Below are 72,089 nucleotides of genomic sequence, written 5' to 3'. Positions count from 1 at the left end.
TTAAAAATAATATTACATTTTTTTAATCAAAAAGACAAATAACTTGATTCTCATTAATAATAGCCATGGAAAACAAACTTCTCATTTTCAAAGCCTCATACAGCTTGTGCCTATATGTGCGTTGAATTTGAGAGCGCTTTAAGCGTTTATTGTGTCTTTCAGCCAACCAGCACATTACATATATGACCCATTCTGTCTAAATGAGTGGGATGTTTTCAAGTACTCTATTAATTAAACATCTAATACGTTTTCTGAGAGTGAAATGATTAATACTAAGATGCGTGTCATGTCAGACATCTTGGTTTCGGTTTAAAAACATGCAGGAATTTGAAAATAAAATGCAGGACTTGCTTGATGTTTAAATAGTTATTAACAGAGATAAAGTTCGGGACTGATTTATGTTAAAAAGTTATTAAGATCAACAAGACTCGCGCTGACTGACAGATCCGAAACGCAGCGCACAGACACGCAAGTACCTGCACTGACAGAATAGTAAAAAAACATCTGTTTTGGAAAGAATTTACGAAAGCATATTAAGCATTACAACAAACTTGTTAAGCTCATTATTAAATATGTCCATAGCCTACAGCGTTTGCGCGAACAGAACGAATTGTTTAAAAAAACTTTCTCATTAATCTTCATCTAAATTAATAAATAATCAGATATTCGTTTATAATTTCAAATAACAGCTCTATTATTTAAAGTCAGTTTTGACTTAGTTCAAAACAAGCAAAATGATTTTAAACAATAAGGTAATTAGAAAGACGTAATATAAATGTTTCAGTTGTTATTTACAATTACAATTTATCTAACTTTTTTATGTTAATTGCAATTCATGTCATAATAATCTTCAGTATAAATTTTGCTTTTAAAATGTTACATTTTCATATTTTTATCTATTTACTTGTTAATTTTATATTCACCTTGACAATGAAGCTGGCTTTAACTTGAAGTAATTAAAAGATGACCGAAGTCATAGAGACACGGAGTTATTAACGAATATTTTATTATCAGAGTGCAGCATTTTATCAAGGGTTTCTGGTCTTGTGTAATTAAATAAAATAAAATAAACTAAAAGGGTAATTTTTTACAGTTGGATTAAAAGACGTTTGATATTAGCAGCGTTTTAAAACTAATTCCAAAACATCTCGCGTTTCTAAATAAGGGACGCGCAGAAAATGTAATTCATGTAATTTTATAGATTACACTCATTCACTTCACACACATATTATACGTGCTTTAAAATTTAGCTGTTCCAGTAAACACGTTATGATGTCTGGCCGAATATTTTTTCTGTTATTCGGATGAATTCGTTATTCGTTTTAAAGCCATTATCCGTGCCCTTGCGAATAACGTATTCGGCTTCGGGCACATCCCTAATATATATATTTATTTATTTATGTTTGACGAATGCTTATCAGTACATTACTTTTTGGTTTCAACAACTTTAAAGATGAATATTCTCATTAGAGATGGGCAATTTTTTGCAATAGCACATTATATTCAAAATTTTGAGCTCATAAAAAAGATTTTTCGCTTATTTAAATGACATGTTCATGTTTTTATGCACGTTTAGATTTGGTGCAATTTCCCAAAGGCTTATAATTAGGAAATACACACAACACGCTTAACTTATATTTTCTTATATTTCTACTTATATTCCTACCTTCCTACTGTTCAGTAATGCAGAAAAGCGCAACACAACCATGTTAAAGCTATTAAACGTTCAGATGCAAAAATGAACTAAATGTAAAATTAGATAAATTAGTTAATGATATTGCGTAAATGCGCTCGGTCTCTTCAAAGGTCTTCGCGAGTTATTTTGTTATAAGACAGTTATTATATATCACGTCTCTTCTACTGTAAGTACACGGAAAAAAATAAGACAAATGATGCTCGTTTGAGTCGAAATTTTATGAAGAATATGTCACTGTTTATGTAACTGGCAAAGAAAACTTCGCCAACGAAAGGTTTGCCAAAAAAGCCTGCATTTGTATGGCATCAAAGAGTATCTCCTAAACACAGAAAATCCGTGTCATGTTACTTCAATATCATAGAGTATACGCTCAGCATGAAGTCAAGCACACAAATGGTCGTCAGTATGGCCTACATGAAACACGACTGCCATCTACAGGTTTTTGTATTTCCTGCATCCCCCACCGAACCCCCCTTCTGCGGGATCTCGCAGAATTTCGGAAGTCCTCGCGGCATTCTGCTCTCAGAGACGCGCATTTTTAAGGGCCACATCTGTATTGCCATATTAGTTAAATTAATCTGAACATTCCTGTCCTTGTACTCCTGCTACAGCCAAAGCAATTGTGAGTGTCCTTTAGCTTAAACATTTGAAATAATATAAACAATATTATATTCAAACTTTTGACTGTTTTCTTTAATAACTACATTACACAATACTTGTACTTTTACTTTCAGTACTTGAGTAGTATATTTTAAAATAAACTACTTGCAATACTTAAGTACAAAACATGTTTAATACTTCAGTACTTCCACTTAAAGGTTCTGTACGTAACGTTTCTACTTAAACTAATCCATTTTCAATTGCCTTTGTGCGAATGTGTTGTAATCTCACATTAAAATTATCCACTTTGCGGGTTTTGCTATTACCTCTGAAAAAAAATATTATTATTTTTATGTGAAAGTACCGGGCCGGATTTGGCGCGAAATCCAGTGACGTCACCTGCATGCGCGCTCCCGAGCCACTCGCCTCTCGCCTCGTCTACTGACTTTGCGCTCAACAGCGACGACACTGTCTGATAACAGACTGAAACGACATGCTCCCAGCACAACACAGACTCCAACACAAACTCCACATATTGTGAAGAAAAGTTATCTGCTGAAGTTCGTTAGGCCAAACGTGAATCGGATCAACCAAGGACAAAAACACGGATTAACATTGGCAGGGCATATGAATTATGGAGAAACCTCCGCTTTGTTTTGGGTATAAAAGCGGATCCGGAGTTTGCTTTCATCCTTTTGGACAGGTAAGCTAACATTACTACAAAGCATGTCAAATATATTTTGATTATCTGCTTTAGTTTTTTAGACGTTATTTCGGTTTGCTAGCCTTCGCTTTAACGTGTTTGCCCAGCCGTCGTCGATCGATGACGTAAAACTGCGGACGCGTTTGTTTGCATGCGTCCGCTTTTAAAAGTCTTTAAACTCGTACAGTCTGACATTGATGGAAACTGAGATTATACAGTGTGACATGGACTAAACTACGATATTGATCGCACAGTGTGGCAAGCAACAACCCTAAAGGACTATTTTAAATAGCATACCGGGCTTTACTGTTAATACTGAAATTGTTCAGTGTAGTTCACTAATCGTTTTCGTTATCTTACCGTAAATGTAAGTAACACCACATAACAGGCTAAATGCAGTCAATTAAACGTTGCAGTGGGAGTTTACCTGAGTTTCCAGCATGTTGTGTGATGCTTTCTCTGGTGTGTTAAATGTCAGTCTGGCCGTCGCTCATGAGTTCGAGGACGCGCTTTTAAACTTATTGGTTGCAATCTGAAACATAACCGCTAGAGGCCGCTGTAAACTACATACAGAACCTTTAAGTGGTGTGCTCACTTTTTTGATAGAGCACTTGTACTTTTACTCAAGTCTGGGTCCCTAGTACTTTATACATCTCTGGATGTGTGTGCCAAATTTAAAGTTCAACTAAGCACGCCAAGAGCCTTAAACATGCCTGAAATTAAAGTAAAGTTTGACGCGTTGCCATGAGAACAGCGTTCGAGATGTCTAAAATTCCTTCGCAAATTATCATCTACAATGTCTCGGCATCATGTTGACCACTTCTGGTGTCAATCGCATGAATCCCATACGAGGAGTATTTAAAGGTTCACAGCATGTAACTGTCAGCCTTAAATATGTGTAAAAATGAAAGTAAAGTTTGATGCATTGCCATGGGAACAGCGTTTGAGATATCATAATCCCTTCGCAATTTATCATCTACAATGTCTCGGCATCATGTTGACCACTTCTGGTGTCAATCGCATGAATCCCATACGAGGAGTATTTAAAGGTTCACAGCATGTAACTGTCAGCCTTAAATATGCCTTTAAAATGAAAGTAAAGTTTGACAGGTTGCCATGGGAACAGCGTTTGAGATATCAAAAATCCCTTCGCAATTTATCATCTACAATGTCTCGGCATCATGTTGACCACTTCTCGTGTCAATCGCATGAAAATCCTAGAAGGAGTATTTTAAAGTTAACTGTATGCAACTGAAAGGCTTAAATATGCCTTTAAAATGAAAGTAAAGTTTGACAGGTTGCCATGGGAACAGCGTTTGAGATATCAAAAATCCCTTCGCACTTTATCATCTACAGTGTCTCGGCATCATGTTGACCACTTTTGGTGTCAATCGCATGAAAATCCTAGAAGGAGTATTTAAAAGTTAACTGTATGCAACTGAAAGGCTTAAATATGCCTTTAAAATGAAAGTAAAGTTTGATGCATTGCCATGGGAACAGCGTTTGAGATATCAAAAATCCCTTCGCAATTTATCATCTACAATGTCTCGGCATCATGTTGGCCACTTTTGGTGTCAATCGTATGAAAATCCTAGAAGGAGTATTTAAAAGAACATTGCATGGAACTTTCAAAAAAATCCAGCTTTGTGACTGACACACTTCCTGGCGCCTGCTGGTGGCGCTATACCCGGGAGTCACAATAGGCACATCAATGCGATCGGAATCTTCAGATGAACAAACACCCCGCGTGTCATTACAATAAGACATTTTTTGCCTTAGATATTAGACACTTCCTGTTTCTCTGATTTCGCCACAACTTTGTCGGCTCGCCACGGCAGAACCGTTCGAGATATCAAAAATCCCTTCGCAATTTAGCAAGTCCAATGTCTCGACATCATGTTCACCACTTTTGGTGTCAATCGCATGCATCCTCTAGGAGGAGTATTCAAAAGTTCAACGCATGCATTTTTGAAACAATCCAAAATAGCTGACTTCCTGTTGGACGGAGCTTAAATGTTAGAGGGCAAAAGTTGTTCGGGTCGATGAGATCTATATGCGTACCAACTCTCGTACATGTGCCTACATTTTTGCCCGATCTGTGCCCCAATGTTTGATTTTGCATTACAGGGGGCGCTATAGAGCTCCCTTGCCACGCCCGAGTTCCAGCCTTTGCCGGGTCCTAATGGCCGACGACTCTGACATCTCTGCCAATTTTCAAGAGTTTTTGAGTATGTTAAGGCCCCCAAATTGCCCCGAAACATAAAAAAAAAAAATAATAATAATAATAAATATAGCTGCAAGCAGCGATGGCGGGCCCTCGCACGTTTGTTTACCGCTACACGGTGCCTCCGAGAAAACGATGCACGCTGGGCAAGTGCATCAAGTGGGTAAATATCATGCTGCTACTGACCCATTTAGGTACTGTAGGTAAAAGAAACCCCACATTTTAGACAAACGGGGGCGCTAGTGAGCCACTAAATAGACAAGCCTTTATCTGACGTTTTTGTCAACACTTAACAGCCGACAAATCTGATGTGTGTGCCAAATTTAAAGTCAATCTAAGCACACCAAGAGCCTTAAATATGCCTGACATAAAAGTAAAGTTTGACACGTTGCCATGGAAACAGCGTTAGAGATGTCAAAAATTCCTTCGCAATTTAGCGTCTACAATGTCTCAGCATCATGTTGACAACTTCTGGTGTGAATTGCATTATTTCCCTAGAAGGAGTATTAAAAAGAACATTGCATGCGACTGTCAGGCTTAAATAAGCCTTTAAAATGAAAGTAAAAAGTTTGACGCGTTGCCATGGGAACAGCGTTTGAGATATCAAAAATCCCTTCACTATTTATCATCTACAATGTCTCGGCATCATGTTGACCACGTTTGGTGTCAATCGCATGAATATCCTAGAAGGAGTATTGAAAAGTTAACTGTATGCAACTGAAAGGCTTAAATATGCCTTTAAAATGAAAGTAAAGTTTGACAGGTTGCCATGGGAACAGCGTTTGAGATATCAAAAATTCCTTCGCAATTTATCATCTACAATGTCTCGGCATCATGTTGACCACTTCTCGTGTAAATCGCATGAAAATCCTAGAAGGAGTATTTAAAAGTTAACTGTATGGAACTGAAAGGCTTAAATATGCCTTTAAAATGAAAGTAAAGTTTGACGCGTTGCCATGGGAACAGCGTTTGAGATATCAAAAATCCCTTCGCAATTTATCATCTACAATGTCTCGGCATCATGGTGACCACTTTTGGTGTCAATCGCATGAAAATCCTAGGAGGAGTATTTAAAAGAACATTGCATGGAACTTTCAAAAAAATCCAGCTTTGTGACTGCAACACTTCCTGGCGCCTGCTGGTGGCGCTATACCCGGGAGTCACAATAGGCACATCGATGCGATCGGAATCTTTAGACGAACAAACACCCCGCGTGTCATTACAATAAGACATTTTTTGCCTTAGATATTAGACACTTCCTGTTTCTCTGATTTCGCCACAACTTTGTCGGCTCGCCATGGCAGAACCGTTCGAGATATCAAAAATCCCTTCGCAATTTAGCAAGTCCAATGTCTCGACATCATATTCACCACTTTTGGTTTCAATCGCATGCATCCTCTAGGAGGAGTATTCAAAAGTTCACCGCATGCATTTTTTAAACAATCCAAAATGGCGGACTTCCTGTTGGGCGGAGCTAAAATGTTAGAGGGCGAAAGTTGTTCGGGTCGATGAGATCTATATGTGTACCAACTTTCGTAAATGTGCGTACATGTTTGCCCGATCTGCGCACTACTGTTTGTTTTTGCATTACAGGGGGCGCTACAGAGCCCCCGTGCCACGCCCGTGTTCCAGCCTTTGTCTGTTCGCAATGACGGACGACTCTAACGTCTGTGCCAAATTTCAAGAGTTTTCGAGTATGTTAAGGCACCCAAAATGCCCAAAAGTGTTAAAAAAAAAAATAATAATAAAAAAAAAAAAAAAAAAAAAAAAAATAATAATAAATTCGAGCAAAAACAATAGGGCTTCGCACCTTTCGGTGCAGGCCATTCTGGCCTGCTCCTCGGTGCTCGGGCCCTAAATATAGCTGCAAGCAGCAATGGCGGGCCCTCGCACGTTTTTTTTACCGCTACACGGTGCGTCCGAGAAAACGATGCACGGTGGGCAAGGGCATCAAGTGGGTAAAATATCAGTGGGCTATTTAATGTTGTTTCTGAGCCATTTGGGGACTGTAGGTAAAAGAAACCCCACATTTTAGACAAACAGGTGCACTAGTGAGCCACTTAAGAGACACGCCTATGTCTGACCTTTTTGTCAACACTTAACAGCCGAAAACTCTGATGTGTGCAGAGATGTATAGTAACGAAGTAGAACTACTTCACTACTGTACTTAAGTACTAAAAGGCAGAATCTGTACTATACTGAAGTATTATTTTTTTCTCCTACTTCCACTTTTACTTGAGTACATATTTTCGATGAGTTTAATACTTGTACTCCAATACACTTTTTTATGTGCTGCATAGTTACTCGTTACACTCAAATGTTACGAATCATTCCAAGCCTACATTATCACTGTCGGAGCGGTGATACACATTAGAAACACACACAGATTGTGGTCTAAACCAATCTGAGATAGTGAAGAGCGGACCCCTCCCTCCCTCTCACTCACAAATATGAGCCGCGGTTGTGGACAAATGTGAAGTGAAGAGAGAACCAAAGTGCACGAGAGAGACCGGTAGAGAGAGAGAATGCGCGAGAAAGGGCGAGTGTGCGCGAAAGAAGGAAACCTAAATACATTGAAACATTTTGTACCTTTACCTATTACCATTACATCGACTAATATTTTATTAATTCTGAATTTTCTATTGCCATATTAGTTAAATTAATCTGAACATTCCTGTCCTTGTACTCCTGCTACAGCCAAAGCAATTGTGAGTGTCCTTTAGCTTAAACATTTGAAAAAATATAAACAATATTATATTCAAACTTTTGACTGTTTTCTTTAATAACTACATTACACAATACTTGTACTTTTACTTTCAGTACTTGAGTAGTATATTTTAAAATAAACTACTTGCAATACTTAAGTACAAAACATGTTTAATACTTCAGTACTTCCACTTAAGTGGTGTGCTCACTTTTTTGATAGAGCACTTGTACTTTTACTCAAGTTTGGGTCCCTAGTACTTTATACATCTCTGGATGTGTGTGCCAAATTTAAAGTTCAACTAAGCACGCCAAGAGCCTTAAACATGCCTGAAATTAAAGTAAAGTTTGACACGTTGCCATGGGAACAGCGTTTGAGATGGCAAAAATTCCTTCGCAATTTAGCATCTACAATGTCTCAGCATCATATTGACCACTTTTGGTGTCAATCGCATAAACATTCTAGGAGGATTATTTAAAAGAACATCACATGGAACTTTCAAAAAAATCAACCTTTGTGACTGCAACGCTTTCTGGCGCCTGGTGGTGGCGCTATACTCGAGACTCACAATAGGCACATCCATGCGATTAGAATCTTCAGACGAACAAACACCCCGTGTGTCATCACAATAAGACATTTTTTACTTTAGGTATTAGACACTTCTTGTTTCTCTGATTTCGCCATGAATTTGTCGCCTCGCCATGGCAGAACCGTTCGAGATATCAAAAATCCCTTTGCAATTTAGCAAGAACAATTTATCGGCATCATGATCACCACGTTTGGTGTCAATCCCATGAATCTCCTAGAAGGAGATTACTTAAAAAATACAGCTAAGTAGCACCATAAAACAAAATAATAACATGATAACATAAGAATAAACATGTTTTGACAAATAGGTTAAAAAAATGGATTTATCTCGTTTTGCCAAGAAACTCTTTATATACATAACAAGAATGAAACCGGATGAAGTAATAGTTGATTGTATATATTATCATCGAATAACAGTTTTAAGTGTAAACATTTGCATGTTATCAGACCAGTCATAACTATAATATGTAAAGGTTCAATAAAGTTACTAATATGAATATATCTGATTACTTACATCCATATGCACGCACACGTATACATAATCAATAAACACTTCAATAATTTGACACTTAATCCACCTGTTTCAGTCTATAAACTATTTACAACGTGCAGCCAACTCCGCCATACGGTTCTCTCCCCCGCTCCGTTAACTTGGCAACCTCGGAGCGAATTTTGGAACAGTCCATTTCTGATGAAATGATAGGGGTGTTTGGGAAAGTCCATGTATTAGGCATATAGTTTCTACAGGGCTCATGAACTCGTTATTTTCTTATGGAAATGTCCTGTATTTTGCGTTATTTTTATTCTTATTTTCGAATAAATTAATTTGGAAAAAACGTTTGGAAAATATGTTTAATAGGTTGATAGGCTTACTATATATTATATTATTATAATATATATAGGGATGTGCATCAATGCATCGCGTGTATTTTGCGTTATTTTCATTCTTATTTTCGAATAAATTAATTTGGAAAAAAAAACGTTTGGAAAATATGTTTAATAGGCTTAATATATATTATTATAATATATATAGGGATGTGCATCAATGCATCGCGGTTCCATTTAAAAGACCTGTCTAAAATCACAGTTTGTGCGTACTACGGCTCAGTAGGAAGTCCTTATCAATCTAAAATCATTACGAGTTTGACTCGTTTATAACGTGCATTTAAAAAAAGCAACACTCGTCAAACACAATTATTTAAAATAATCTATATTATCATGAAAATACCTGAAACAATCTGAAGAACAGCGTTATAGATATTTCCTGGAATAGTGTTTGTAATACTACTACTTCTATGACACAAATGGAGTTTCTGCACGAAAGTGCCATCTGGCTTTTGAATATGGCGGCATTTCACCATAATTCATTCAAATTCATTCATTGAGAAAACGCGCATTTGGCCGATTAATTGTCACAACCCTTATATATATATATATATATAATAATAGCATTTGTGAAATAGCAGATGGATTTTATTGGTAAGGATTAAATACATTTTGTAAAGGAAATTACTACAATATATGATGTTTATTATAGTATTTTGGCAATTGACATGAGAATAAAAGTAAACTTTGATGCATAAAAAATGTAAGTTCACTGATACACCACAGTGTATATCAATAGTGATTAAGAGCTGGATAATATAGGAATACAGACAAGTAATGTGACATTGTGGAAGTAATATTGTAGTCAGTGAGGTTGTAAAGAGGTGTTTAATAAATGTAATATGCAAGTGATATGCAGCAATACATTTAAAATGAAGTAGTACTATATTTCTTTTAAAAATATTACTGTTAAGAATATTACCGGTTTATTATGAAAATGTGAACTTCGACTGAGTACTTAATTGTTTAGGCAGGACTTATGCAAAATACATCTGTGAACGTTTAGGACCGGGTAATGAATTCATGAAAGATGTGGCGATGTTTTGAAGTGGCAAAAATTCCAAAGGAAATGTTGAAAGTATGCGAATAGTTTTATTTTTCCTTCTTTATTTAAGTGTAGTCCATCGTGTCTGTAGAAAGATTTCACAATTTTTCCGTTTTTGAGAAAAAGTTTAGAGGTATTCAGGAACACGATGTTGTTGGTTTGTGAAGCCCAATGTTTTATCATGTTGTTGCACTGTTTGATTGTAGATTTTGTAGCGCCGTCGTCTGTCATCCGTGGTAATATAGCGCTGATTGCAAAATAGATCACTCGTTGATTTACTTCTGAGATTGTTTTTAAGAGTGTTTGCATTCTTCGTAGGAAGACAGTTGGCGTTGCTCCATTTGCGATGTCATTGGTCCCTATGTGGATTAGTAAAATAGATTTTTTGCGAAGGCTGTGAAAGTGCCTCACGTGTTGACTGGTTGATCGTTGAAGAGTGGTCCCAGGGTGAACATAGCAGTGAGCAGGTTTTAAAAAGTCGTTAATATCTCGACACATTGAATCCGTTAGAATGCAAACTTGAAGGCCTGCAAAATTAAAAAACAAGTTTTATTGTTGTAAGTTTAAAGATTGAATACTTTGTATTTATGTCGGTAGGTTTTATGGTAATAATTACCTTGAGGTATTAAGAATTTTCTGTTGTTGATTGTAGTTGTGAAAGAGATGTAGCTGTTATCTAAAGATAGACCAGTATTATAAATACATTTGTTAAAAGTTTGTACTGTAGTATTTTTAATTAGTGCATTATTTTTTGCCTACCTTGTAGCGCCATAGTTCCAATTGGTATCAGTAGTATGATCAAGAGCCTGGGTTTCGTTAAAATTGTGGGTGGAAATTTGTGATGGTTTAGTGTAGGCAGTGGCTGAAACCGGAAAGGGGTGGGGTTTTGTCGAAGAGTTGGTGTGGTAATGGTGTTGTATTATAGTTATGTTTGTAAAAAGAGACCAGAAAATGTATTGTTATTAGTTTATTTATGTAACCGGAGCGATTGTGGATAAATGTGCATAAGTGTTGCGTATACTGAAAAAAATGTCTTGCGTGTTAAGGAAAACATTGGCTTTGGGGCACTCACAATTTCTCTTGTTAGACGCGTCGTCTCTGCGCCAAGCTTTGATTGTACTTGTCTCGTCATTTGACTCTTTGATGACTGCACGTGATTAGTGTAGGTCAATGCAAATTAAAAACGTCTTATATTATGCAGCTCATTGTTTTTGTAACATGTAGTATACACTGTTTGACATTTTTAGAGTGTGTCATGTTTAATGTAGACTTAATGTCATGTGTTTTACTTGTGTAAATAAAATAAAGTGTGTACAATTTTTTGTTTATCATTGATAATTGATGGTCCAGTATGAATTAAAATCACTTCAAGTTAGTTTAACTAAATGATTGAGTTAAATAATATTCAAAAAAATTCAGCTATGTACATAACAATTTGAATGTTACTGACCATTTTTTTGTAGACTTTCAAATTTACTTATTCTTTTATAAGTTTAAAACTGTTTTACTAAAACATTCAGTAGATCATAGTAAAAGTTTTAACTGTGTGTGTGTGTGTGTGTGTGTGTGTGTGTAAATGTCATATTTGTAAAAAAAAACACTATATAATTGCTGCCGTCTGTGAAATGTTTATTGTAGATAGGTGCTCACTGCTCAGACATCAGACTCAGGGTCGGAGATGGACCGTAATAGTCTGTCACCCGATGTGGATTAGAATTTAGAAGAAAGAGAAAAGGAGTCCGGTGCTGTCTGTGATGTTGAATAGGTGATGAGAGTTGTCAGACTTTAACAGAAGCGCGATGTGACGTATTCTGTGAAAATCTTGGCGTGTATAAGACAGGCTTAGAAAAAGTTCAGTAAAAGTTGCATTACGTTTGTAGAAGTCAGTTACGTGTTTAGCCGTTGTTTGAGGAGGTAGGTTTTGTTTGTATGCGAAAAAGTGACTTGGAATTGCAGATTCAACTCTTAATACAATTGTTTATTTGATGTTGTTACAGGTAAATGGCTTACAGTAGCCCTACAAAAATTCCCCGTGTGGACGGAGAAGAATTTTCCCAACTGAGAGATAAGTTCCGCTTAGTAGCAGTAAGTACTTAGATATTTGTGTTTTGGAGAACAAACAATTTCTTTTCAAAATGTTTATGCCTGCTTTATTTATCTTGATTATTTTTTGTTGTTGTTTGTTTAGTATTCGGCATTGGATCCTGCAACACCCAGGAATCGGGTCAAGGAGGAGGTCACGGAACTCGGAGTTCTTGTGATGAGGAAATTTGGTGGCATGGATTCGGAGATAAAAACGTTAAGAAGAGATTTGGCCAAAGCAAAACATAAGCTAAACAACATGGAAACAGAATTGGAGGCAGCAAAGGCAGCTCAGGATTTTTTGAGAAATGGTACAGTATATCATGAATGTTTTCATTATAGTGAATAAAGTGTATTGTTTTATATTGTGGATTTGCATTGAAGTTTCATTGTATATAAAATGTATTTTTATTTTTAGATGTTCTTAACCCTGAGGAGGAAGGAGGTTTCGTTTTGAGAAATGGTAAATAATCAATGTTTTCGTTTCAGTGTAATTTTAATATTGTGGAATTGCATGCAATTTTTTTGTAATTAAAATATGCTTTACATTTTCAGATGGCGTTAACTCTGGGCAGGAGGAAGGGTCTGTTGAGGGTGCCATAAGGACTGTGACAGAGGAAGCAGCACATTGAACTTCCAAAAATATTTGTATTTTTGTTTGAACAGTTGTATTCAGTTTGTTATTGTAATTTTATATATATATATATAGTGTTGTGTTATATAATAAATATTTTTGTGATTTTCGGTTTGTGTTTTGTGAAGTGAGTTTTTGCAGTATTTTATGAGTGCAGTGTTAAATGTAGTTAAAATGGAAGTTTTTATTATATCTTTATATCTTGTTTGTGTGATTTAAAATTAGTAAAATGAAAAAGTAATTACAAATAAGCAGGTTAATGTTTAATTTATGAATAAATACTGCTTATTAAAGCAAAGATTTAAATAATACTAATGAACAAAGGTTAAAGTATTACATTTTTGTTACTGGTGTAACATCCGTGTTAAGGCACTTAGCAACTTTAATTTGTCATGGTTTGTAGTTTTTAATCAAAATTATAATTTAAAGTGTAATGGTAGTTGCTTATGGCTATAAGGTGCGGTGGGCAAGTGCATCAAGTGGGTAAATATTTGTGAACTATTTCATGTCGTGAATGTGTTAGCATTTAGTTTAGCCTCATTCATTTTTATGGCTTTAAACAGAGATGAATTTATAAGTCACCAAACACTTCCATGTTTTGCCTATTTAAAGACTGTTACATGAGTTGTTTTGGTGGCAGAAAATAAAACTTTTGTTTGGAGTCTTAGGAATTCATTGGGCTAGGCTAAACGCTAAAACATTCAAGAAGCGCTGTACAAAGATTAAAAGTCCCAAATTTCAAGTTAATCTGAGCAGGCAAAAAGACAGAATGACAAATAGCTTACTCAGAAAATCTGAAATTCTGGTAAGTCTTGGGTTAATGAATATTGACCCTTCCAATATTTGCTTTGTTAATGAAATATTGGCGGTGTTGTTCTGTAAACAGCTTATAGGCTATTAATCTGAATATTTATCTAAATATTCGGAGTCAAAATGTCGGGTACAGTAATAGCTTTTTGTGTACATATTGCGAGAGTTTTAGTTTACGTTTTAAAACACAGCTGTGCTATTTCAAATGTGTGTAAAATAATTATTTTTTGATAGTTTTATTACTTCACTGGCGTGTGTGGTATGATATTACCCACGTATGTTTATGTTGGTAAATGCAAAATACAGTAGACAGATACAAGTGTAATTAACGGGTGACAGGCGGTAAGGAAACCGCACTTTGAAAGTCCAGTTACGATGAAGAATACAACATTTGATTGATTGTGATTTTTTATTATGTAAAAGGAATATCACAGAGCATTCCTGTACAGAGCTTACTCGCTTAGATTCAGTTATATTGATGATCTCTCGGCTCTAGATCTCGTTTTTTCTGCATCAGACGTGTTTTAGTCCTGCTCTGTGCTGGCGGGCTATAGATGTGCCGTCTCAGTGCCAATTCTTCATCATGACTCTCCGATGACTACACGCGATTAGTATAGGTCAATATACAAAAGTGAATCATTGTTAAGTTAAAAAAATGTTTAGGTTATTGTTTTTGTAAAATGTTGCCTACATTGTTTGTAATTTTTAGAGTGTGTCATGTTGAATGTAGACTTAATGGCATGTGTTTTACTTGTGTTAAATAAAATAACGTATGTACATTTGTTTGTTCATCATTGATGGTTCATTATGAATTGAAATCACTTTAATTCAACAAATGTTTTTATTTAAATTATATTCACAAAATTATCAACAATGTCTATGTAACATTTTTAATGAAATGTTTATTATTATCTAGATTTCACTTGGTATTTTTATTGCATTGCTTTAAGTTCTTTGATGATATTTAAAAAAAATTTACGTGGACTTCAATAATAATAATGATCGCTTTGCTTTATTATTCATAGGAGGAGTATTTATAAATTTAATTATTCAAATATACTAGATTTTACAGCGTTCACATTTACTTCATATTTTAGTGTGAAAATGAAAAAAGCGTACATAGTAAACGTTTTAACAGTGTATGTGTAAATAGTATATATTTATATGTGTGTGTGTGTTGCAGCATTGTATTGATTTGGATAAAATGGTCAGGTAATATACTAATTGTTTATTGCAGGTAGGTGTACGCCAGACATTACATGATTCCAGGCCGGAGATACACCTGAATCGTCTGTATTTTGATGTGAGGCTGACTTGGACTTTTAAAACGTTGGATGTTGATTACAAAAGGCAGAGTTTTAGAAGAAGAAGACGACTCTGGGCCGGAGACGATCGGAAGCGTCTCGTATTTGAAGTTGAGTACAAAAGGCTGCCTTTTAGAAGAAAGAAAAGAGAAGACTACTGACCGGAGACGACCAGACGCGTTTGCTGAATGTGTTGTTGATTAGAAGCGTGATGTGACAGATTCTGTGAAAATTTGTGTTTTTCAAAAGTTTTGTAAAAGTTGCATTACCTTTGAATCGCGACCTTGTTACATGTTTTAGCCGTTGTTTGTGAAGGTAGGTTTTGTTTGTATGCGAAAAAGTGAGTTGGCATTGCAGATTCAATATGGTATTTCCTGGGTGTTTCAGCGCCACGTAAAACTAAACACGGGAGAAATACAAGACACTCAGAAATGAAAATGAGTTGTTTACAGGTAAACAATGCGTTGTAAGTTGTTATAACATTGATGCGCATACACGCGGAGTTGAAATTGAAAGAGCATGATCTGAAGTCTGTTAGATTTTATGATTTTTTTGACGAAGGCACTTTGTCTTTTATTAAAACCGATGTAGGTTAATACTGTTAAATTCGTGCTAAATTATTATTGATTAAATCATAAACTCCCAAACTATGCAATGTTGCGATCAAAAATATTACATGCTACCTGAAATTAGTCAAAGGACTGGAGATTTATTAGTAATTTTCCATGTCATCAAGGCATCAAACAAACACTTTAAACACAACATTTGTAGGCTAAAATATCCCTTTCTGTGTCACACACACACGCAAACACACACAGCTTGACATACAAGCTAAGTGCAAGGTTAGTATTTCTACCATGCGTGCAATGTAAATTGAGCAATGCTCTTTAGATAGTTTATTATAACTTTTGTTATTTTTATATTGAAATATTTGAAGCAATTGATTTAATGTTCAGGACTTTTTTGTTATGATTTATATTAGTGCTGATCATTTATGAACAATTGGTAAAACATAACTGCTAGGAAAAATTGAGAATTTGGAGGGGCAGAGTGGCTCCTCCCCTAATGACACTTCGGTTAAAAGCTGAGAGTTCAGGATAGTGGTCTGTTGAATACAACTTGTGAGCATTTGATAAAACTTGAAAGTCCTGTTGGAGCTTCGAGAGCGTTTGAATACACCTGTGGATTTTATTTTCAGTTAATTGAGTTTCAACAAAGCCTGAGGTATGTGAAAACATTTGTTATTTATTTGTGTCAACAATAGTTTTTAAGGGTTAAATATGTCACTTGTATAAATATATTGGTGTGAAAAATTCTTAAGTAAAGAAGTATATTGAGATAATAGTATTTTTAATGTTAAGTGGTCATTCGTTGTTACAATAAAAAAGACTGTTCATGTAATTTCAATTTACTATTGGATATTTTTGTTAAGTAATGTGTTGTTATGAATAAAAATAAAAGTTCAAATATCTTAATCTAATTTAATAAATATACACAAGCATATAGAAATTATTGAGTTTTTGAAGTGATTTAGCTTATTTTTTCATTGATTTCCCTTACACTACAAAGTTAATTCCTTTAATGGTTGTATATTGGAATTGGCTAGAGTCTAGACGGTATGCTTAATGGGTCTTGTGCTGATGTTTATTGCAAAAATAAAAGGATGTAGCTAGTAGTAGTGTAATTGTGAACATAAGTTAAATACTGATGAAATGAAGAATTTATTTTGTACTGTATTCTATTAGCTGAGCAGCAGTTTGTAATGTAATTTTGTAGAAAAAAATATTTAAATTATTTGAGTCTTTGAAGTGAGTTTGTTTCCTTACACAAGACCAAAGTTCAAAAATCCATTTAATGGTCGTATTTGGAATTCAATAGACTTATGCTTCTGCTTCTGGTCATGTTAAAAGGCAAGAAAATGTGTTTTGACTTAAAATAATTATTATTGTACACTGAAATAAATGATTCATTGAATTTAATCAATTTTTTTAAGGTAAGTGGTTGCAATCAATTTATTTAAGCTACATTTAAACAAAAGTTTTATATTTTATTTTACGTTACTAATCTTTTTTGTTTAAATGTAGCTTTAATAAATTGATTGCAACCACTTACCTTAAAAAATTGATTAAATTCAATTAATCATTTTTTTCAGTGTAGTACAAGTAATGTTGTTTTTTGTACAAAAAAAAACTTTTTAATATATTATAATTTTTTTTATTGTACATGAACTTTGATTGACACATCATATTAGTGTTCACATAAATGAAATTGTATTTCAAATTTGCTTTGCTGTGTATTTTTGTAGGTAATTCATGAACTTTTTCTTCCAAGACTGTATTCAAGCAATAAGTTAAAAGCCTTAATGAATAAAAATGTTAACCTTTTTAAGTTATAAAATAAGTTTAACATTAAGTTAATGAGGTGCAATGTCTTGTATTCTTTATTTCAACAGATAATGATAATGAAGTTCATTGCATGTACATTTTAGAATGTGTGTGGTTTCCAAATAAAGTATATAATATATGTTTTATTTTCAGGTATTTAAATCAATTGTAGTAATTTGTTTAAATTATTAGCAGAAATAACTTGTTGGTTTACTGTAAGTTGTTTTCGTTTTAATACTATTTTAGTTGTGTAATTTCTGTTATTGTAATGTTATTTTGTGTGGGTTTTTTTTAGATGCCTAAGTTGAAGAGATTTCGAATGCGGCGAAAGGCAATGATCAACAAAAGTAAGAAAGATGATTCTGATACCACTGTTTGCAAGTGTCCAAATGTTTTGCCCATATTAGTAGGCAATACAGTTCGAATGCAGTCCGCAATTGTGAATGAGGATGTGATAGGTGCAGCATGCAGTTTAGTTTCAATTGTAAAACATAAGATACATAATGTGTGCACCTGGCAGAAACTAAGTCTTGAGGATATTAATGCTGAGGGAACTAAACTGGTTAAAGACATAGCTAAATGTAAAGGTTATGGCAAAACTCTTTTACCTTTTAAATTAAGTGAGCAATACTGCATTTTTAATAAAATGTGTAAAGTTTCAGAAGGGCAGTCACTGACTAGAGGACATGAAGAATTGTATGAGACACTTCAAGAGATTTTTCTAAATTATGAATCTTGTTTAGTACAGATAAACAGACAAACATGTGCAATTATCAGATGCAGGGATGTATATGCTGTTGTAGATTGTAATATTCGCGATGCATGTGGGTTGGGATCAAATATAGGTACAGCAGTTGTTGTTTTCAACACAAATTGGCAAGATTTGTTTTGGCATGTCAATAATTTAATGGAAAGCTTGAGTGCTAATACGTTTAGAATAAGTGGAATTAATGTAGAGGTTACTTTACCAGATATGTTGCCATGTGTGAACAATGATGTTGTAGTAGAAAGTAGTTCATCAAATGTAAGACAGAGTGTTTGCAGCTTAATTCATCAAGGTGATAGCAGGTTCAAAGAGGTGCCTTTACCAGATATGTTGTCATGTGTGAACAGTGATGTTGTACAAGAAAGAAGTACATCAAATGCAAGACAGAGTGTCTGTGGTTCAATTCATCAAGGTGATAGCAAGTTCAAAGAGGTGACTTCCCCAGATGTGTTGTCTTGTGTGAACAGTGATGTTGTAGGACGAGAAGGCAGTACATCAAATGCAAGACAGAGTGTCTGTGGATCATTTCATCAAGGTGATAGCAGGTTGAAGTGGTCAGGAAAACAATGTGTTGCAATTAGTTTAGCTGCAATGGCAATGCATAGTGTACATAACGTCTTTTCATGGGAAACAAAAGATTTAGACAATGTCTTAACTATTGGTGATAACTTGTATGGTTATTTGCTTGAAAACAACTGTATTAGTGATCCGAAACCACAGAAGTGGTTGTGTGTTCCAGATCTGCCTTGTGAATATGTGTTTAATGAGAAAAGGTTCAAATTTGAATATGGCAAATGTGTTTCTGGATTTGTAGATATAAATGATGGAGATTTGATAACAGCTGGTGTGTGTGTGCCTTTAGTCCATGGTCTGGACACAATGTTTGAACAATATGAAACATGCTTTTTAACATTGAATGGAAATACCTGTGCCATTATTAAGCAAAATGGACAGTTTGCTGTGATTGATTCCCATGCACGTAGTACAACTGGAATTCCTGATAGTGATGGGTTGAGTGTGATTGTATATTACAATTCATTGAGCTGTGTTTTGAAGCATATTGAGAACTTTGCTGCATGTGTTGGTGGTAAAATGAAAGAATTTGAAATAAGTGGTCTTCATGTAATTCCAGAAAAAAGTAGTAAAGTATCTGTCAGGCAATCAGAAAACAAAAAAAAAATGGGTAAAAAAGAGAGATCTTATTGCACAGAACATTTGGAAGATGAGAGAGAAAGTAAAGTTGTAAAGACAAAGAAAGAGCACTTTATGGAAAGTACTACAAAAACAATTTCTGACTGTGATTTGAATTCTGATGTAATTTGTGTACAAAGTAGAATTGACAAAACATTTCAGTTTAATCCACTTTGTCATGAAGTGAAGCAAAAATTAAGCAGTTTACTACATGAAAAATGTGTTGATGAAAGTGTTGTTTTCCAAGCAGACACAGGACCCTTGGGATGTCCGTGTAAAACAGTGAGTATTATTGGAGACGGAAGCTGTTACTTCCGCGCAATTTCGCAAGCTGTGTTCGGTACACAAAATGCTCATAAAGCTGTTCGACTTGCAGTAGTGAAAGACATGGAATTGCATAGTACAGATTACAAGAATATGTTGAGATGTGAATATACTTCTATGGAAGATTATTTGTCCACTTCAAGAATGAAGTACGTAGGATCATGGGCTACTGAAGTGGAAATTCAAGCAACTGCTAATTATCTGGGGGTAGATATCTATACATATCACAATGAGAAGTGGTTAAAGTATAGTTGTGTGAATGATAAACTGTGTGAACAAGGCATTTATTTGCAGCACTCTAATGATCATTACGAGGTTGTGATTTGTGTAAGACAACCTAAGAGCCAGATGTGTTATCAATTGTGTCAGAACAGTAAACAGAATGCAGGGAATTATGTGTGTACAAAGCAAAGTGTAAAGGTACAAAGTTATGTTAAATGTGAGAAGCTAGATTCTGAAGCAAAAAGTGATGGAACTGGTAGAAAGAAATTAGTGGGTAAAAAAAGGTCATCTAAATGCTTAGAAAGTTTGGAAGATGAGAGAGAATGTAAAGTTGTAAAGATACAGAAAGAGGACTTTGTGGAAAGTACTAAGAATACAAAAACAATGTCTGACTGTGATTTGAACTCTGGTGTAATTTGTATTGAAAAGAGTATTGACAGAACGTTTCATTTCAATCCACTGTGTCATGAAGTAAAACAAAAATTAAGCAGTCTACTTCACGTAGAATGTCATGATGAAGATGTGGTTTTCCAAGCAGACACTGGACCATTGGGATGTCCGTGTAAAACAGTCAGTGTTATTGTCGATGGCAATAATTTTTTTCGAGCAGTGTCACAAGCTGTTTGCAATACACAAAAAGCTCATAGAGCTGTTCGACTTGCAGTTGTGAAAGAAATGGAATTGCATAGTACAGATTACAAAAATTTGTTGAAGAGTAAATATACATCTATTGAAGATTATTTGTCCACTTCAAGAATGAAGTATGTAGGGTCATGGGCAACTGAAGTGGAAATTCAAGCAACTGCTAATTATTTAGGGGTAGATATCTATACATATCACAATGAGAAGTGGTTTAAGTATAGTTGTGTGGATGATAAAGTGTGCGAACAAGGAATATATTTACAGCACTTTAATGATCATTACGATGTTGTGATTTGTGTAAGACAGCCTAAGAGCCCAATGTGTTTTCAATTGTGTCAGAACGGTAAACAGGATGAAGGAAAATATATGTGTACAAGGCAAAGAGTAAAGGCACAAAGTAATGTTAAACACGACAAGCTAGATTCAGATGTTAAAGATGGATACAGTTTGTCTGTAAAGAGGAAAAGCTACTTTCGTAATTATTACTCATGTAAGAGAGTCAAAAGTACGCAGAAGTATTATAGCAATGAACAGTTCCAAAAAAAGATGAAATCTTTAAATAAGCAAAGATATCATAAAAATGTTTTATATAATGAATCTTTAAAGGAAGCAAGTAAAAAGAAATATAAAGAAAACAAACAACATAACTTTAAAGTCAATGAATACAACAGAGTGAAATATCATAATCATGAGCAATATAGGCGTAAAATGAATGTGTACAGTAAGGTAAAGTATCGTGAGAATAAACAATTCAAATGTAAGGTGAATGAGTACAATAAGCTGAAGTATCGTGATAACAAGGAATACAAGCTTAAGGTGAATGAGTACAATAAGCTAAAGTATCGTGATAACAAGGAATACCAGCTGAAGGTGAATGAGTACAATAAGCTAAAGTATCGTGATAACAAGGAATACAAGCTTAAGGTGAATGAGTACAATAAGCTAAAGTATCGTGATAACAAGGAATACAAGCTGAAGGTGAATGAGTACAATAAGCTAAAGTATCGTCATAACAAGGAATACCAGCTTAAGATGCATGAGTACAACCAGCTGAAGTATCGTGATAACAAGGCACACAAGCTTAAGGTGAATGAGTACAATAAGCTAAAGTATCGTGATAACAAGGAATACAAGCTTAAGATGCATGAGTACAACAAGCGGAAGTATCGTGATAACAAGGCACACAAGCTTAAAGTGAATGAGTACAATAAGCAAAAGTATCGTGATAACAAGGCATACAAGCTTAAAGTGAATGAGTACAATAAGTTAAAGTATCGTGATAACAAGGCATACAAGCTTAAGGTGAATGAGTACAATAAGTTAAAGTATCGTACCAATGAACAATACAAGCGCAAGATGAATGAATACAATAGGTTAAAGTATCGTGAGAGTGTGCAATATAGGAGTAGAATGAAGAAATACAACATTATGAAATACCGGACTAATGAAAATCACAGAAATTTACTAAAACAATGCCATAAATTAAAGTATCAGAACAATGCATTGCATAAAGGAAGTGTACAAAAAAGTAATGATAAAAGGAAAAAGCTGCTAAAGGTAAACAAAAAGGATTCTGAGTTTGTCAAAAAACTATTTGACGATAAGGTTAGTTCTGGTTTAGAATTTGTTTGCTGTGTTTGTCATCGACTGTTTTTTAAGCAGCAGGTGTTATGTTGTAAAAGAGATTCTTATAATAAAAATCCAGCAATGTTGGTGGTAGCTAACAAGTGTATAACAGAGCACTTTTTGCATAAGTGTGGTAATGAATGTCCTGTTCCATGTGGATTAAAAACATCAAGTAAAGGACAGCTATGGATTTGTTTTACTTGTCATTATAAGATAAATAAAAGTGAAATGCCAGCAGAAAGTGCTGTAAACAATTTGGAATTGCAACCCATACCCGAAGAATTGCGTTGTCTCAATAGTCTAGAACAACATTTGATTTCATTACATATTCCATTTATGAAAATGTTAGCATTACCAAAAGGCGGTCAAAATGGGGTTCATGGCCCTATTACTTGTGTCCCAGCTAATGTTAAAAACACAACAAATGTTTTGCCTAGAACAGAAGGTGAAGGGTCACTGGTATGTGTGAAGTTAAAACGCAAGTTGACATATAAAGGTCATTATAAGTATCAATATGTTGATACTGCAAATATTAAACAAGCATTGTGTTATTTAAAACAATATAACAAGTATTATTCTGATATTGAATTTAATCAGGATTGGATAAATGAGTTAAGTAAGCAAGATCATGTAGAGGATGACATTATTCCAGAGAGTGAAGTAGAAAATGAAAATGTTGAAGAGGGGTTACATGATAGACAACAACACTGTGTGTTTATGGACACATGTTTACAGCCAGTTGATATTGGGCAAGAAGTTCTGGACCAATATTCGGATAGTATTTTGAGTGTCGCCCCATCTGAAGGGAATTATCCAGTTAAAATGCTTGCAGATGAAACAAATGAGGCTAAATGTTTTCCTGTTTTATTTCCTAACGGTTCTTCAACTTATTGTAACAGTCGTGTCCAAAGGTTAACACTGTCGCGATATTTTAACAATAGGATTATGCATGCAGATGGAAGATTTGCACAGAATGTTGAATATATATTTTATGCCCAGTATTTATCAGAAATAGAACAAGTAAAGTCAACACAGTCTCACACCCTATTCTTCACATACTGCCGTTTGGTCATGACCCCCTCACGTTCATAGCCGACGTTGAGGGTACCCCCTATTCGTCGCTTGAAAACGTAGAGGGTCGTCCTATCGATTTGAATGCAAACCCCTCATCTTGCGCAATATGGTTTTAGGCGATTGATTTTATGCTGCAAATGTGCATTTTTCACAAGCGTGCGGCGCCAATATACGGTTACAATCATTATTGATGCGGTGACCAAACATTTTCGTGGGGCGGAAACCCTTGTCTGAACCGGTGTATCACGACTTTTCTCTCTCTCTTTTATATATATTTGGTCTACAATAAAATGACATATTTACAGGGCTGTATTTGCTGTATGTTTAAAACATGCCTTAATTAACTTAGGATATTTTATTATTTTCGTTCACGCACAGTTGGTCATTCCCCCTCACGTCTATAAGCTGACGTTGAGGGTACCCCCCAATTCGTCGCTTGACAACGTAGAAGGGTCGTCCGATATTTGAATCCAAATCCTTCATCTTTGGATTTTGACGAAATGGGGGTATTCATGCCTGCGTTGCAAAGTATGTTTTAGGCGATTGATTTTATGGTTCAAATGTGTTTTTGCAGTAGCGTGCGGCTCTTTTCATTTGTGCGGTGACTATACATTTTCGTGGGGCAGAAACCCGTCTGAAGCGGAATAACGACTCTCTTTTTACATATTTTTGGTCTACATTAAAATGACATGTTTACAGGACTGTATATTTGCTGTATGTTTAATTAAGGTAGGATATTTTATTATTTTCGATAGAAGTAATTTTCGTGCCTGCACCACGTTTTTTTGTCCTATTATTTTTTCGTGTTTTAAGCACGAATTTAATCTAATGTATTGCAATAGTATATACCCGGGAGCTTTATTGTTTTACTTTATTTGTCATTAATTGATTACACTTTAAGCGCTACTCAACATTTAATCAGGAGATGTTTATCCTTTTTTATTTGTTTAATATTCTGCATGATGATCGCCTTTGTAAACCATCGTCAGCTGTACATAATTGTTAATTTACGAGACTGCAGAGTTTTGCTACTGCAATCGTTTCCAAATGTTGCCGTTTTTTTTTTAGAAATATTGATTTTTTTTATCGGTTTCGTGTGTCAAATACAAGATACTACAGTACCCATGAGCCTTATCGACATCTACTATGGTGAAGGCACCAGCTAAAACTACAATGTGGGCCCGCTGCAGATCACAATATTTTCTCAACACATGAACACTAACGTGTGCTTGATAATTCAACAATACGATGTTATGGCCATTAATTTTGATTGTTTCTACTTTGATTGTAAAAAAGAAATAAGTCAGTTTCGGACGCCTGCATTTCCCAGAATCCTCTCTGCTTCCGTTGCTATGGATTCTGAGCCAGTCCTCTTTGCTATTGGGTGATTTCTTCTTCGGTACTCGTGACAGGGATTCTCTCATTACTCGAAAATGACTGTCCAGGTAAGTCGCGATGCTTTCGTTTAAGTTCACTATTTGTTTAAATGTTATAATTCACGCTTTTCTTTTGGCATTAGGCTGACATTGCCATACCCGTACGAAAATTAACCATGTTTTTGTGGTAAAAGTGTAGTAAATATGGTTTGTGTATCGATTATTTGCAAAATGGTTTTACTAAACCAAACATGGTTTAACTTTTTTTTTTCAAATTCATGGTTATTTCTTAACTGTAGTAAAACAATGGTTAATTTTCGCAAGGGAAGTCTAACGTTACGTGTTAGAGAATTAAAGTCCCATTAATAAGCTAACGTTAACCTAGTTTAAGTTATCAACCTTTAGGGTAACTTAACGTGGTCATTGCTTTATTGTGTGAGCTTAATATAGTCTAAAGTTTTAATATTTGTCTTATAATATTTGTAAGACAATAGGAATCCCCACTATTGGGGTACACCAGGGGTGTCCAATACTGGTCATGGCGATCGACTATCTTGCAGAGTTCAGGTCCAACTCTAATCAAACACACCTGCCTTCAATTTTCAAGTACTCTTGAAGTCCTTGATTAGGTCCTTCAGGTGTGTTTGATTTGGGTTGGGGCTGGGCTTCGCGGGGCGGTCGATCGCCGGGAGCAGGGTTGGACACCCCTGGGGTACACTATTTAAGCCTTATATTAGAGTTAATTTACACTACATAATAAACATTTTCTGTTCTCCCTGCAGATCCTGTCAATCGAATCACCTGTCACAACTTAGATTTAACGTTGCTTATTTTATAAACCCAAAGGCACTTTTAAGAGCCATTGTTTGCTGCACAAAGCCATAGTTCACTGGCAAGCTGGGCCATATCGCACTCGTAGGCGATAATTAGTGCGAAATTGCCCTGGTTGTCAGTGAACTATGGCTTTGTGTAGTAAATGCTGCTCCATCTGAAAACAGGTGATGTTGGTGTACTACTAATCAAAGAACTGGCTTTACTGACGAGATGCGCATGAAAATAACATGTGATTTATCGTGCAGCCCTAGTAAGTAGAATTTCTTACATATTCTTGTATATCTCTTTTAATATATTGTTTTTTTTTAGTGGCAATTCTCTTCAGTAAACACATTTTCACTTTAACACATCACAGTCCTAAATTATCTACCACAACAAAATATAAGTGACACTTGGGAATTCGGTGAATGACAATTAACAAATAGACTGCATGCTTACTACTATTGTAGATTCTGTAGTTCATCCAAAGCAACCCATTTAATGATTAACGTTTGGCCTTTATTTTGAATAAATTAATACAGAAGATTGTCACTGTCCAATTGCACAATAGTTACCAGCCAAACCTACTAATGTTACAGAAAGTTCTATTATAACCTTATGATGTCATTTATGTTTTTGCTGTTTTCTTTTAATGTATTACTCTTTCCTGTTTTCACATACTTGGTTATGCAAAAGCTAAACTCACCATGAAGTAAAAAATATCCTGAATGACATTAACCAATATTCCATTCAGTAAATACACAATGTTGTCATTGCAGCTTAAAAACTCCATGCTACTGGATATAAGCCAGTTCTGCTTCGTGAAAAGGAGACCAAGAAGCAAAATATTAAGTGTGAGAGATCATCGCCTATGCCCAGGACTACCTTCAGAAGATCGGTTATTTTTATGAATATCTTTTGTGAAGGTGAGATGCATGCACTGTATTTTTAAAGTCACAGTTCACAGCTTGTGTTGAGTAGGCAAAAGATTTGATCAATATTAAAATCTTAAAGGGGACATATCATGAAAATCTGACTTTTTCCATGTATAAGTGCTATAACTGGGTCCCCAGTGCTTCTATCAACCTAGAAAATGTAAAAAATAAAAACGGTAACTTATTTTGAGGGAAATCTAAACAGACATTTACAACATAGTAGTTTATTGATTTCACGCATTTAAGCTAAGCTTTTATAAACTCACACTGTGCACTACATTCTCCAGGCTCGCAGCACTACCCTTGTAATGACTGAACAATCATCTGGGATGTCCACATAGAGAGAGAGGTTAGAATTGTGATTGTATATCAGTATTTTTGTTGTATCCTCAGCATCTGATGAGCTTTTGGACCCGGAAGCGGTGCTGTGTGATGTCAGACAAACAAGCGGATGGGATTTGGTACCCATAGGGCCTTTTTACACCTGGTCACTTCATGTGTTTTCTCTGATCGGATAGCTATCTGATTTGTTAAAACCGTTTCATTTACATTTGGCCACATAAATGCGTCTTGGCAAAACGAATATGCATCCAATCTTTTACCCCCGCCCAAAATGCAAATACACTATTTATTACTCCGCCTTAAAAAAATTAAGATGACATTTACGCAACAATATGCAGCACTTACTGTATGTTGTACTGTATGTTGGGCAGGGGACGCGCGTCTCTCCTTGCACGGCATGAGCTGAAGCACGCAGTACAGCACAGCAGGAGAGTGACAGCGCGATGATTTAATGCAGGTCCATGATGGGAAAGGATTCACAAAACTCTCTCTTAAAGTTATATTTCTTTGTTTAATATCATTTGAGTTTGTCATTAGACTCTTTTATTTATTCTAGGAAGCTTTTTTACCCGCTGTCATCACTCCATAAAGCAATAGGCGTGTCATCTTTGTTTGTTTGGTGCTCTTCCAGCTTCCTTGCGAGTGACGTGTTTACGTTTGGGAGGAGTAAAGCGCGACCTATGTGGTTTCATCAACCAGATGCATTTACACTTCTCTGAAATGCGTCCCAGACCACCTCCTGAAGTGGTTTGAGTGATCGGATTTAAATCCGTCTCGAAATCGTTTCAGAGGGCATTTACACCTGGTCTTTTTACGATCAGATAGCTATCCGATCAGAGAAAACGCATGAAGTGACCAGATGTAAAAAGCCCCTTAGTTAACTTGGTTCAATATATACCTGAATACATACTATGTTAACTTTGGAATTATTATGTTTGGAATGTTTTTTTTTTTGTAGAAGCCATATTTTATTTGTTTTCTGCCCACATACAACATTATTTTTAATGTTTAGGCACACTGACTTAAACATTTTTTTGTAGGGACACACATCAATTAGACCCATGAAATTTGTAAAGTCCTTTTTTAGGTCACTCAGTTATTGAATCAAATGAAAATGAATCTCATTATACTCTTGTATATGAAATGTAGAGCTTACAATGCAGATGGACCATTAGCAGAAATAACACAAAAAAGGAAACCATCAAATGTTGGCTTGAGACATCATACACTTACGCTGCTGCTAACTTGAAAGCGTAAAGCATACATTTTTCTTTAAACAAACATCACACTTGGTGTTATTCTTTGAATTGATAATATATAAGCACTCTGTTTTTTCCTGATCAAAAGATATATTGTATTTGTTATGGTCCTATAGAATCAATTAAATATAGATTTGCACATATCTAATACATCCAATAGTCTATCATTACCTCAGCTCTAATCTAAAGTGCCAATAAATCTGGTTTGGAAAAATTAGACCATATGATTCAAACACTTAAGAGGTACAGCCCAATCCCATGTTTAAAGGGATTCTTTTTTCTAATGAACACAAAGTGTGTTTAACAGAAGAAATACAATTCATAAAGGTTTAGAACAACATGAGGATCAAAAATTATAACAGAATTTTCATTTTTTGGTCAACTATCCCTTTAAAGTCTTAAGTTTTATAACATCCATATGATTTAACCTGCACAGGTTGGAGCCAGGATTCCAGTGGCATTATGATCAGCTGGTTACACTGCACCTCACACCCTGTGACCCACTGGAGAATGCAACAACTGGGAGAGATGACAAACATGGTGGAGCAGGCGACCACTACAGAGGGACAAGGTAATTAAGACAGATTTTAAGAGTTGCCATTTATATCTGGGTTTCAAATATTTAACCTATGGGTTACCTTAACACTACCTGTTGTCCAGTGTTTTTCCCATAGAGCTTTATTCAGGTTAAGGCTGATATATTTTCACCATCAACATTGCATTGTGTGCATGTGAAATGGTCACATTGCAGGACGCATGAAATCAAGTTGCGAAAATGAACTCAAACATGTCATGTTATAGGGTTTTCTGACATTAAAATAGGTGTCTTTGTCATGTGTCATCAAGACATCAAAAAACACACAATGTGGATTGTCATTTTTAAGTGCAAAATTACTATTTATATGTGTTTTACGTTAGGAATAATTGATGACGGGCAGTTGAATATTCAAAAATAATGCACATTCAAGGTGGTAATGTGGCATGATGCAAAGTGAAGTATCACACCGCAGGTGTACATTATTTTCAAATAATTCAAAGGACCGGAGTCAATTATTACACGTATACTTGTAGCTGTAGGTGTTAAATATGGTCATAGTTTTTCTTGTTTCATAAAGACACAATTGAATGATTAGATGTGCTTATTACAGGCCTGTGACTAGGCTACATTTTAAGATTTCAATATATTGGGATAATTTGAATATTAAAAATACTATGAAATGTACTTTGAATGGGATAACAGAGGAAGATTGACAGCACTAATCTGTATTTACAAGATGACATGTAACGTTGTATAAATCTGTTCAGCCGCACCAGAATATTTTGCCACTCAGATCAACCATAAAGTAGATTTGATTTTGGTCATGCTTCATTTTTTGTGCATGCAATACACTATAGACATTTTTAAAAGTAAAGCAAACTCTTGGCACCAGCTGAAACACAGTTACATTGCTTATAGATCACCCATAACAAAAGGCTATTTTTTTTTAATCCAGTAACAGAAGATATTAAGTATCCTTAAGTAGATCCTTAATGTCCTTGTTTATAAACACTTAACTTAAAACTTTAAATCACAATAACTATACATGTACTTCACACTTATACATGTACTGCCGCACAGTGATGTTGTGATTGTCCAGTATTTGAAATAAGAAGTTAAAGGTTTATTTGGTTAATGAGTAATTTTCTTTCTTCAAACCCACAGGTGTCTACACATGGTCAGCCACAGTCACATATCTTGCACTCTGTCGCAAAAAGAAAAAGCCAGGTATGTAAATAATGTTTGTAGAGTAATTATTGGTGGTATTTAAATTGATCTGTTTTACAGATGGATTAACACACTACAGTTGTGTTAAATCTGTGCTATATAAATAAACCTTGACATGACTTGATCTGTTTTGTCCACTTTCGACCACTTCATCCTAATTACTGTGAGAAACTGAGCGAGTCCCTCTGCTTTCGTTTAAAAGTGAGCGGGAGAATTGGCGGGTTTAAATTGACGCAAACTAATATTATGTCAAAGTCTGCTGCTTGTGGTGTTAGTAAACATGCTGCACAGTGTTTTGTACACGTTTATGTAAGAGCTTTTTCTGATTTTTCAGAGCCGTTGATGAAATAAGCTTGCACAACTTTTACATGCTCACAAAATGAAAGCCTACCTCTGAATGTGGTCGAAAGTGGATGAGCCCAAAACGTTTTGAACACTGTTTAAACCTGTGTTTAGTGTAGTCCACTTGTAATCCGATCGACCAGAATGCATCTTAATCTTAAACTTAGTGCATATAGCTGCATTCAGACTAGCAGTGACTAGCGCAGAGCGAAGCGATCTCATTAATTTCAATGCCAGCTCAATGACACGAGCGACAGTGACCTTTGCGACCAGATTGGGCATGTCCAGCCGGACGACAAATTTAAGAAAAGTTTAAAGCCTCATACATATTACATGTGACTTTGTTACTATGTGCCGCTCGTCTCTTTCAAATAGGTCGTTAGGGGAGTGTCTAAATCTGGTTGTCATAAACAAATGATTAACGTCCACTCCAGTAACTGACTACAGATGGATGACAGGAACTCAACTGCTTTGCTCTTATTGGTAGTCACTCCAGAAAGTAGCTCATCATTTGTATAAAGTTAAACTTTTCTCAACCTTGTCTCAAATTTGACACACCCATTCAGAAGCCAACGGTCATTGTCGGTCGTGTCGCCAGAAGTCACCAAGTTCCATTGAAATCAATGAAATCGCATTGCACTGCTACTGCTAGTCTGAATGCAGCTTAACTTTGTGCAAATGATGAGCGATTTTCTGGAGCAACTACCAGTAAGAGCGAAGCAGTGGAGTTCATGTCATCCGTCTCTTATCAGTTACTGGAGTGGGCGTTACTCATTTGTTTATGACAACCAGATTTAGAAACACCCCCAAACGACCTCTTGAAGAGACGAGCGACACACAGCGACAAAATCACTTATGTGAATGTACCTTTAGTCTTTTCATTTGTCAGAGCACCGTCAATCAAGTCTATTCCACTAGAGCAGTGTTTCCCAACCCTGGTCCCCGGGCACCCCCTCCCAGAAAGCCCCAGATGTCTCCCCATTCAACACACCTGATTTAACTCATCAGCTTGTTAGGGAGGCGTGTTTACCATTTTGGAAGGAGGCTGATGAGTCGAATCAGGTGTTTTAAATAAGGAGACATCTAAAACTTTCTGGGAAGGGGTGCCCGAGGACCAGGGTTGGGAAACACTGCACTAGAGCAGTGTTCTTCAACCCTGTTCCTGGAGGACCCCCTTCCAGAAAGTTTTAGATGTCTCCTTATTTAAAACACCTGAACCAACTCATCAGCCTCCTTCCAGAATGTCTCCCTAACAAGCTGATAAGTTAAAACAGGTGTGTTGATTAGGGAGACATCTAAAACATTCTGGAAGGAGGTCCTCCAGGACCAGGGTTGAAAAACACTGCACTAGAGTAATGCCTTAATAAATTCAACTGCGTCCCACGTTTTAGTTGCTGCTTCCTCAAATCCGTTTCGCTTGTCTAATTTAGAGTCCCTATAAATTAAACTCCATTTTGTTTTTGTTTTTACTACTTTGCATGATGCACTTCCACAACACAACACGCTAAACAAAGCTTTTAGGTTATAAAAGCATTTTTTATTTATTAAAATGCACCAGAATACAAGAAAATGGTATCTACCCCAGTAAATATTTTAGACCCACCCACATTTTTTTGTTTCTGATGCCCATGTTTAGTACCAGGCACACATTACAACTAAGCATTTTGTCTTTTTTATTAATGAGTTTTTTCTTAGTGGATATATGACTGGACTGTAATCTTCTATCCTACAGGTGGACCAAAGCTTATGCCTGATAAGAAAAAATCTTAAATGGAGTAAGTGTACGTAAACATTGATGCTTTTATCAGTGTGTTGACATTGCTATTTTTACCCCTGGTTATTTGTTATAGTTCTATTGCTTATTTCTCTAACTACTTACAACAGTCACAAAGGTTAGACAGTCATAAAAGAAATGCATAGTGTAGACCAGTGGTTTTCAATCTTGTCCTAGGGGACCCACTGCCCTGCACATTTTGCATGTTTCCCTTATCTAACACACCTGATTCAGATGATCAGCTCATTAAGGGAGAGATCCATGAACAGAACTGGGTGTGTCAGTTAAGGGAGACATACAAAATATGCAGAGCTGTGGGTCCCCTAGGACAGTGGTTCTCAATTCCAGTCCTCGGGACCCCCCTCCAGAATGTTTTAGATGTCTCCTTATATGAAACACCTGATTCAGTTCATCAGCTTGTTAGTGTGTTAATTAAGGAGCCTGATGAGTGAAATCAGGTGTTTCATATGAGGAGACATCTAAAACATTCTGGAGGGGGGTCCCAAGGACTGGAATTGAGAACCACTGCCCTAGGACAAGATTGAAAACCACTGGTGTAGACCATATGCAGAGTCTAATATAGGATTCAAATACTTCCTTGTGGGTAATAAATAAGATTGACATCATAATTGTTAGGTAGATACTTTCTGTGTTTAGTCTTTTTGAATTACAGGCTAAGAAGGAACATAAAAATCCATGATCAGATGCTGTAAATATCAACAGTGACCCACTGTGTTAGTTAAAATTAATGCCTATAGCCAAACATAATCTAAACATCATGCTAAAAATGAAATTCATGTGTTTGCTTCTTTTTTGTTTTGTTGTTTCCTTAATAGGGCAAAGAGACATTTTGGTGGACTGGGAGCCCTGTCCAGTATAGTATGTAATATTCTGTTTGCTTGCTTTATCAATTAATGCATGCATTTATTTATTTATTTATTTATTTATTCACTTTAACTTTGTTTGTTTTTTTACAAATGACAAAAAAAGAAACATATATTTATAAAAGACATGTTATAATTTGTGCTCCACACTTTCTCTTCTGTTTTAGTGATGAGATTTGGACCCATCCCTGGCAGCCAAAGGATTCTCTCCAAATTAATAAAAATAATTAAATATTGTATTACACTAAAATTCCTTTTTGGTTTCTGACTATTTATTAAAATTTTCTGTGCTGCATTTGAAGTCATATTTTCCTTATGAATTGGTAAAAAAGGTGGAAATGTTCAAGAAATTCAAGAAATGTGACGCATGGAGTTTCTTTATTATTCTTTACGCCATTCCAGCATCTATGGCTATTTTCATGGTGAGAGGGACAATTTGACATTTCCGATTTGCCTAACTAGCATGTTTTTGGACTTTGGGAGGAAACCGGAGTAAATTCATGCTGACACAGGGAGAACATGTAAACTCCACACAGAAAGGCCACCTGACCTAGTCTGGGCTCAAACCGGGGACCTTCTTGTTGTGAGGCACCAGTGCTACCCACTACGAATGGAGTTTAATCTCAAAATGCTAAAAAAAAAGGCTAAAACAGAAAGATCTTCAGAAACATGTTTTATTTCATGATTATACATTGCACTATATGCTATTCTATGTTGTTACTTCCTAAACCAATCATATCTTACTCTCATCGTATGTTACTCTCTGCTGTAGTCAGTTGTCATTTCAGGGTAAAGCGATGCAACTCTCTTTCACCCCATTTCCATCTGCAGACAGTCCTCATTGCTTTAAGCTCCTAGGTATCCTTCCAGTGCGTGTTCATCAGGAGCTTGAGCATTGCTATTCACCTCTTCATCACCACCACCACCAGTGTTAAGACTCCAATTGAGGATTCCTAAATATATCATGCATTTCTCTGCACCTACATGTGGTCAATTTGCCAAAGGCTGCATCATTTAAATTTGTTGTGCATCTCAATAATGCATTTCTTTGATCACTCTTTAAGCTTCTAGTGAATAATTAAGCAATAAATAAGCGTTTGGTCTCTTTTACCTGTATCTTTGTGAAGAACCACAAATATTGCAAAAGATCATCCTTTTTGTTTTTACTATTCCATACATCATATTAATTCCAAACACAATATAACGGTGACATGGTTATGAAAAAGTAGACCAAAGAAATAAATTTGCCTCAGGTTGTTTTAAGTGGATGGTTTTGAAATGCCAATTAGAGATGATAATTATAAATATAGGCTACTTATCTGGATCACTATTATATACTAGCATTAAACCATTTTTGTCACTAGTTGACAACGATTGTGAACTGAAAGTCTTTGTCTGGAGAGTAGACATTGCAGCTTTTGAAAGTATTTATTGTTGTGGTACTGTTTAATATAAGATCGCTATTTGAAGTGTACAGTAACACCCGCCGACCTGAACATGTAAACAAAATAATACTTTATGTTTCGGCTGTTTAAACTAAAATATCGTTGATATATAAATAGTTAATCTGTATAACCATATTCACGCTCTGAAAACCGGAAGAACTACAAGTATTATGGCTGATTTGTACGAAGCTCTATGGCGCGTTACTCTGGATGTTGTAGTTTATAAGCACATTGGAGACTGCTGTAGGCTCTACAATATCACCAATAAACTGTCGTCCTCGCTATATAGTATAATGTATGTTTTACCTGTAGTAGGTTATTGAAACGCATAGTATAAATACATTTTATAGCCCTAACCCTAATTTAAGTCTGAAGAACTTCAAATATGGACACCTATTTGCATGCTTAGTAAAAAGTTCAAGGGCGTGTCTCTGCTGGGAATTGTAGTCTTTAAATACATTGGTATATTCACCATAATTAGAAGGTGGTAATATAAAACTGATGGTACTCCTAGGGGTTTTAAGGGGTGGGGAAAATATTAGTGTTGTCAGATTTTTAAAGTCTAATTGTTAAATGGGTGAAAATTGCTTATGGGCTATTTGTACTGCACTTTCGGATGGTGCCCAGTAGTGACTATACTCATGTGATAAGTGAGGTCCAGAACTGTGTATAACTATTGGTCTCACATCTGTAGACATTCTTGTTGCTGGATTAAAAGCTTTCAAAAATGGTAAAATGTTAAGGTTCAAAGGTCAGAATTTAGAAAGCATGAGCCATGTAGAATCTTTACACTCACATATGTTATTCCCCAGGTCAAGACCTTTCCAAGGATGCATTTGGTATAGCTCTATGATAAAATGTTTTTTTTTCCTCATTTCACTGATTCAAGCTGTCCCTGGCCTAGTTTCAGAGAGCACTTCGAAGGCCTATTATATACACAAATAAACACAAAGCTTCATTTTTATTTTGTTATTTTATGTAGAAAGAGTGCCCAAATTAGTTTCAGTTCTTCAATATGTTTAGTCATGTGACAAAGTTTTAATTCTCATAATTTCTTGGACATGACTTTGCATGCATAGCTTCACAGAACCCTTTGAAAAGAAACTATTTGACATGGCCTGAATTATGACCTTATTTGGATGATGACATCCAAGATCTATGTTGTCTGCCTTAACCAGTGGTTGTCAATCTTGTCCCAGGGGGCCCACAGCTCTGCATAATTTCTAGATCTACATTAACTGACAAACCAATTTCTGTTTATGGATCTCTCCCTTAATGAGCTGATGATCTGAAACTGTTCACAGGTGATCCACTGCTCTGCACATTTTGCATGTCTCCCTTATCTGATTTAGATCATCAGCTCATTAAGGGAGAGATCCATGAACAGATCTGGGTTCTGGGTGTGTCAGTTAAGGAAAACATACAAAATATGCAGAGCTGTGGGTCCTACTGATCTAGTTTGAGCTCTACCACTGCTAGAACACTCCAAGGTCTAACCACTACCTACCACATCACTAATTTCCCTAAAAATGACAAAATACCTGCAGTTAATGTATAAATACTAATACAAAATCATTACATCATCAAAAATAAGCAAAAGCAAGCGGTTTGAAGATAAGTAAAATATATGCCTTAGAGCAGTGGTTCTCAATCCTTGTCCTGGAGCCCCACTGCTCTGCACATTTTGTATGTCTCTCTTATCTGATGGACAATGGGGTCTCTGCTAATGAGCTGATGATTTGAATCAGCTGTGTTAAACAAGGGAGACATACAAAATGTGCAGAGCAGTGGGGCTCCAGGACCAGGATTGAGAACCACTGCCTTAGAGGAAGGGTCACCAATCTTGCTCCTGGAGGGTCGGTGTCTCTGCAGAGTTTAGCTCCAGCCCTTCAGGTGTGTTTGATTAGGGTTGGTGCTAAACTCTGGAGAGACACCGACCCTTCGGGAGCAGGATTGTTGACCCCTGCCTTAAAGCATGGGTCTCCAACCTTTTTGTGAGCAAGGGCTACCACAATGGATAAAACAATTCTGCAGGGCCACTTTTTTTTTAAATAGTCTACTAAAAACGTTTATTTTACTTGATTATTTTTATTTTATTTTACTTGTTGATGCTTTTTAATTGTTTAAAATGTTAACATACATAAAAAAGCCAAGCTAATATAAAAATATGTAATAAATAAATAGTCCAGTTTAATAAATAAAATTAAATTAAGGCTATTAGTAGAGTGTGCTTTGGCATACAATTCACAGGGCAACCTTGTTGGAGACCAATGCTTTAAAGCAGGGGTGGGCATTCCTGGTCCTGGAGGGCTACTGTCCTGCAAAGTTTAGCTCCAACCTTAATCAAACACACCTGAAAACCCTAATCAAAGGCTGCAATCAAAGGTTTGATTAAGGTTGGCGCTAAACTTTGCAGGACAGCAGCCTTCCAGGACCAGGAATGCCCACCCCTGCTTTAAAGCAATGCATTTATTGTATAATGCAGTCTGTTGTCAAATTAACCAAGATTGCCCATATAAATACGCATAATCACATTTTGTTTTTAACTAAAAATGTACGAACAAGTAAAAACATAATATGCTCATGTTTAGAAACACTTTATTTTTTGTCTTTCACAATAAAATCAGTGAAAATACATGAAATGCAAATTTGTCAATCAAGCCATAAGGCTGAATTTAATAACACTAGACTGTGAAGTTCACTTGAAAACCACCAGCAGAACAGGGAATAAAGTTATCTATCAAATGTAGTAATAATATAAGTGTAATCATAAAATATAAATGTAGTGTATTTTTCTTTTGCATACTATAGTGCTTAATGTACAATGTGCTTATAAGAACAGAACTGATAGTGACAGACACATTGACAGACACATTGCCAACAAATTATCCATCTTTAAGAAAGAATTTATGATGTTTATCTTCAATGGTGCACAACGGTTATATCCTATAATACACTCAATCAAGTAGAGTTTTCACATTTTGGCCTAAATGTGGTAATAAAGGTCACAAGGTCAGCAAAGTCATCCTGATGAATGTGCTTACAATATTTCATATCAACTTACCCGTTATAAAACTTTTACTTTATTATCAATGATTATTCTGATTGGTTGAGCTCTGTTCAAAGCCATTGTAAAACACACCAACAATGACCTTACTGCATTACAGCTATATTACTGCACCAATGTAAGTACATAAACACAATAAGGCACAATAAGCAGTGTTTTAACATTGAGTTTGTGATGTGGCTAACAATGCCCATTAGCAACTTTAAATACACAAATTATGAATACACTAGCCAAATATAACATCAGTTCAATTATTACATCTGATAATATCATACGATTGTTGCACCTATATTGAGATGTTTGTGCATATTTGAGCATCAACATGCTAAGTAACATGCTTGATAATCTAGACACAGGTTGAACATTTTAACAATATAGGATGCATACAGATTTTAATGTAGTTAGCATACTAACACTACACAAATATATGCCAAGTCCATTTCCTTAAACGCAGTCCTTTGTGCAGGTTCTATCTGGGAAAGCAAGAGGTAGGAAAAGAAGGTTAAGTTCAGCTGTTTTAGGTGTGTAAAGCATTATTAATTACACAAAAATGTGATTTAATGTAATAGTAATGGGGATATTCCATCAATGCAGCTAAGGAAAGCTGTGCTCACTTGAAAAAGCCTTGCTTAAATTAACATTGTCAGTGAAATGGCTTGAGCCTACAGTGAAAGTCAGTGTAATATAGCAATAACAAGTCCATGTTGACTTTAACCAAGCCAGAATAGGTATGCATTGTGCTCGTGCACATAAGGTGCCCTGAAGAGTTAAGTACATTTTACGTTTTTAGGCAAACAGACACGGCTGTTCCTCAAACAAATAAACTAATTGTTCCCCACTTTCTTTCGTCCAAAACTTGAACCAGCCAATAGTTGACTTAGTTGAATAGTGACTTGACCAGTTGAATCTGTTACAAGCTGACTATGTGTTGAAACCTAAAACCAGCAGCTGGCAAATTGACAAGCTGTGTTGCAGCAACCCCATTAGCTGGCTTGAGTAGAGCTGAGATGAGCCAGTTCATGTTGCTGCAACTTCCCCCTGTAACTTTTAAAACAGCTTTGTCTTGTTGTGAATCTTTGATCTGAACTGGGCTTAAGCCACAGTAATGGAACAGAACTCCCACTTAAATTAGTGAGACATATCAAAAATCTTTTCCTTTATCCACTTTGATGGAATAGCCTCTGGTCAATTTTTGAGAACAAACATACATACAAATAAATAAATAAATAAATAAAATACCTAAATTATGTTTTCATCCTCGCTGGTATCTGGACTGCTGAGGTCACTTTGATCTTCTTCTTCAACATGTAGAAGGACAGAGGCCTCAAGACCTAATGGAGTCTTGTATTGTTGAAGGACGACTTGTAACCCTTCTGTCACCACTGACGATCTTCTTCTTAAGAGACAGCAAAGTCCTTCATTTCCCTTGTCTAAAATACAAAAGAGATTACATTAAAGACAAACTAACTTGATATTAATTTTGCTTTTTGAGGCCAAAGAACTTCAATAGAGTAAAAAAAATTCACCCATTCAAATCTACATACAAGAATGGCTGTCATCTTTCTGTGCATTGTTGCAATGGTACCCGGCTAGATGATTCTATATAAACCGAGGCAACATGATGGATCACTGAGGTAATTTAATGCAGAAAGACCAAAAGCAGAAAAAAGCATTTTGTTTTTCAGCCAATGTCTGATAGGTCCTTTTGGTTAACAGTTTTCTTCTTCAATATAGTTGTGCTTAAGTACACAGCAAAATTGGAAAGTAAAAATTTCAGTGTTAAACATTTCCGAGTTGAATTGAACACCTAAAGAGTAAATTTAACATATTCAGAGTAAATTGTTGTTCAGAGTTGGAGTTAATTGACAGAGTTAATAATACCAGTTTCCTTACTATGCGATCACACCGCCACCGACGAGAGCGTTAATGTGGCCGGAAGTCAGAGAAAACATTCGGCGGCAACCAATCAGAAGGTGGAAAAGGATTCCAGAGAATGTATTCGACTGTCCGCTACTCTTTTTCTATAGCGTCGTACAGTTAGAGATGCAATTACAGTCCACCCACACATTTCAGTCTTCCGTTTGGGCTGGTCGCCCATCATTTAGTGAAACTAAATTATCTAAACTCATTTTTAATGCTTCGATTTTAACTGTAATGAACTTTTATAAACTTTTTGTGTTCGTTGTCCTTGAACCCTGGTTAAACAAACACTGCTGGGCTATATATATATATATAGTCCCAATCTTAAAGCGTGTTAAAAAGTAACAATGATGAAGATCTGCAATCTTTTACTTTATTCTCTCTATCACCATTTCTGTGTTATGTGTTATTTTCTTAACTCAGGTTTAGATGTTGGCTGTTTCCTTTAAAGCACACACTCCAAAATGGCATGTTTTTGCTCGCACTTACAAAGTGGCAATTTTAACATGCTAGAAATAAATTATCTGTGGGGTATTTTAAGCTAAAACTTCACATATGCATTCTGGGGACACCAAACATTTCTTTTACACAATAAAACATGTCATAATATGACCCCTTTAACACTTTTGTGAGTTAAAGAAACTGGCATTGTGTTAAATATTTAACTCTGTCCTGTGTTAAACTAGTACTACCTAAATCACAGTCTAGCAAAGCCGTATTTGTTGTGAACAACTATAATGCCTATTTTATTATGAACAAGCCAAATGACCATGGTAAACAGAGCAATAACCGTTCTACTCCATCCAAGTTCGGAGACTGAGGGTGACTTCTTTATTCATACTTTGAATTGACAGGATATTTTTTTAACTTACCCTCCTCAGCCATCTTGTGCTTGAGAGCCACTGCCAGGCTCTGCAACCATGTGCAGTGTTCTGCCATCTCTAACACCACAATGCCTCTTTCCTCTTGCAGTCGCATTGTCAACATCACTTGGTCATGCAATCGTTTCTTGACTGAAATGTTTGCTAAGAATCAATAACAGTTAGATGTTAATTTGAGACAATGTTGCATAATAGCATTATGGATACTTTTTACAAACTGATACATAATAAGCAAACACCAATAAATTAAATGAATATTTTAACACTGACTATTTTGCATGCTTTTGTTCAGAATACTCTATAAAGCAAAACTGTAAATAAGTTCTTGACATACCACTGCCATGAAGGTCCCATGGCCATATCTGAGACACACTTCTCTCTCCAGTGAGGGAATGCTCCACCACAGCTAGGTCAATGTTTGTGGCAGAGTCTAGTACAAGATCATTGTATTTCTGCATCTCCTGAAGAAGGAGCTTTTTGTCCTCTGCCAGCTTTCTTCGACGGCGGTGGCGAAGCTTGCTGCTGTCTAGAAAGACATTTACAGGGGTTTGTGAACTGTTTACCAAGAAAAAATGTTACAAGCAAAAGGGAAAGCAGCAATTGAATTTTAAGTGAAAATTACAATTTAGATTGACAAAGAGGTAACTGAAAGATCCATTTAGGGGAGGAAGCTAAAATGTTACAGCTACATAAATCCTACAGACTAGACATTTCAAGAACAGAATTCAGAATTAAATGCTAATTCCATGTAATTGTTGTTGGAAAGTAGGATGCATACATTAGCTTGAATTTATCAAGCTATTAAATTATAATAGTTATACCATTCTGACGGTAGAGAGTTTGCTTGCGCAGCATCACACTAAGATAAAGCCCCTCAAATGACTGCTGAAGTTCTCTGTGTGTGGTGCCTTGACTGATATGAGATGTTTCTGATGTCTCTGTAGAAGTGATAATGAAAGCAAATTCACCGTTTAAACAACACACAAACATTTCAGAGGATAAATTTGTATATAAAAGTCATTTTAATAGTTTAAACAACTTTACTGAACTTGATATGTATGGTTCCTGCAAAGAAACTATAATAAACAAACACAACATAAATGTGCAATAACATCTGATGGTGAGATGAAGTTGGCTTGTTTTTGGTGGCAGGAGATGTCACCAACTGTTTAACCTCCTAAGACCCGAGCTTTGGTTTGGCTTGCATTTTAGATTTCTTCCAGCTATTTGGGGTTAGGAAAAACCAATAAATATATTAACCAAAAATTTTTTTTTTGAAAATGAAGCAGTGTAATTGTTCACGTTTGTGTACCAGGTTCCAGTTACACAGAATAAAGTATTATGATGCAAACAACAAAAAATGTGATGTCCATGTATGTGGACACACCAGGTCTTAGGAGGTTAAGAAATAGGTGACAAGCCTACCATCTTTGGCACTTGTTTAATATCAAACTAAAAATTTCACATAGTAGTGGGAAGAACATTGGTCTCGCTTCCCACGAGCTGCCCATTCTTTCACATCAGAAAGCCATTGTGACGCCACTTTATCTGTGCAATGTAGCTTTGTTTTTAGTTCTGCTAGCCTTGCAGTCTCGTGCTGGATGTCTGCTGAACAGTGTTATTCAATAATCAGGATTGTTGTACAATTAACAACCGGCAAAATGCACACAACAACTAAAAGACACACAAAAACATTTATAAAAAAAATAAAAAAATAAAAACTTACTTTCACATATATTGTGGAAAGTGCCTGATGTAGAGAGATACTTTTTTATGGTTCCAGCCCATTGCATGCAATTTAAGCATGTCCACCCGTGCTGTTGAAAGAAAATAATGAGGATATGATGCTCAATATAAAAAAGTATGCAAAAATATTACAAACACTCTGATCACCTGCTTCGGACATATATTTGGTTGTACGGGCACAACGTGAAAGGTAGCTGTTCACTTGCTCCACTCACCGGTGGTTGTCCCTGTTCCTTCCTGGTTCCTACCACTTCATTTAATCTGGGAAAATAAATGGTGGAAGACTAATTTAAGAATTCAAGACTAATTCAATTCAAATAAATTTTATTTATATAGCCCAATATCACATTTGTCCTCAAAGGGCTTTTACAACCTGTACAAGAAATGGTTATGCCAAAAATAATCTAAATAGTGTAGTCAAGCCATTAACTTCTATTTCTTATGAATGTACATTACACATGTACATATGAAGCAAAAATATTATACATACCTCACACGTTGTAGCGTGGCTCAAGCATGCATGACATTAAGGAAATGTTTCATTGAGGTCAGCTCCTGAAGATCAGGAAGGACACTAGCAACTTTCTTCAAGTATGGCCAATATTTGCAAGCCACAGTCTATGAAACACACAACAAACACAACAAATCAAATGAAAGTGATGGTGTCATACAATACAGTATATGGCATTTATTCCTAATTTGATTTAGGAGTACTTGGTAGGCAAAAGTAGAAATCAACTCCGAACAAGATTTTTTTGTGTAACAACTATTTTGTCAAGTTATGATTAAAATTGCATTTTCAGTGCTTTTTGTATGGTGTTGACAAATCTAGACACCGCACTGTCTTCAGCCACAAAAAGCACCTCAAAAAAGAAAACAAAAAACAGGATCACCAGAGCTAAGAAAGAAAAATAGGAAATCCATCAATTAAAGTAAATAAATAAACCAATAAATATACTGGAATAAAGACCACCTTCTGTTTGGGCAAAAGCGATATAGCTTTCTGTTTCCATCTGCTGAAGCAGCCAACAATTCTAACGTTCAGGCTGGGCAGGTGAAAGGAGCAGAGCTGGTCTGCTTCAAATGAAGCGTATGAAAACTCCAAGAAGCTGCGTTGCAGTGCATCGCCGTTGATATATCCAGACTGGAAGATATATAGAATGAAATAGTAATTGTGATATTGTCTGCTTATGGAGTTTTGAATAAAATGATAACATTTCGCTTACTCTTCTTCCACACTTCGTGCAATGCTCCAGCAGCTTTGCGAAGGCTTGTCTGGAGAATCTTGGAGAGATGACCTTGAGTTCTTGAAAGGAGATCAGGAGGTCCAGTGTGTAAAGTGTGGTGTTGTTTATTGAAGCTGGCCAATATCCACTCCTCAGAAGGTCTTTCAGGTCTGGGATCCTTTGCTGTTTGCATGTTTTACAGACATATAGTGGCTGATGCAAGTCAAAACACCCTTGAAAAAAAAACATTTACTGCATACTATATTTTATAACAGTTAGTTCATTCTGCACATTGTGAATGTTTTTTTGAGAACATACCTTGTGTTGACTGCAATATCCATCTTCCCCTTTAATGATGCATTTGGTTGGACGGATGGATTCAAAAAACCTATTAAATTACACATTCCCTATTGGGGAGTGGCTGTTTTTTGTGACGTAATACATCACGGTCCCCACAGAACCACTCTCTGCATCTAGGGAGAAAAATAAATTAACATTATTTTAGGTGAATAACTCATATAAAAAATAATACACTAAACCAAACTATTCAAAATTTAGTTGGATTCTAGGTTTGATTATTTTGTATAGGATTGCATAGTGGCTCAATGTTTAGCACTATCACCTCAGCAAAAAGGTCCTAGATTTACTTTTCTCTTAAATGTGTTTTTATCTGGTTATCCAAGTCCCCCCAAAAACATGCATCTTAAACCATAAAGCAGGGCACTGTGCATTAATTCTTAGCAAGCATACTTTAAGTAATTAAAGTTTAATATTATTGACGTAATAATATTAAAGTCAAATTAATCAATGCGATTTACCAAATTCCTCCTGAGGATTTAGTTTTGCTGAGGGTACAGTTAGGTGAAATCTCCACACTGGATGACAGGAAGCACTCAACCTGTAAAAGTGACTGCAACAGTACACAGAACAGGTTAGGCTATCACTACATACATGATCTTTTTCAACTTATATACAGAACTGTTTATGAAATCAGATGTATTTCTGTTAAGCATTTGGTAAAGACATAACGAAGTACTTGACATGATAGTATACTTAAGTGTTATACTCTATTTTTTATGTGTTTTGTCATATTGAAATGTTTTAAACTGTTAATACTCAAATACAATTATAATGTTATTCCGTAATTTGATTTGGTCCACCATTTACATTTCAATTCCTACAAATCTGAAATAATTCAGATATACCCTGTAGCTGAGGCTTGACGTCACCCCTCCTTGCCTCCCAAGGACTCGGCATGCCCCAGCCAACAAAGATCCTTTTAGAGGTCTGTGAAGGGTCTCTTCTTGGGCATAAACGTTTCGTCTCCACAGCTGCTCTCTGTGTGTTGAAGTGAATATTTCTTGTAAGACTAATAAAGGTACAGGACGTGAAAGACATGAAACAACTAAAAGGAAACAGCATAGTGTAAGTATTGAATAACTTAAATGAGCTTTGGCATAGATTCTCCAAGTCTCTGAAACTCAGGGGATGAAACCTCTCTTTTCCAAAATATATTACCTTATTTAAACATGCCACAGAGCATTATAGGATGTTACTTGCTAAATAAGTTGCTATTACAATATACCGTATGAAATCGTCAACACTCATCTCTTTTCCATATTTATCATTTTTATTTTAAGTTGTCCCACATCCATTATGTTTAAGTATAAACTAACAGGTAAATAAAAACTCTAACCTTGGCTTCAGCTAGAATGTGGTCATGGTTCAGCTCAAGAGCCATGCGCCTCCCCTCTTGGTAGTGGGGATCCTGTTTGTGAGGGGTATATCTGTTGGCCATTGCAAAGCAGACAAAGACAGAAGGACAAACACACAGCTGGACAGACAGGTACAACAAATGCAGTATGTAGAGATAGGTTGCAAGAAATAGACAGAAAATGATAAAGAAAGAGAAGATGGATGGCTCTTAAAAGTGCCTTTGGGTTTATAAAATAAGCAACGTTAAATCTAAGTTGTAACAGGTGATTCGATTGACAGGATCTGCAGGGAGAACAGAAAATGTTTATTATGTAGTGTAAATTAACTCTAATATAAGGCTTAAATAGTGTACCCCAATAGTGGGGATTCCTATTTTCTTACAAATATTATAAGACAAATATTAAAACTTTAGACTATATTAAGCTCACACAATAAAGCAATGACCACGTTAAGTTACCCTAAAGGTTGATAACTTAAACTAGGTTAACGTTAGCTTATTAATGGGACTTTAATTCTCTAACACGTAACGTTAGACTTCCCTTGCGAAAATTAACCATTGTTTTACTACAGTTAAGAAATAACCATGAATTTGAAAAAAAAAGTTAAACCATGTTTGGTTTAGTAAAACCATTTTGCAAATAATCGATACACAAACCATATTTACTACACTTTTACCACAAAAACATGGTTAATTTTCGTACGGGTATGGCAATGTCAGCCTAATGCCAAAAGAAAAGCGTGAATTATAACATTTAAACAAATAGTGAACTTTAAACGAAAGCATCGTGACTTACCTGGACAGTCATTTTCGAGTAATGAGAGAATCCCTGTCACGAGTACCGAAGAAGAAATCACCCAATAGCAAAGAGGACTGGCTCAGAATCCATAGCAACGGAAGCAGAGAGGATTCTGGGAAATGCAGGCGTCCGAAACTGACTTATTTCTTTTTTACAATCAAAGTAGAAACAATCAAAATTAATGGCCATAACATCGTATTGTTGAATTATCAAGCACACGTTAGTGTTCATGTGTTGAGAAAATATTGTGATCTGCAGCGGGCCCACATGTAGTTGTAGTTTTAGCTGGTGCCTTCACCATAGTAGATGTCGATAAGGCTCATGGGTACTGTAGTATCTTGTATTTGACACACGAAACCGATAAAAAAAATCAATATTTCTCAAAAAAAAAAAACGGCAACATTTGGAAACGATTGCAGTAGCAAAACTCTGCAGTCTCGTAAATTAACAATTATGTACAGCTGACGATGGTTTACAAAGGCGATCATCATGCAGAATATTAAACAAATAAAAAAGGATAAACATCTCCTGATTAAATGTTGAGTAGCGCTTAAAGTGTAATCAATTAATGACAAATAAAGTAAAACAATAAAGCTCCCGGGTATATACTATTGCAATACATTAGATTAAATTCGTGCTTAAAACACGAAAAAATAATAGGACAAAAAAAACGTGGTGCAGGCACGAAAATTACTTCTATCGAAAATAATAAAATATCCTACCTTAATTAAACATACAGCAAATACAGTCCTGTAAACATGTCATTTTAATGTAGACCAAAAATATGTAAAAAGAGAGTCGTTATTCCGCTTCAGACGGGTTTCTGCCCCACGAAAATGTATAGTCAGCGCACAAATGAAAAGAGCCGCACGCTACTGCAAAAACACATTTGAACCATAAAATCAATCGCCTAAAACATACTTTGCAACGCAGGCATGAATACCCCCATTTCGTCAAAATCCAAAGATGAAGGATTTGGATTCAAATATCGGACGACCCTTCTACGTTGTCAAGCGACGAATTGGGGGGTACCCTCAACGTCAGCTTATAGACGTGAGGGGGAATGACCAACTGTGCGTGATCGAAAATAATAAAATCCTACGTAAATTAAGGCATGTTTTAAACATACAGCAAATACAGCCCTGTAAATATGTCATTTTATTGTAGACCAAATATATATAAAAGAGAGAGAGAAAAGTCGTGATACACCGGTTCAGACAAGGGTTTCCGCCCCACGAAAATGTTTGGTCACCGCATCAATAATGATTGTAACCGTTTATGCGCCGCACGCTTGTGAAAAATGCACATTTGCAGCATAAAATCAATCGCCTAAAACCATATTGCGCAAGATGAGGGGTTTGCATTCAAATCGATAGGACGACCCTCTACGTTTTCAAGCGACGAATAGGGGGTACCCTCAACGTCGGCTATGAACGTGAGGGGGTCATGACCAAACGGCAGTATGTGACGAATAGGGTGTGAGACTGTGTTGGTAAAGTCTACCGTATCTATAGCATTGAGAAAAGGGAAAGGATGTAATAAGTCTATTCGAAGTGAAATGTTTAAAGACACAGACTCTTTAAGACAAGTACTAAATTATGATGAAGGATATAGGTTTTTGAAGCCAATCCGTGGCACTCCATCTTTTTGGCAAGGCGTGCAAAAAGATTTGTTTGCAATGGTGAGACAGTTAGGCATTCCTACTTGGTTTTGTTCATTTTCATCTGCTGACATGAGATGGACATCTTTGATGTCAAGCATTTTAAAGCAACAAGGAAGACATGAAACTTTAGAACAACTGGAATGGGCTGATAAATGTGAGCTTTTGCGTCGAAATCCTGTTACTGCAGCTCGCATGTTTGATTTTAGGTGGCATTGTTTTTTGAGAGAAGTTCTTATGTCTCCTGTTCAACCTATAGGTGAAATTGTAGATTATTTTTACAGGGTTGAATTTCAGCAGCGTGGTTCTCCCCATGTTCATTGTTTGTTTTGGATTAAAAATGCCCCACAGATAGATAAAAATTCTGATGAAGAAGTTGTTGAGTTTGTTGACAAATATGTCACATGTGAGGTTTCTAGTGAAAATGAGGAATTGCACAATATTGTTACATCAGTACAACTTCACAGTAAACACCATTCAAAAACATGTAAAAAGAAAAATACAGTTTGTCGTTTTAACTTTCCTAAACCACCAACAAGCAGAACTTTTATTTGTCGAAGAAAAGTTGAAGATGAGTCTGATAAAGAAGGATCTGGTAAAAGTACATGCGAAAATAACCAAATGAAGGCGGATTATGCTCAGAAAATAACGTCAGCAGTTAAAACAGCTGTTTTAGAAGAGAAGTTCAAGTCTGTAGAAAATTTGTTTGAAGGTGTTGGAATAAATCAGGAATTATTTGAGATGGCATAGAGGTGTGTAAATAATACCACACATGTTGTGTTGAAACGGCAATTAAATGAAGTGTGGGTTAATCAATATAATAAATTTGCTCTTTTGTGCTGGAATGCCAATATGGATATTCAGTATGTAACTGATGCTTATGCATGTATTGTTTATATAATTTCCTACATTTCAAAATCTGAAAGGGAAATGGGTTTATTATTAGCTAATGCTCAACGGGAAGCTACAACCCAGGGTAATGTCGATGCCAAACAAGCTTTGAAAAAATTAGGTGGGGTGTATTTGCATAACCGGGAGATTAGCTCACAAGAGGCAGTGTATAGGTTGACAAATATGCATTTAAAGGAGTGTTCCAGAAATGTTCAGTTTATTCCCACAGGTGATGATGCGGTTCATATGAGTTTACCATTGAGTGTTATACAGAACAAGTTGCAGTCACAAACTTTAAAAAGTGAAGAGATGTGGATGACAAGTTTGGTCGATCGTTACAAGAATAGACCACGTCAGAGTGTTTTTGACGATATGTGCTTAGCCACATTTGCGTCTGAGTATCGTATTACATCTAAAGGTCAGTCTCCCAAGGAAATTGCATTAGATAATAATCTTGGTTTTATTGTTAAAAGAACACGTACTCAGCCTGCAGTTGTTCGTTATGCACGATTTTCAGTGACTAAGAATCCAGAAAAGTTTTACCAAAGTTTACTGCAGTTGTTTTTTCCTTATCGTGTAGATACGCAACTAAAACCAGAGGGTTATACTACTTATGAACATTTTTATAAAGAAGGTGACATTTGTTTAGGTAATGGATTAGTTGAAATGGTTCAAAATGTAGTGAATAAAAACAGAGCATTATACGAAAAGGATGCAGACGTGTTGGAGACCGCACAAAATACTGTTAATACTGAGGGCATATTAGAAAGTGCATGGTGTTCACTTTGTCCTGAGCAGCAAGTTGATCATTTAGAATGTAAACAGGTTAGGCGTGAGATTGTCCAAGAAGAAGAAGATGATAATGAAAGTATTCCAGATTTGACAGATAAAAACGAGACAGTTGCACAAGTTACACAGTTACACAAAAAAGAAAATAGTTTGAGTCGTGTTGATGGGTTAAGCATAATTCGCTCCTTAAACAAAACCCAGATGGCTGTTTTTAATAAAATCAGGCAGTGGTGTTTGGGTAAAATTAGAGGAGAAAACACAAAACCATTTCATTTGTTTATTACAGGTGGTGCAGGAACAGGCAAAAGTCATTTAATTAAAGCCATAAAATATGAGTCTTCAAGACTATTGTCTCAAATTTCTTTGAATCCAGACGACATTTGTGTTGCTTTAACTGCACCAACAGGCATTGCAGCATACAATTTAAAGGCTGCAACAATTCACAACACATTTAGCATTGGCACAAATGTAAAGTTGCCATACACACCATTGGGTGAGGACAAACTAAATTCATTGCGAGCAAAATTCCATGGTCTTCAAATACTAATCATAGACGAAATATCTATGGTTGATCATAAATTATTGGCATATATACATGGAAGATTACGTCAAATTAAACAGAGTGGAGATTTGTCTGCTTTTGGTAATGTGAGTGTAATTGCTGTCGGGGACTTTTTTCAATTGCCTCCTGTAAAAGGAAAACCATTGTATGTGGATGTACCTGAAATTAGTTTATGGAGTTGTTTTAGTGTTGTTGAATTAACACAGGTTGTTAGACAAAAGGACAGTTTATTTGCTGAAATGTTAAACAGGTTAAGGCAAAGAAGCAAAACAACAGAACTAAGCAAAGATGATTTAACCATGTTATCAAGCTGTGACAAGGTTGAGGAAGATAATGCATCTTTGCACATTTTTGCTACAAATGATCAAGTTCATATGCACAACTTGAAACAGGTAATAAAAACATGCCCGGAAATTGACACTATAGAGGCAGAGGATTATGCACGAAGTAAAAAAACAGGCAAAATAGAATTAATGGCTGGTCATCACGTAAAGGTGCATAACACATGTTTACCAGAAAAGTTACTTTTAGGCATAGATGCACGTGTTATGTTAATGAAAAATATAGATGTTGAAGATGGATTAGTTAATGGTGTTTGTGGTGTAGTTACTCATATCGTACGTTCATCTAAAGATAAGTTACCTCAAACTATCTACGTTCAGTTTGATGATAGTCATGTGGGATTGAAAAGACAAAAACAATGTTCATTTGAGGCAGCAAAAGTGTTACATTCTACACCTATATATGTAGAAGAGGAAAACGTTTGTACAAAAGGTGGTTTTCGCCGGCAGTTTCCATTAAAACTAGCTTGGGCATGCACAGTACATAAAGTTCAGGGTTTAACGGTCGATTCTGCTGTTGTTAGTTTAAAAAAGGTTTTTGCACCTGGTCAAGCTTATGTAGCTCTAAGTCGGGTAAGAACTTTAACAGGGTTAATCATTAAAGACTTTAGTGAAAAGGCCATTTTCTGTAATGATAAGATTTGTGAAGCTCTTCAAGAAATGCCATCTTTTATGTCACATGATGAATCATTGGTGACAGCATTAGATAGTTTCTTTTCTGTGTTTATACTGAATGTACAGAGTTTGCGTTGCCATAAAGAGGATTTAAATGTGTCTATTCAACAGTTACAACCAACATGTATTGCTGTAACAGAAACATGGCTGCCAGAACACTATCTGCCTGAAAGTGTACATTTAGAAAACTACAACTTTGTTGGTGTTCCTCGTTGTGTTGCATACACAAGTAAATGTCCTCCTTTCAATGATTTGAAACTACAACAACATGGTGGAGTTGGAGTTTATACAACATGTGGAGTGTCAAATACCATTATAACAATTCCAAATCTTAATTTAGAATGCATGTTGACACACTTTCCTGAAAATGATATTTTACTTGGTGTTATTTATAGACCACAAACATACCCCTTGTGTAGTTTTAAAGAAAATATGGGCAAGTTAATTGATCAGCTGCCTTCAATTTCAAATAACATTGTACTTGTGGGAGACTTTAATAATGATGCATTAAAGTCTAATTCTATGTGCTCTTTTATGGCAGATAGGGGTTTTATTCAACAAGTTAAGGAAGCAACAACAGAAAAAGGAACATTAATTGACCATGTGTACATAAAGTGTATGACAAATTACTCAGTACACACAGATATTGTGCCAGTGTACTTCAGCACACATGAGGGAATTGTGTGCTCATTTAAACTTTAAATATTTGACTTAACATGAAAAGTGTACCATTTGATGTAGTATATACTTATTTGGTGATATAGACATGGACCATTGGAAAACATATACCTTTTATCTTGTATGATTCCTGTTAAGGAAGTACCATATTTATACATTGTCTCTATCTGTTTTAACACTGTAAACTTGTAGTTAAGCAATTATGTAAATTATTCTACATATAAAAACACATTAGGTTTTTACATACACAATTCTGTTTACTTGGTGATGGAGACAAGGACCATGAGAAAACATACCAGTGTTATCTTGAAGGATCCTTGTTAAGCCAGTAACAGATTTATACAATCATGCTTCTCTGTTTAGGCATGTTATGTGTATTAAATTTACATATACAAAACAATCATGTAAGTTCTGCGTTGGGTTTGCAAAATCATTAGGATTTAAAATAGTTTCCTACAAAAATACTCTACTTGTAAAATTACATTCGCATTAAATTTACATAATACAAAACAATCATGTGAGTTCCGTGTTGGGTTTATAAAATCATCAGGAAAATGTTTAAAATAGTTCCCTACAAAAATACTCTACTTGTAAAATCTAATTAGCTTTTTATACATACATAGTTCTGGTTACTTGGTGATGGAGACAAGGACCATAAGAAAACATATCAGTGTTATCTTGAAGGATCCTTGTTAAGCCAGTACCAGATTTATACAATCATGCTTCTCTGTTTAGGGATGTTATGTGTATTAAATTTACATATACAAAACAATCATGTGAGTTCCGCGTTGGGTTTATAAAATCATTAGGATTTAAAATAGTTTCCTACAAAAATACTCTACTTGTAAAATGACATTCGCCTTTTTAACATACACAATTCTGGTTACTTGGTGATGCAGACAAGGACCATGAGAAAACATATCAGTGTTATCTTGAAGGATCCTTGTTAAGCCAGTACCAGATTTATACAATCATGCTTCTCTGTTTAGGGATGTTATGTGTATTAAATTTACATATACAAAACAATCATGTGAGTTCTGCGTTGGGTTTATAAAATCATTAGGATTTAAAATAGTATCCTACAAAAATACTCTACTTGTAAAATGACATTCGCCTTTTTAACATACACAATTCTGGTTACTTGGTGAAGGAGACAAGGACCATGAGAAAACATATCAGTGTTATCTTGAAGGATCCTTGTTAAGCCAGTACCAGAATAAAATTGTATTATATTAACAAAATAATCATGTACATTCTGCTTCAGGTTTAAAACTATTAGGGTTTTAAATAGTTCCATACCAAAGGTTTCTTTTTTCTTGTATTGCAACCGCATGATCTTGGCATAGTTAACTCATATGTAACAATTTTGCTTATTTTTGCAATGTGTTCTGCTATTGTACATAATAACAAAACAGCTATTGTAAGTGCTGCATACCTTTATTAAACATGCTGTTGCTAATACAATTTTTTTGCTTTTCCTATAATATAAATGATAACAAAAAGCAAAAATGCACTGGTAATGGTACTCCAGGTCAACCACCTGGATGGGGTTCAAGTCCCTGCAGTGTACTTGCTTGTTATTATTAATGATAATACTAAAATATGTTATTATAGACTTTACACAAAACTTAATAAAACACCATATAACTTTAAGTGTGAAAATGTAGGTAATAAAAGTATATTTCATCAAAGAAAATAACATACCTAGTATTGTGAGACAGAACATTTGACTATATTCCTGTAATTCATTCTATATTTTCTAAGGATGAAGTTGATACAAATTGCATCAAGGGAATATTTTAGTATATCTTTAGTGTAAAGTGTTCTGCACTGCCTTCCTACAATTTGAGTTTATATTATACACTATCTTTCAAAAAGTCAATGGTTTAACTTGTTGTAGTGTGCTACTACATTGCAATATTAGTAGCACAGATAACCTTAAAGTAGCCTAAAAGTCAAGAAATGTTTGCCAATTGTCATGCCACACTCCAATATTAGTAAGTATTAGACAGAACATAGTACTGGGTTAAAAATAACCAAATTCTGTGATGTTTTTACAGAACTGCTGGGTTATTATACCCAATGATTGCATAACAACAACACAACATTGGGTCATTTATAACCCAGCATGTGTTTTGGACCAATATAGGCACGTTACGTATGTTTGTTATTGATTCAGAGTTTTCTACCAGCATTAGTACTTTGTCTCTCACATCGATATGTGACATTCCAATTTTTTTGAAAATATGCTCATTTTCCTGCTTCACTAGAGTTGAACTGTTGATACCTTTTTGGAATCCATTCAGCTGATCTCCGGGTCTGATGATAACACTTTTAGCAAAGCTTAGCACAACAATTGAATCTGATTTGACCATTAGCATCAAAAGAGTTTTGATATTTTTTCTATTTAAAACTTGTCTCTTCTGTAATTACATTGTGTACTAAGACCGATGGGAAATTAAAAGTTGTGATTTTCTAGGCAGATATGTCTAGGAACTATACTCTCATTCTGGAATAATAATAAAGGACTTTGCTGGTGTGGCATGGCTGCAGCAGGCATAGTGATATTATTACATAGTGATACGACTGCCCGAAAAAAAGCCCTTGCTATTGAAAGGAAAACACTTCTGATATTACCAAAATAACTTTTAATTTCTTATAAGAAACTTAATATATGCCTTGTACAAATGTTTCAATTTCTATGCAGAGGTACGTTTTTCCATGCATATGTAAATTTATTACAGTATTGCCAAAGCATACAAAGCAATTTTTTGTCCACAGTTAACAGACAACAACTGTGATGTGTGTGCCAAATTTCAAGCTAATATAAGCACACCAAAAAAGTCTTTAATATGCCTGAAATTAAAGTAAATTAATACACAATGCATTGTGGGCAAGGGCATCAAGTGGGTAAATATCAGTGAGCTATTTTATGTTGTTACTGACCATTTGAAGACTGTAGGTAAAAGAAACCCCACATTTTACACAAACAAGGGTGCTAGTGAGCCACTTAAGAGACACACATGTCTGACCTGGTTTTCCACACTAAACAGCCGACAATCTGATGTGTGTGCCAACTTTTAGGTTAATCTAAGCACGCCAAGAGCCTTAAATATGCCAGAAAATGAAAGTAAAGTGAAAATGAAAGTAAAGTTTGATGCGTTGCCATGGGAACAGCGTTTGAGATATCAAAAATCCCTTTACAATTTAACATCTCCAATGTCTCAGCATCATGTTAACCACTTTTGGTGTCAATCACATAAATATCCTAGAAGAAGAATTTAAAAGAACATCGGACGGAACTGTAAAAAAAAATCCACCTTTGTGACTGACACACTTCCTGGCGCCTGGTGGTGGCGCTAAAATCGGGAGTCACAATAGGCACATCAATGCTATCTGAATCTTCAGATGAACAAACACTCGGCGTGTCTTCACAATAAGACATTTTTTACCTTAGATATTAGATACTTCCTGTTTCTCTGAATTCACCATGAATTTGTCACTTCGCCATGGCAGAACCATTCGAGATATCAAGAATCCCTTCGCAATTTAGCAAGAGCAATGTCCCGGCATCATGTTTACCACATTTGGTGTCAATCGCTTGAATCCCAGAGGAGGAGTATTTAAAAGTTCGCCACACGCACTTTTAAAACCATCCAAAATGCCCGACTTCCTGTTGGCTGGAGCTAATAGGTTTGATTGTTAAAGTTGTTCGGGTCGATGGGATCTATATGCCTACCAACTCTCGTACATGTGCATACATGTTTGCCCGATTTGCACACCAATATTTTTTTTGCATTACAGGGGGCGCTACAGAGCCCTACTGCCACGCCCGTGTTCCAGCATTGCCCGGTCCTAATGGCTGACGACTTTGAGGTCTGTGCCAAATTTTCATTGTTGTCATGCATTTTAAGGCACCCAAAGTGCAGGTCAAGAGCATAAATATGCCTGAAAATGAAAGTAAATTTTGACGTGTTGCCATGGGAACAGCGTTTGAGATATCAAAAATCCCTTCGCAATTTATCATCTACAATGTCTCTGCATCATGTTGCCCACTTTTGGTGTCAATCGCATGAAAATCCTAGGAGGAGTATTTAAAAGAACATCACATGGAACTGTCAAAAAATCCACCTTTTGTGACTGTCACACTTCCTGGTGCCTGTTGGTGGCGCTACACCCGAGACTCACAATAGGCACACCGGTGCGATCGGAATCCTTGGCCGAACATACACACTGTGTATCATCCCAATAAGATATTTTTTGCTTTAGAAAATACACACTTCCTGTTTCTCTGAATTCGCCATGAATTCGTCACTTCACCATGGCAACACCGTTCGAGATATCAAAAATCCCTTCGCAATTTAGCAAGTCCAATGTCTCGGCATCATGATCACCACGATTGGTGTCAATCGTATGAATTCCCTAGGAGAAGTATTTAAAAGATCATGACTGACACACTTCCTGGCGCCTGTTGGTGGCGCTATACCCGAGACTCACAATAGGCACATCAATGCGATCGGAATCTTCAGATGAACAAACACATCGCTTGTCATCACAATAACACTTTTTTTGCCTTAGATATTAGACACTTCCTGTTTCTCTGAATTCGCCATGAATTCGTTGCCTCGCCATGGCAGAACCGTTCGAGATTTCAAAAATCCCTTCGCAATTTAGCAAGTCCAATGTCTCGGCATCATGATCACCACGTTTGGTGTCATTCGCATGAATCCCCTAGGAGGAGTATTTAAAAGTTCATCACATGCGTATTTTAAACAATCCAAAATGGCTGACTTCCTGTTGGGCGGAGCTAAAATGTTAGAGGGCGAAAGTTGTTCGGGTCAATGAGATCTATATGTGTACCAACTCTCGTACATGTGCATACATGTTTGCACGATCTGTGCATCAATGTTTTTTTTTTCATTACAGGGGGCGCTACAGAGCCCCGGTGCCACGCCCGTGTTCCAGCCTTTGTCCGTTCGCAATGACGGACGACTCTAACGTCTGTGCCAAATTTCAAGAGTTTTCAAGTATGTTAAGGCACCCAAAATGCCCAAAAGTGTTAAAAAAAATAAAAATAATAAAAAAAAAAAAAATAAAAATAAAAAAAAAATAATAATAAATTCGAGCAAAAACAATAGGGCTTCGCACCTTTCGGTGCAGGCCATTCTGGCCTGCTCCTCGGTGCTCGGGCCCTAATAATAAATCCGAGCAAAAACAATAGGGCTTCGCACCTACGGTGCAGGCCATTCTGGCCTGCTCCTCGGTGCTCGGGCCCTAAATATAAATATAGCTGCAAGCAGCAATGGCGGGCCCTCGCACATTTTTTTACCGCTACACGGTGCGTCCGAGAAAACGATGCACGGTGGGCAAGGGCATCAAGTGGGTAAAATATCAGTGGGCTATTTAATGTTGTTTCTGAGCCATTTCGGGACTGTAGGTAAAAGAAACCCCACATTTTAGACAAACAGGGGCACTAGTGAGCCACTTAACAGACACGCCTATGTCTGACCTTTTTGTCAACACTTAACAGCCGAAAACTCTGATGTGTGTGCCAAATATAAAGTTCAACTAAGCACGCCAAGAGCCTTAAATATGCCTGAAATAAAAGTAAAGTTTGACGTGTTGCCATGGAAACAGCGTTCGAGATGTCAAAAATCCTTCGCAATTTAGCATCTACAATGTCTCAGCATCATGTTGACCACTTCTGGTGCCAATAACATTATTTACCTAGAAAGAGTATTTAAAAAAACATCGCATGCAACTGTAATGCTTAAATAAGCCTTTAAAATGAAAGTAAAATTTGTCGTGTTGCCATAGGAACAACATTCGAGATATCAAAAATCCCTTCGCAATTTATCATCTACAATGTCTCAGCATCATGTTGACCACTTTTGGTGTCAATCGCATGAATATCCTAGAAGGAGTATTTAAAAGTTCACTGCATGAAACTGTAAGGCTTAAATATGCCTTTAAAATGAAAGTAAAGTTTGACAGGTTGCCATGGAAACAGCGTTCGAGATATCAAAAATCCCTTCGCAATTTATCATCTACTATGCCTCAGCATCATGTTGACCACTTTTGGTGTCAATTGCATGATTTTTCTAGAAGGAGTACTTAAAAGAACATTGCCTGGAACTGTCAAAAAAATCCAGCTTTGTAAATGACACACTTCCTGCCGCCTGGTGGTGGCGCTATACCCAGGAGTCACAATAGGCGCATCGATGCGATCGGAATGTTCAGACGAACAAACACCCCGCGTGTCATCACAATAAGACATTTTTTGCCATAGATATTAGACACTTCCTGTTTCTCTGATTTCACCATGACTTTGCCGCTTCGCCATGGCAACACCGTTCGAGATATCAAAAATCCCTTCGCAATTTAGCAAGTCCAATGTCTTGACATCATGATCACCACGTTTGGTGTCATTTGCATGAATCCCCTAGGAGAAGTATTCAAAAGTTCACGGCATGCATTTTTTAAACAATCCAAAATGGCGGACTTCCTGTTGGGCGGAGCTAAAATGTTAGAGGGCGAAAGTTGTTCGGGTCGATGAGATCTATATGTGTACCAACTTTCGTAAATGTGCGTACATGTTTGCCCGATCTGCGCACTCCTGTTTGTTTTTGCATTACAGGGGGCGCTACAGAGCCCCCGTGCCACGCCCGTGTTCCAGCCTTTGCCCGTTCGCAATGACGGACGACTCTGACGTCTGTGCCAAATTTCAAGAGTTTTCGAGTATGTTAAGGCACCCAAAATGCCCAAAAGTGTTAAAAAAAATAAAAAAAAAAATTATAAAAAAAAAATAAAAATAAAAAAAAAGAATAAATCCGAGCAAAAACAATAGGGCTTCGCACCTTTCGGTGCAGGCCATTCTGGCCTGCTCCTCGGTGCTCGGGCCCTAAAAAATAATAATAAATCCGAGCAAAAACAATAGGGCTTCGCACCTTTCGGTGCAGGCCATTCTGGCCTGCTCCTCGGTGCTCGGGCCCTAATAAATATAGCTGCAAGCAGCGATGGCGGGCCCTCGCACGTTTATTTACCGCTACACGATGCCTCCGAGAAAACGATGCACGGTGGGCAAGTGCATCAAGTGGGTAAATATCGGTGGACTATTTCATGTTGCTACTGACCCATTTAGGTACTGTAGGTAAAAGAAACCCCACATTTTAGACAAACGGGGCACTAGTGAGCCACTAAATAGACACGCCTTTATCTGACCTTTTTGTCAACACTGAACAGCCGACAACTCTGATGTGTGTGTCAAATTTAAAGTTAATCTACGCACGGCAAGAGCCTTATGCCAGAAATAAAAGTAAAGTTTGACGCGTTGCAATGGGAATAGCATTCGAGATGTCAAAAATTTCTTCGCAATTTAGCGTCCAACATGTCTCAGCATCATTTTGACCACGTCTAATGTGTCAATCGCATGGATCCTATAGGAGGAGTATTTAAAGGTTCACAGCATGTAACTGTCAGTCTTAAATATGTGTAAAAATGAAAGTAAAGTTTGACACGTTGCCATGCCAACACAGTTTGAGATATCAAAAATCCCTTCACAATTTAGCATCTACAATGTCTCGCCATTATGTTGACACTTCTGGTGTCAATCACATTATTTCCCTAGAAGGAGTATTTAAAAGTTCACTGCATGCAACTGAAAGGCTTAAATATGCCTTTAAAATGAAAGTAAAGTTTGACGTGTTGCCATGGGAACAGCGTTCGAGATATCAAAAATCCCTTCGCAATTTATCATCTACAATGTCGCTGCATTATGTTGACCACTTTTGGTGTCAATCGCATGAATATCCTAGAAGGAGTATTTAAAAGAACATCGCATGGAACTGTAAAAAAAATCCACTTTTGTGAATGACATACTTCCTGGCGCCTGGTGGTGGCGCTATACCCGGGAGTCACAATAGGCACATCAATGCGATCGGAATCTTCAGACGAACAAACACCACGCGTGTCTTTACAATAAGACATTTTTTGCCTTAGATATAAGACACTTCCTGTTTCTCTGATTTCGCTATGACTTTGTCGCTTCGCCATGGCAGAACCGTTCGAGATATCAAAAATCTCTTCGCAATTTAGCAAGTCCAATGTCTCGACATCATGTTCACCACGTTTGGTGTCATTTGCATGAATTCTCTAGGAGGAGTATTTAAAAGTTCACTGCATGCATTTTTTAAACAATCCAAAATGGCCGACTTCCTGTTGGGCGGAGCTAAAATGTTAGAGGGCGAAAGTTGTTCAGGTCGATGAGATCTATATGCGTACCAACTTTCGTACATGTGCGTACATGTTTGCCTGATCTGTGCCCCAATGTCTGTTTTTGCATTACAGGGGGCGCTACAGAGCCCCCCTGCCACGGCCGTGTTTCAGCCTTTGCCCAGACCTGATGGCCGACGACTCTGACGTCTGTGCCAAATTTAAAGAGTTTTCGAGTATGTTTAGGCACCCAAAGTGCCCAAAAATGTTAAAACAAAATAATAATAATAATAAAATATAGCTGCAAGCAGCGATGGCGGGCCCTCGCACGTTTTTTACCGCTACACGGTGCCTCCGAGAAAACAATGCACGGTGTGCATGTGCATCAAGTGGGTAAATATCAGTGGACTATTTCCTGTTGCTACTGATCCATTTAGGTACTGTAGGTAAAAGAAACCCCACATTTTAGACAAATGGGGGCGCTAGTGAGACACTAAATAGACACGCCTTTATCTGAAGTTTTTGTCAATACTTAACAGCCGACAACTCTGATGTGTGTGCCAAATTTAAATTTAATCTAAGCACGCCAATAGCCTTAAATATGCCTGAAATAAAAGTAAAGTTTGACGTGTTGCCATGGGAACAGCGTTCGAGATGTCAAAAATTCCTTCGCAATTTAGCATCTACAATGTCTCAGCATCATGTTGACCACTTCTGGTGTCAATAACATTATTTGCCTAGAAGGAGTATTTAAAAGAACATCGCATGCAACTGTAATGCTTAAATAAGCTTTTAAAGTGAAAGTAAAATTTGTCGCGTTGCCATAGGAACAACATTCCAGATATCAAAAATCCCTTCGCAATTTATCATCTACAATGTCTCAGCATCATGTTGACCACTTTTGGTGTCAATCGCATGAATATCCTAGAAAGAGTATTTAAAAGAACATCGCATGCAACTGTAATGCTTAAATAAGCCTTTAAAATGAAAGTAAAGTTTGACACGTTGCCATGGGAACAGCGTTTGAGATATCAAAAATCCCTTCGCAATTTATCATCTACAATGTCTCAGCATCATGTTGACCACTTTTGGTGTCAATTGCATGATTTTTCTAGAAGGAGTATTTAAAAGAACATCACATGGAACTGTCAAAAAAATCAACCTTTGTGACTGCAACACTTCCTGCCGCCTGGTGGTGGCGCTATACCCGAGACTTACAATAGGCACATCGATGCGATCGGAATGTTCAGACGAACAAACACCCCGCGTGTCATCACAATAAGACATTTTTTGCCTTAGATATCAGACAGTTCCTGTTTCTCTGATTTCACCACAACTTTGTCGCCTTGCCATGTCAGAACCGTTTGAGATATCAAAAATCCCTTCGCAATTTAGCAAGTCCAATGTCTTGACATCATGATCACCACGTTTGGTGTCATTTGCTTGAATCCCCTAGGAGGAGTATTCAAAAGTTCACCGCATGCATTTTTTAAACAATCCAAAATGGCGGACTTCCTGTTGGGCGGAGCTAAAATGTTAGAGGGCGAAAGTTGTTCGGGTCGATGAGATCTATATGTGTACCAACTTTCGTAAATGTGCGTACATGTTTGCCCGATCTGCGCACTACTGTTTGTTTTTGCATTACAGGGGGCGCTACAGAGCCCCCGTGCCACGCCCGTGTTCCAGCCTTTGTCTGTTCGCAATGACGGACGACTCTAACGTCTGTGCCAAATTTCAAGAGTTTTCGAGTATGTTTAGGCACCCAAAATGCCCAAAAGTGTTAAAAAAAATAAAATAAAAAAATAAAAAAAAAAATAAAAAAAAAAATAATAAATTCGAGCAAAAACAATAGGGCTTCGCACCTTTCGGTGCAGGCCATTCTGGCCTGCTCCTCGGTGCTCGGGCCCTAAATATAGCTGCAAGCAGCGATGGCGGGCCCTCGCACGTTTTTTTACCGCTACACGGTGCCTCCGAGAAAACGATGCACGGGGGGCATGTGCATCAAGTGGGTAAAATCAGTGGAATATTTCATGTTGCTACTGATCCATTTAGGTACTGTAGGTAAAAGAAACCCCACATTTTAGACAAATGTGGGCGCTAGTGAGACACTAAATAGACACGCCTTTATCTGACGTTTTTGTCAACACTTAACAGCCGACAACTCTGATGTGTTTGCCAAAATTTACATTTAATCTAAGCACGCCAAGAGCCTTAAATATGCCTGAAATAAAAGTAAAGTTTGACGTGTTGCCATGGGAACAGCGTTCGAGATGTCAAAAATTCCTTCGCATTTTAGCATCTACAATGTCTCAGCATCATGTTGACCACTTCTGGTGTCAATAACATTATTTACCTAGAAGGAGTATTTAAAAGAACATCGCATGCAACTGTAATGCTTAAATAAGCCTTTAAAATGAAAGTAAAATTTGTCGCGTTGCCATAGGAACAATATTCGAGATATCAAAAATCCCTTCGCAATTTATCATCTACAATGTCTCAGCATCATGTTGACCACTTTTGGTGTCAATCGCATGAATACCCTAGAAGGAGTATTTAAAAGTTCACTGCATGAAACTGTAAGGCTTAAATATGCCTTTAAAATGAAAGTAAAGTTTGACACGTTGCCATGGGAACAGCGTTCGAGATATCAAAAATCCCTTCGCAATTTATCATCTACAATGTCTCGTCATCATGTTGACCACTTTTGGTGTCAATTGCATGATTTTCTAGAAGGAGTATTTAAAAGAACATTGCATGGAACTGTCAAAAAAATCCAGCTTTGTAACTGACACACTTCCTGCCGCCTGGTGGTGGCGCTATACCCGGGAGTCACAATAGGCGCATCGATTCGATCGGAATCTTCAGATGAACAAACACCCCGCTTGTCATTACAATAAGACATTTTTTGCCATAGATATTAGACACTTCCTGTTTCTCTGATTTCGCCATGACTTTGCCGCTTCGCCATGGCAACACCGTTCGAGATATCAAAAATCCCTTCGCAATTTAGCAAGTCCAATGTCTTGACATCATGATCACCACTTTTGGTGTCATTTGCATGAATCCCCTAGGAGGAGTATTCAAAAGTTCACCGCATGCATTTTTTAAACAATCCAAAATGGCGGACTTCCTGTTGGGCGGAGCTAAAATGTTAGAGGGCGAAAGTTGTTCGGGTCGATGAGATCTATATGCGTACCAACTTTCGTACATGTGCGTACATGCTTGCCCAATCTGTGCACCAATGTTTGTTTTTGCATTACAGGGGGCGCTACAGAGCCCCTGTGCCACGCCCGTGTTTCAGCCTTTGCATGAGCCTAGTGGTACGGGACTCTGACATGTGTGCCAAATTTCAAGAGTTTTCGAGTATGTTAAGGGACCCAAATTAGGTCAAGTGTTGAAAAAAATAAAAAATAAAAAAATAAAAATAAATATAGCTGCAAGCAGCGATAGCGGGCCCTCGCACATTTATTTACCGCTATACGGTGCCTTAGAGAAAACGATGCACGGTGGGCAAGTGCATCAAGTGGGTAAATATCAGTGGATTATTTTATGTTGTTACTGACCCATTTGTGGACTGTAGGTAAAAGAAACCCCACATTTTAGACAAAGGGGGCGCTAGTGAGCCACTTAAGAGACACGCCTATGTCTGACCTTTTTGACCACACTTAACAGCCGACAACTCTGATGTGTGTTAACTTTTAGGTTAATCTAAGCACGCCAAGAGCCCTAAATATGCCTGAAATAAAAGTAAAGTTTGGGCGTTGGCATGGGAACAGCATTCGAGATGTCAAAAATTCCTTCGCAATTTATCATCTACAATGTCTCAGTATCATGTTGACCACTTTTGGTGTCAATCGCATGAATATCCTAGAAGGAGTATTTAAAAGAACATTGGATGGAACAGTCAAAAAAATCAACCTTTATGACTGCAACACTTCCTGGCGCCTGGTGGTGGCGCTATACCCGGGAGTGACAATAGGCACAACGATGCGATCGGAATCTTCAGACGAACAAACACCCCGAGTGTCATCACAATAAAACATTTTTTACCTTAGATATTAGACACATCCTGTTTCTCTGAATTCACCATGAATTTGTCGCCTCGCCATGGCAGAACCGTTCGAGATATCAAAAATCCCTTCGCAATTTAGCAAGTACAATGTCTTGACATCATGTTCACCACGTTTGGTGTCAATCCCATTAATCCACTAGGAGGAGTATTTAAAAGTTCACCGCATGCATTTTTTAAACAATCCAAAATGGCCGACTTCCTGTTGGGCGGAGCTAATATGTTAGAGTAGGAAAGTTGTTTGGGTCGATGAGATCTATATGCGTACCAACTTTCGTACATGTGCGTGCATGTTTGTCCGATCTATGCACCAATGTTTTTTTTTCCATTACAGGGGGCGCTACAGAGCCCCCCTGCCACGCCCGTGTTCCAGCCTTTGGTTTTCTGCGATGACGGACGACTCTGACATCTGTGCCAAATTTCAAGAGTTTTCGAGTATGTTAAGGCACTCAAAATTCCCAAAAGTGTTGAAAAAAATAAAAAAAAAAATAAAAAAAATAATAATAATAAAAATAATAATCCGAGCAAAAACAATAGGGCTTCGCACCTTTCGGTGCAGGCCATTCTGGCCTGCTCCTCGGTGCTCGGGCCCTAATAATCCTAAGGAAAACAATAGGGCTTCGCACCTTTCGGTGCAGGCCATTCTGGCCTGCTCCTCGGTGCTCGGGCCCTAAAAATATAGCTGCAAGCAGCAATGGCGGGCCCTCGCACGTTTATTTACCGCTACACGGTGCCTCCGAGAAAACGATGCACGGTGGGCAAGTGCATCAAGTGGGTAAATATCAGTGGACTATTTTATGTTGTTTCTGAGCCATTTGGGGACTGTAGGTAAAAGAAACCCCACATTTTAGACAAATGGGGGCGCTAGTGAGCCACTTAAGAGACACGCCTATGTCTGACCTTTTTGTGCACACTTAATAGCCAACAACTCTGATGTGTCTGCCAACTTTTAGGTTAATCTAAGCATGCCAAGAGCCCTAAATATGCCTGAAATAAAAGTAAAGTTTGGGGCGTTGCCATGGGAACAGCGTTCAAGATATCAAAAATCCCTTCGCAATTTATCATATACAATGTCTCAGCATCATGTTGACCACTTTTGGTGTCAATTGCATGAAAATCCTTGGAGGAGTATTTAAAAGAACATCACATGGAACTGTCAAAAAATCCACCTTGGTGACTGACACACTTCCTGGCGCCTGGTGGTGGCGCTATACCATGGAGTCACAATAGGCACATTGATTCAATCAGAATCTTTAGACGAACAAACACCCTGCGTGTCATCACAATAAGACATTTTTTACTTTAGATATTAGACACTTCCTGTTTCTCTGATTTCGCCATGAATGTGTCACCTCGCCATGGCAGAACCGTTCGAGATATCAAAAATCCCTTCGCAATTTAGCAAGTACAATGTCTCGGCATCATGATCACCACGTTTGGTGTCAATCCCATGAATCCCCTAGAAGGAGTATTCAAAAGTTTACCGTATGAATTTTTTAAATCATCCAAAATGGCCGACTTCCTGTTGGGCGGAGCTAATAGGTTTGATTGTGAAAGTTGTTCGTGTCGATGGGATCTATATACGTACCAACTCTCGTACATGTGCATACATGTTTGCCCGATTTGTGCACCAATATTTTTTTTGCATTACAGGGGGCGCTACAGAGCCCTACTGCCACGCCCGTGTTCCAGCGTTTGCCCGGTCGTAATGGCCGACGACTTTGAGGTCTGTGCCAAATTCCCGGTGTTTTTGACCATGTTAAGGCACCCAAAGTGCATGCCAAGTGCTTAAATATGCCTGAAATAAAAGTAAAGTTTGACGTGTTGCCATGGGAGCAGCATTCGAGATATCAAAAATCCCTTCGCAATTTATCATCTACAATGCCTCAGCATCATGTTGACAACTTTTGGTGTCAATCGCATGAAAATCCTAGGAGGAGTATTTAAAAGAACATTGCATGGAACTGTCAAAAAAATCCACCTTTGTGACTGACACACTTCCTGGCGCCTGGTGGTGGCGCTATACCCGGGAGTCACAATAGGCACATCGATGCGATCGGAATCTTCAAACGAACAAACACCCCACGTGTCATTACAATAAGACATTTTTTGCCTTAGATATTAAACACTTCCTGTTTCTCTGATTTCGCCATAAGTTTGTCGCCTCGCCATGGCAGAACCGTTCGAGATATCAAAAATCCCTTCGCAATTTAGCAAGTCCAATGTCTCGACATCATGTTCACCACGTTTGGTGTCAATCGCATGAATCCCCTAGGAGGAGTATTTAAAAGTTCATTGCATGCATTTTTGAAACAATCCAAAATGGCCGACTTCCTGTTGGGCGGAGCTATTAGGTTTGAGTGCGAAAGTTGTTCGGGTCGATGAGATCTATATGTGTACCAACTTTTGTACACGTGTGTACATGTTTGCTTGATCTGTGCCCCAATGTTTGTTTTTGAATTACAGGGGGCGCTACAGAGCTCCCTTGCCACGCCCGTGGTCTGGCCTTTGCCCGGACCTGATGGCCAACGACTCTGACGTCTGTGCAAAATTTCAAGAGTTTTTGAGTATGTTAAGGCCCCCAAATTGCCCCGAAACGTAAAAAAAAAATAAAAATAAAAATAATAAAAATAATAATCCGAGCAAAAACAATAGGGCTTCGCACCTTTCGGTGCAGGCCATTCTGGCCTGCTCCTCGGTGCTCGGGCCCTAAAAATAATAATCCAAGCAAAAACAATAGGGCTTCGCACCTTTCGGTGCAGGCCATTCTGGCCTGCTCCTCGGTGCTCGGGCCCTAATAATAATAATAATAATAATAATAATAATAATAATAATAATAAACCGAGCAAAAACAATAGGGTCCTCGCACCCCGGTGTGCTCGGGCCCTAATAATAAACGGAGCAAAAACAATAGGGTCCTCACACCCTGGTGTGCTCGGGCCCTAAATATAGCTGCAAGCAGCAATGGCGGGCCCTCGCACGTTTTTTTACCGCTACACGGTGCGTCCGAGAAAACGATGCACGGTGGGCAAGGGCATCAAGTGGGTAAATATCAGTGGGCTATTTAATGTTGCTACTGAGCCATTTGGGGACTGTAGGTAAAAGAAACCCCATATTTTAGACAAACGGGGGCGCTAGTGAGCCACTTAAGAGACACGCCTATGTCTGACCTGTTTGTGCACACTTAACAGCCGACAACTCTGATGTGTGTGCCGACTTTTAGGTTAATCTAAGCACGCCAAGAGCCCTAAATATGCCTGAAATAAAAGTCAAGTTTGGGGCGTTGCCATGGGAACAGCGTTCGAGATATCAAAAATCCCTTCGCAATTTAGCGTCTACAATGTCTCAGCATCATGTTGACAACTTCTGGTGTGAATCGCATTATTTCCCTAGAAGGAGTATTTAAAAGAACATTGCATGCAACTGTCAGGCTTAAATAAGCCTTTAAAATGAAAGTAAAAAGTTTGACGCGTTGCCATGGGAACAGCGTTTGAGATATCAAAAATCCCTTCGCAATTTATCATCTACAATGTCTTAGCATCATGTTGACCACTTTTGGTGTCAATCGCATGAATATCCTAGAAGGAGTATTTAAAAGAACATCGGATGGAACAGTAAAAAAAATCCACCTTTGTGACTGACACACTTCCTGGCGCCTGGTGGTGGCGCTATACCCGAGACTCACAATAAGCACATCGATGCGATCGGAATCTTCAGGCGAACAAACACCCCACTTGGCATCACAATAAGAACTTTTTTGCCTTAGATATTAGACACTTCCTGTTTCTCTGATTTTGCCACAACTTTGTTGACTCGCCACGGCGGCACCGTTCGAGATATCAAAAATCCCTTCGCAATTTAGCAAGTACAATGTCTCGACATCATTATCACCACGTTTGGTGTCAATCCCATGAATCCTCTAGGAGGAGTATTTAAAAGTTCACCACATGCATTTTTGAAACAATCCAAAATAGCCGACTTCTTGTTGGGCGGAGCTTAAATGTTAGAGTGCGAAAGTTGTTCGGGTCGATGAGATCTATATGCGTACCAACTCTCGTACATGTGCGTACATTTTTGCCCGATCTGTGCCCCAATGTTTGTTTTTGCATTACAGGGGGTGCTACAGAGCTCCCTTGCCACGCCCGTGGTCCAGCCTTTGCCCAAACCTGATGGCCAACGACTCTGACGTCTGTGCAAAATTTCAAGAGTTTTTGAGTATGTTAAGGCCCCCAAATTGCCCCGAAACGTAAAAAAAAAATAAAAAAAAAAAATATAGCTGCAAGCAGCGATGGCGGGCCCTCGCACGTTATTTTACCGCTACACGGTGCCTTCGAGAAAACGATGCACGGTGGGCAAGTGCATCAAGTGGGTAAATATCAGTGGACTATTTCATGTTGCTACTGACCCATTTAGGTACAGTAGGTAAAAGAAACCCCATATTTTAGACAAACGGGGGCGCTAGTCAGCCACCAAATAGACACGCCTTTATCTGACGTTTTTGTCAACACTTAACAGACGAAAACTTTGATGTGTGTGCCAAATTTAAAGTTCAACTAAGCACGCCAAGAGCCTTAAACATGCCTGAAATTAAAGTAAAGTTTGACGCATTGCCATGGGAACAGCGTTCGAGATGTCAAAAATCCCTTCGCAATTTATCATCTACAATGTCTCGGCATCATCTTGACCACTTCTCGTGTCAATCGCATGAAAATCCTAGAAGGAGTATTTAAAAGTTAACTGTATGGAACTGAAAGGCTTAAATATGCCTTTTAAATGAAAGTAAAGTTTGACGCGTTGCCATGGGAACAGCGTTTGAGATATCAAAAATCCCTTCGCAATTTATCATCTACAATGTCTTGGCATCATGGTGACCACTTTTGGTGTCAATCGCATGAAAATCCTAGGAGGAGTATTTAAAAGAACATTGCATGGAACTTTCAAAAAAATCCAGCTTTGTGACTGACACACTTCCTGGCGCCTGCTGGTGGCGCTATACCCGGGAGTCACAATAGGCACATCGATGCGATCGGAATCTTCAGACGAACAAACACCCCGCGTGTCATTACAATAAGACATTTTTTGCCTTAGATATTAGACACTTCCTGTTTCTCTGATTTCGCCACAACTTTGTCGGCTCGCCATGGCAGAACCGTTCGAGATATCAAAAATCCCTTCGCAATTTAGCAAGTCCAATGTCTTGACATCATGATCACCACTTTTGGTGTCAATCGCATGCATCCTCTAGGAGGAGTATTCAAAAGTTCAACGCATGCATTTTTTAAACAATCCAAAATAGCTGACTTCCTGTTGGGCGGAGCTTAAATGTTAGAGGGCGAAAGTTGTTCGGGTCGATGAGATCTATATGCATACCAACTCTCGTACATGTGCGTACATATTTGCACGATCTGTGCATCAATGTTTTTTTTTGCATTACAGGGGGCGCTACAGAGCCCCCATGCCACGCCCGTGTTCCAGCCTTTGCCCGTTCGCAATGACGGACGACTCTGACGTCTGTGCCAAATTTCAAGAGTTTTCGAGTATGTTAAGGCACCCAAAATGCCCAAAAGTGTTAAAAAAAAACAAAAAAAAAAAAAAAAAAACAAAAAAAAAAAACAATAAATTCGAGCAAAACCAATAGGGCTTCGCACCTTTCGGTGCAGGCAATTCTGGCCTGCTCCTCGGTGCTCGGGCCCTAATAATAAAAATAATAATCCGAGCAAAAACAATAGGGCTTCGCACCTACGGTGCAGGCCATACTGGCCTGCTCCTCGGTGCTCGGGCCCTAATAAAAATAATAATAAATATAGCTGCAAGCAGCGATGGCGGGCCCTCGCACGTTTGTTTACCGCTACACGGTGCCTCCGAGAAAACGATGCACGGTGGGCAAGTGCATCAAGTGGGTAAATATCATGCTGCTACTGACCCATTTAGGTACTGTAGGTAAAAGAAACCCCACATTTTAGACAAACGGGGGCGCTAGTGAGCCACTAAATAGACACGCTTTTATCTGACGTTTTTGTCAACACTTAACAGCCGACAAATCGGATGTGTGTGCCAAATTTAAAGTTAATCTAAGCACACCAAGAGCCTTAAATATGCCTGACATAAAAGTAAAGTTTGACACGTTGCCATGGGAACAGCGTTAGAGATGTCAAAAATTCCTTCGCAATTTAGCGTCTACAATGTCTCAGCATCATGTTGACAACTTCTGGTGTGAATTGCATTATTTCCCTAGAAGGAGTATTAAAAAGAACATTGCATGCGACTGTCAGGCTTAAATAAGCCTTTAAAATGAAAGTAAAAAGTTTGACGCGTTGCCATGGGAACAGCGTTTGAGATATCAAAAATCCCTTCACTATTTATCATCTCCAATGTCTCGGCATCATGTTGACCACGTTTGGTGTCAATCGCATGAATATCCTAGAAGGAGTATTGAAAAGTTCACTGCATGCAACTGAAGGGCTTAAATATGCCTTTAAAATGAAAGTAAAGTTTGACGCGTTGTCATGAGAACAACGTTTGAGATATCAAAAATCCCTTCGCAATTTATCATCTACTATGTCTTGGCATCATGTCGACCACTTTTGGTGTCAATCGCATAAACATTCTAGGACGAGTATTTAAAAGAACATCACATGGAACTGTCAAAAAAATCAACCTTTGTGACTGCAACACTTCCTGGTGCCTGGTGGTGGCGCTATACCCGAGACTTACAATAGGCACATCGATGCGATCGGAATCTTCAGACGAACAAACACCCCGCGTGTCATCACTATAAGACATTTTTTGCCTTAGATATTAGACACTTCCTGTTTCTCTGATTTCGCAATGACTTTGCCGCTTCGCCATGGCAACACCGTTCGAGATATCAAAAATCCCTTCGCAATTTAGCAAGTCCAATGTCTTGACATCATGATCACCACATTTGGTGTCATTTGCATGAATCCCCTAGGAGGAGTATTCAAAAGTTCACCGCATGCATTTTTTAAACAATCCAAAATGGCGGACTTCCTGTTGGGCGGAGCTAAAATGTTAGAGGGCGAAAGTTGTTCGGGTCGATGAGATCTATATGTGTACCAACTTTCGTAAATGTGCGTACATGTTTGCCCGATCTGTGCACTCCTGTTTGTTTTTGCATTACAGGGGGCGCTACAGAGCCCCCGTGCCACGCCCGTGTTCCAGCCTTTGGCTTTCGGCGATCACGGACGACTCTGATGTCTGTGCCAAATTTCAAGAGTTTTCGAGTATGTTAAGGCCCCCAAAATGTCCAAAAGTGTTGAAAAAAATAAATAAAAAAAAATAAATAAAAATATAGCTGCAAGCAGCGATGGCGGGCCCTCGCACGTTTGTTTACCGCTACACGGTGCCTCCGAGAAAACGATGCACGGTGGGCAAGTGCATCAAGTGGGTAAATATCATGCTGCTACTGACCCATTTAGGTACTGTAGGTAAAAGAAACCCCACATTTTAGACAAACGGGGGCGCTAGTGAGCCACTTAATAGACACGCCTTTATCTGACGTTTTTGTCAACACTTAACAGCCGACAAATCTGATGTGTGTGCCAAATTTAAAGTCAATCTAAGCACACCAAGAGCCTTAAATATGCCTGACATAAAAGTAAAGTTTGACACGTTGCCATGGGAACAGTGTTAGAGATGTCAAAAATTCCTTCGCAATTTAGCGTCTACAATGTCTCAGCATCATGTTGACAACTTCTGGTGTGAATTGCATTATTTCCCTAGAAGGAGTATTAAAAAGAACATTGCATGCGACTGTCAGGCTTAAATAAGCCTTTAAAATGAAAGTAAAAAGTTTGACGCGTTGCCATGGGAACAGTGTTTGAGATATCAAAAATCCCTTCACTATTTATCATCTCCAATGTCTCGGCATCATGTTGACCACGTTTGGTGTCAATCGCATGAATATCCTAGAAGGAGTATTGAAAAGTTTACTGCATGCAACTGAAGGGATTAAAAATGCCTTTAAAATGAAAGTAAAGTTTGACGCGTTGTCATGGGAACAACGTTTGAGATATCAAAAATCCCTTCGCAATTTATCATCTACTATGTCTTGGCATCATGTTGACCACTTTTGGTGTCAATCGCATAAACATTCTAGGAGGAGTATTTAAAAGAACATCACATGGAACTGTCAAAAAAATCAACCTTTGTGACTGCAACACTTCCTGGCGCCTGCTGGTGGCGCTATACCCGAGACTTACAATAGGCACATCGATGCGATCGGAATCTTCAGACGAACAAACACCCCACGTGTCATCACTATAAGACATTTTTTGCATTAGATATTAGACACTTCCTGTTTCTCTGATTTCGCCATGACTTTGCCGCTTCGCCATGGCAACACCGTTCGAGATATCAAAAATCCCTTCGCAATTTAGCAAGTCCAATGTCTTGACATCA

At 37.3% G+C, this 72,089-nt stretch overlaps 3 protein-coding genes across 5 annotated transcripts; 2 read left to right on the top strand and 1 right to left on the bottom strand.

Annotated features, from left to right (window-relative positions):
• Positions 1-17,441: 17,441 nt before the first annotated feature.
• On the top strand, positions 17,442-19,902 carry LOC141365384 (uncharacterized). The gene is made up of 2 exons (XM_073869853.1): positions 17,442-19,739; positions 19,867-19,902. Exons 1-2 carry the CDS (start codon positions 17,955-17,957, stop codon positions 19,900-19,902), a joined length of 1,821 nt encoding a protein of 606 aa, XP_073725954.1. The 5' UTR covers positions 17,442-17,954.
• A 1,610-nt stretch (positions 19,903-21,512) lies between these two features.
• LOC141365380 (uncharacterized) lies at positions 21,513-51,412 on the top strand. Its single transcript, XM_073869813.1, is given in 2 exon segments — positions 21,513-23,450; positions 47,276-51,412. Coding segments are annotated over 2 exon segments (6,075 nt in total).
• LOC141364596 (uncharacterized) lies at positions 37,021-46,557 on the bottom strand. 3 transcript variants are annotated; one of them, XM_073869128.1, is made up of 15 exons: positions 45,790-46,557; positions 44,976-45,277; positions 44,485-44,617; positions 44,098-44,189; positions 43,598-43,752; positions 43,280-43,512; positions 43,027-43,197; positions 42,544-42,671; positions 42,201-42,314; positions 42,034-42,124; positions 41,129-41,245; positions 40,642-40,833; positions 40,299-40,451; positions 38,746-38,936; positions 37,021-37,979 (listed from the first exon to the last, which is right to left on the bottom strand). In XM_073869128.1, the coding sequence occupies exons 10-14, from the start codon at positions 42,098-42,100 to the stop codon at positions 38,746-38,748; spliced, it is 720 nt and encodes a 239-aa protein (XP_073725229.1). In that variant the 5' UTR covers positions 42,101-42,124; positions 42,201-42,314; positions 42,544-42,671; positions 43,027-43,197; positions 43,280-43,512; positions 43,598-43,752; positions 44,098-44,189; positions 44,485-44,617; positions 44,976-45,277; positions 45,790-46,557; the 3' UTR covers positions 37,021-37,979. The 3 variants fall into 3 exon arrangements, with proteins under 3 accessions (XP_073725229.1, XP_073725231.1, XP_073725230.1); XM_073869130.1 differs by lacking the exon at positions 45,790-46,557 and having other exon boundaries at positions 41,129-41,274; positions 44,976-45,778; XM_073869129.1 differs by lacking the exon at positions 45,790-46,557 and having other exon boundaries at positions 42,269-42,314; positions 44,976-45,778.
• Positions 51,413-72,089: the final 20,677 nt, after the last annotated feature.

The sequence above is a fragment of the Misgurnus anguillicaudatus genome, chromosome 1 (assembly GCF_027580225.2).
Source record: "Misgurnus anguillicaudatus chromosome 1, ASM2758022v2, whole genome shotgun sequence".
Classification (NCBI taxonomy): Eukaryota; Metazoa; Chordata; class Actinopteri; order Cypriniformes; family Cobitidae; genus Misgurnus; species Misgurnus anguillicaudatus.
This window is presented reverse-complemented; position numbering and strand designations above follow the sequence as displayed.

Coding starts and splice junctions, on each gene's coding strand:
- LOC141365384 (XM_073869853.1), top strand. CDS start 17,955: ATGCCTAAGTTGAAGAGATTTCGAATGCGGCGAAAGGCAATGATCAAC. Junction 19,740..19,866: donor ACTGTGATTTGAATTCTGAT/GTAATTTGTGTA, acceptor TTTTCCAAGCAG/ACACAGGACCCTTGGGATGT.
- LOC141364596 (XM_073869128.1), bottom strand. CDS start 42,100: ATGCAATGGGCTGGAACCATAAAAAAGTATCTCTCTACATCAGGCACT. Junction 41,246..42,033: donor TTTCCACAATATATGTGAAA/GTAAGTTTTTAT, acceptor TCACTTCTACAG/AGACATCAGAAACATCTCAT. Junction 40,452..40,641: donor ATGGGACCTTCATGGCAGTG/GTATGTCAAGAA, acceptor ATTGATTCTTAG/CAAACATTTCAGTCAAGAAA.